Source organism: Felis catus, chromosome A2, assembly GCF_018350175.1.
Source record: "Felis catus isolate Fca126 chromosome A2, F.catus_Fca126_mat1.0, whole genome shotgun sequence".
NCBI classification, from domain to species: Eukaryota; Metazoa; Chordata; class Mammalia; order Carnivora; family Felidae; genus Felis; species Felis catus.
The window spans coordinates 10,912,755-10,984,843 of NC_058369.1; the positions used below are offsets into that span (position 1 = coordinate 10,912,755).

At 41.2% G+C, this 72,089-nt stretch overlaps 4 protein-coding genes and 2 pseudogenes across 4 annotated transcripts; 2 read left to right on the forward strand and 4 right to left on the reverse strand.

Annotated features, from left to right (window-relative positions):
* Window positions 1–9,196: 9,196 nt before the first annotated feature.
* LOC111557140 (olfactory receptor 7A17-like) lies at window positions 9,197–10,391 on the reverse strand. Its single transcript, XM_045047331.1, has one exon. The coding sequence runs from the start codon at window positions 10,190–10,192 to the stop codon at window positions 9,197–9,199; it is 996 nt and encodes a 331-aa protein (XP_044903266.1). The 5' UTR covers window positions 10,193–10,391.
* Window positions 10,392–25,327: 14,936 nt separating this feature from the next.
* On the forward strand, window positions 25,328–26,402 carry LOC101083660 (olfactory receptor-like protein OLF4). The gene is given in 2 exon segments (XM_045042163.1): window positions 25,328–25,839; window positions 25,842–26,402. Coding segments are annotated over 2 exon segments (981 nt in total). The 5' UTR covers window positions 25,328–25,419.
* Window positions 26,403–27,467: 1,065 nt separating this feature from the next.
* On the reverse strand, window positions 27,468–27,916 carry LOC101083914 (annotated as a pseudogene).
* A 10,468-nt stretch (window positions 27,917–38,384) lies between these two features.
* On the forward strand, window positions 38,385–39,576 carry LOC101084174 (olfactory receptor-like protein OLF4). Its single transcript, XM_003981988.2, is given in 2 exon segments — window positions 38,385–38,898; window positions 38,901–39,576. Coding segments are annotated over 2 exon segments (951 nt in total). The 5' UTR covers window positions 38,385–38,537; the 3' UTR covers window positions 39,491–39,576.
* Window positions 39,577–44,060: 4,484 nt separating this feature from the next.
* LOC123382457 lies at window positions 44,061–55,482 on the reverse strand (annotated as a pseudogene).
* Window positions 55,483–68,133: 12,651 nt separating this feature from the next.
* LOC123382459 (olfactory receptor-like protein OLF4) lies at window positions 68,134–71,424 on the reverse strand. Its single transcript, XM_045047334.1, has one exon. It carries the CDS (start codon window positions 70,698–70,700, stop codon window positions 69,684–69,686), a length of 1,017 nt encoding a protein of 338 aa, XP_044903269.1. The 5' UTR covers window positions 70,701–71,424; the 3' UTR covers window positions 68,134–69,683.
* Window positions 71,425–72,089: the final 665 nt, after the last annotated feature.

Consider the following 72,089-nt stretch of genomic DNA (forward strand, 5'->3'; position numbering starts at 1 on the left):
TAAGCCAGACTTCCATTGATAAACAAGTTCTGGCCCGCCTCGAAGCTCTTCAGGCGTCAGTGGAATTTATTGGAAAAAGACAGGAGGCCTTGTCCCTCCGCTCTAAACTGTCCTGCCACCCTAACTACCAGCATATTTGCATGGCTGGCCTTCCTTATAATCACTCCCAAGCTTGGGATGCTGTCCAGACACACTTTTGCAGTGTCTTCTCTCCCTACAACTCTAACAATATAGAAAATCTAGATGTGACATTGTGCCGACAGCTACAATATGCAGAAGATCCGCTTAAAAATGAACGGGCTGATTCCTGGGCAATGTGGCGCGACCTAAATCCTTTCTCACTTACAGCCAACACTCATCTCAAATTCTGGATAACTCTGGGAAGCGGAATGCTTCCACTGTGTCTCTTTTTGTGTCTTTGCGGAATCACCCTCCAAGCCTTCCGACACCAAACGAAGGACCAGGAGCTCATCGTGACGGTCCTGGAACACGAAACTCGAAGAACCAAGAAAAACAAAAGGGGGGAACTGTGGGGAATAAGCTTAGGAATTCCCTGAGCTTGCACAGATGCCTTAACAAGGCATAAAGAGACACAGGATGAAGGCATCCAAGATTAGGTAAAGAGGGCAAAGGCCCCCACCATAGGACAAAAGTATAGGAATGGGAAATCTCTGCACAGAAGCATCCAAAATGAGGGGAAAAGATTAGGCATTCAGGACTGAAATGCCCCCCAACTGAATACAATAGCAGAAAGCTATTTTCCAGGAAGGAAGGACTAAAATTAGGTAAATGGGTAAACAGGGCTGTAGACCTCAGCAAGGGGAAGTTGCCCCAAGGGGAGCTAATTAGCAAAAGAAAGGTGCCTTGATGACCCCTAGGTAGCCTGCTTTGTCTGGCTTGCCCCTAGGCCAGTTTAGGTAAACAGAGGTGGCCCCTCAAGTCTGCTTTAAACAACCTTCTGCCTGGCCCCAGGATTTGTTTTGCATTGACCCAAACCCCTAACACCACACGTCATCAAAGCCCCGCTTCCCCCACGCCCATGAGTTAATATGGACGGTTCCATTGTCCCTGTGCACACCCATCAAGCCTGTAAGCCTCCAGATCCTAATGAAAGCAGAACAAGGACCCTTACTTGGGGCTCTGGTCTCCTCCCTGACATTAGCCTCACTCGCATTATAATCTTCCCTTGCTAGACAAGACCCAGAGTCTAGGACAGCAGAGCAAGGATCCAGTAAGCTCAGGGGGTCCCCGAGGGACTGTGACGACCAGCAATCTCGTTGCTTCTGGCAGCTTTGCACCTGACCACCTCCCCTGATGCCCAGCAAAACTATGTGAGAACACATTTACCTCCTCCCAAAGACGAAAGTGCTGAAATCTTCCTAATGTCAAACACCTTACATATGGTGGGCCCAAGGGAAAAAATGGCAAGAGGATAAGCCAACACTTCACAAAAGGAAGCACACACGATTGGCTGCAAGGTGCACAGTTACAAGGTCAACCACGGAAGACTTTGCTTTCACTTGGGCAATTCTTCTTCATGGGGGCTGACAGCAGGTGACAGCAGCCCTGTTATCCCCTTTCTCTTTTTAATGTTTATTTCTTTGAGACAGAAGGAGCACAAGCAGGGGAAGGAGAGAGGGAGAAAGCACAAGCAGGGGAGGAGGGAGAGAGAGAGAGAGAGCAAGCACACAAGCAGGGGAAGGACAGAGAGAGTCCCAAGCAGGCTCCATGCTGTCAGCACAGAGCCCAACAAGGGGCTGGATCTCACGAACGGTGAGATCTGAGCTGAGCTGAAACCAAGAAGGTCTCTTAACCCACTGAGCCACCCAGGCGCTCATCTCCCATCCCTATGTGATGTCCTCTCATCGATACTCTTGGACTCTGGGTATTAGTCTCTTTTTCACAAACCCAAGGGGCACCTCGAATCCTCATTCTGTATGTCAGCCAGTGGACAGAGGCTTCCCCAGACCATGCTCTGTAAATGCTCCCGACATCACGACAGTCCAGTTTTGTACCAAAACTTGTTTCATGTGATTATGCTTGACCGCATGATGCCATCCATATATTTATATTATTGTTCTCTGTCCTTGGTGCTACACAGAAACATACGCTAGTGAAGGGATTTCACCTTCTTTGTTCACAAGGTTTAATTTCCGTTTAGTTGGAAAAGGTTGAATTGGTATATAACAGCTAGAATAAATGAATATCTAAACCAGTGCTGGCAGCAATGGATATCTATCTGGAAGAATATGCAACTGGTCGCCTCCTCAGACACTTCACGAAAATTCAGAGGGATTATGACCCCAGTGTAAGCGTAGCCATACAATATAGCAGAACATCAAGGAAACTACATATAACATTCACAGGTGAGCAAACCCACTAAATAAAGCCATAATCTCAGAAGTAAGAAGATAGATTTATTTAAATAAAATTAAAAAATTTTATGATCCAAATATGTTGCAAAAATCAATTGAGAAACAATGATCTCAGGAAATCATTTGAAATGCTGATAGTGTTGTAAAAATAAAAGAGAGAGAGAGAGAGAGAGAGAAACCTATGGGCATATAATAATAATAAAACCAATCAGAATGGTCATCAAACATATGACCTTGGCTGAAACTGAGGGATAGTTTAGGAAAATAACAAGATTTAGGAAAATAACAAGAACTGTCTCCTTCACCCAGCAGCCTGGAAAAGAACTTACAGGGCTGTTACGTTGTTTGTGGTTGAAACTTTCCAATAGGAGCCAAAGGGTTATTCTGAATTTCTTGGGGTAAGAGTAAGTGTGACAAGGTTGAAGGCAGAACCTGAAAGCGGCTGTATTACAGATACTGATATTCTTTCACCAGGAGTTTCCCAGTCTCTGCACCCATCCTGCCCAGAGCCTGCCCTGTGGTGGGGAGCGTCCTGGGCCCTGTAAGATGTTCAGAGCATCCCTGACCTCTGTGCACCCCTCTCCAGCGTGACAAAGTGTCTCCAGACATTGATCAATGTCCCCCGGGGGACAAAATTACACCTGATTAGAACCACACATTGAATTTAACAATCTCAACATATTTTTTCTAGCATGCCCATAATAGCAATTGAATGAAAAAGAATAAGAAAGCTCTTCAAGAGTGTGAATGGCACTCCCTCTGAAACTGACACAGCCACTGAATAAATACATGAATTACTTAATTAAGCAAACAAACACAGTGACCATTTGCCCTGGGCTAAGTTGGATTGGCTCTCAAGTGGTGACAGTTAATGATCTTGGCTTCCATTCTCTCTGACCCTCTCACCCACGGTCCACTGCGCTGTTGGACTCACCTGGCTGGGGTGTCTGACGGGAAGGTCTCCTTGTGGAAGCCTGAATGCCTCCCTGGATAGCAGATGATAGGGACTAAAGCTCTGCCCTCACCTGAGACTGCAGGAGGCAGTGAAACATCAGTCCTCAGCCAGACTAGGATTCAGAACAAACAGAAAAGCATGCCCCTTCCTGTGCAAGGTTGCACAGGCTGACAGACAGGAGACCAGGAGGTATTTAAAGGTCCCTGTGTGTGCTCATTAGATATATTCCTTCTTCTTACTCCAGCACAGTTCCCAAGCGGAACACTTTTGCACACAAAGGAAATTTCTCTAATGAATCATGTTCCCAAGAGACCAGTTTAGAAGAGACCAGTTTAGAAGTAGTGAATCCAGTTGGGTTTTCTTTACTCTTTTCCTTGAACTTGCCTCCCTCCTGGTGAGTAAATCTCCCAGCACCTTATCTCAGCTCCCAGTTACAGTTTGCTCCAGGTCTGAGACTGAGGGATCCTGCCTGGACTAGGTCTCTTTATCTTCAAAGCATTGACTTGTGGTGGGGACCCAGCTATCTCCAGACGTGTTTAGTCTTCTCTTAAATGAGGTGGAGAACTCGGTTCTTCTGATAATAAACCTTGGGCACTACGCACGTTGGGTTCAAGATACGTTTGCCATCGCAATTAGGAATTTTTTGCTTTATCTCAAGCTAAAAGCTGTCAGTCCCGCTTATAAAGGCCTTGTTAATTATAAGAGGTATACTTAGGTCTTTGCACATGCCATCACCTGTATCGAGCATTTACAGGGAATGTTTAATTCAATGTTCTGTAAACGTGTCGTCCCTGAGAAACTCCATTTCTAAACTCCATTCTCCAGGCGGGAATGGGCTTGGCGGCATCTAGTGATCTGCCCGAAGTCAGTGCTCGAGGATGTGGGCCTGGAGTGGGATTCTGTCGGGATGCTTCTAGTTCTCAAGCTTGGGGGCAGTGGTTCTCGACCAGAAATGAATTTCCCCCCGGGGATGTCTGGTGACGTCTGAAGGGATGCTGCTAAACACCTCGTCCACAAGAAAGCAGCCTCCAAAAATAGACTTAAGCTGTCCCAAAGGTCTGGTGTAACAAGTGAGAAAACCTATTCCAGACCAGCCCTTCTCCAACCTCACATGCTCTACAAATGTTTAGGAATCCACACGGATCCTGCTGCAAATGCAGCATCTGAGTGATAGTCCCCGGGTGGCCCAGAGCTTCTGCATTTTTGACAAGCTCTCACTTGTTATTTATGTGCAAGTTCCAGTCCGTGTACCACTTTTTGGTTAGCAAGGGTGTGATCCTGTGTTAGAGACAGATGTAGGTAGTTTTAGAGATCTCCTATACAAAAAATCATCGTTGCATGTAATTTGGAGGGAATAGTGTATCCCTCCTTCTGGAGGCTGTGTCAATTCTGTGTTTGTTTCTTTTATAGGCAGGCACTAGTGTGACACGAAATAATACACCCGGGTTTTGTTTTTTTCGTGTGTCTATTATTTTGTAATAGTTTTAGTACAGTTGACACACAAGGTTACAACAGTGGGAGGTGCGGGCTTCCAGTCATGGGACGAATAAGCCATGGGAATAAAAGGCCCAGCATAAGGAATGCGGTCAATTTATTGTAACGGTGCAGCCCGGAGACAGACAGTAGCTGCTCTCATGGTGACAGAGCATAATGTATAAACTAGTCAAATCACCTGAAAACAATACACTTTTGAAAAAGACTTTTTAGAAGACAGAGGAGGAGCCTCCCAAGCAGGTCCACATCCTAATCAGTGCTTAGGAACATGGTATTTTCTAGAGCTCAGGGAATCAAGGTAGGAGACTGAACAGGGCTGCCAATCAGCTGCCATTCAGATACAACGATTAGCTGTGATTGTCCAGGTGGCACTAAGGTAGTCACGGCAGTCCTCCAAATGTTGAGGAGGGAGTCAAAAGAGTTGGTGTCAGAGAGACTTTGAAACTGCTACCCTGTCGGCTCTGAAGGTGGAGGGAGAGCCATGACCAAAGAATGCAGGAGACCGGCGACAGAGACTGGAAATGGAAAGGAAACAGATTCTCCTCTGAGCCTCCAGAAGGAACTCAACTCTGCAGACTTCTTGCTATTAGCCCGATGAGACTCCTTCTGAGCTCTGACTCCAGAACTGTAAGGGTGTGTATGTTTTAAGCAGCTAGTGTGGAGATATTTTACAGCAGCGGTAGGAATCTCATACTGACATAGTCAATACAATTATTTGAGGAAACTGAGTTTAAGACTCTGAATTCAGTCATCATCTTCCCCGGGAAAAGGTTATTTGACATGTGAGGAACCCACAGTAAGTAGGAAAAAAATGAAATTGATTTGGATTTATTCTGCCCCATCAGCTGGTACAGTGATTTCCTCGGGGTAGAAATGTGAGTGTCGTCTGACTACAAGGCCTTTAAGGCTGCAAGTCCGGAAAAGGAATGAACCCATGATCAAAATTAAGGTCACCCTTTGTAATTTAAGATTTTGTGTCTGTATTTCTGCATCCTTTTATTTCATGTTAATTCAACCATTCATCTGTTCAGTGCTATCCTCTCCAAGGGTGTCTCACACCTCCTTTCAACATAAAAGATGAAATCACAAGTCATCTGTGTGTGTACATGTGTGGTGAGTGTGCTTATTTGAAAGAAAATTGGATATAAACACACACACACACACACACACACATACACACACACACACACGACAAACCTTTTACCCTCAAATGATTTCTCTGAGTTACAAAGGAAGTTCCACACATGTTATTCATCCTCACGACCTCCACACGGTTCAGTATGCCATTCTGCCTTCAGAAATAAGGAGACTGAGGCTCAGGATGCTTCAATTTTAGAAAGTACCTAACATCTTGGGATCAAGGTCCCACGTCAGGGCTGATAGCATGGAACCTGCTTGAGATTCTCTGTCTCTCCTCTCTGCCCCTCCCCTGCACTTTCTCTCTCCCTCTCCTTCTGTCTTTCTCTCTCTCTCAAAATAAATAAATTTTAAAAAAAAGAAATTACCCAGTAAAGCACTTCAAGGTTATGTGACAGTCTTAAATTATACACAACAAGAAACTTGAAATATCTACTGTTCGTTTGCATGCAGCTCCTTTAATTCACCAAAGTATACACTTTACATATGCAGGTTGTAGTGTGTAATTACACTCTGATGATTTAATTCGGTGGAAAAAAAATCTGATGGTGCATGGGTAAGGGTAGGATCCAGAGCACAGGTAGCGGATTCTCACTTAAGAGGATCAGGAGATACCACTTCTAACGGGGCGGAAATCATTAGTATGGATATACAAACAATGGAATTAAATTTAAGTAAACCACATGAGAAAGAAACTTGTTTCTGTAATAGAAGAAGATTAACCTCCATATGGGAACCGTATCTGACCATAAATTGGTTGAAGACAGAAGAGCACTACAGCCAAGCCCAACACCAGGCATGAGCCTTAGAAACACAATGTAGAGACTCACACCTGACCCCAGACCCACGAGGAGCCCAGCAGAGATCAGAAACACTCCCCCGCACATGATTCCATTTGATTGTAAAAGTATTATGATATGTTATTTGACAAGGACCGCCTGGTATACAGCAGTAGCTGACTGACACAATAACCCAAGCGAACGGACCTTAGACACTTAGAAGATGTGCTGATTTTTATTTGTGGCAAATGATCTGACGTTGAGGAGAGCACTCATGATCGTTCTGTGATTCGAGTTTATTTCCCACGACGTTACGAACAAGTGGGCTCCCTTCTGGGTAACTGGGAGAGTTTGAAGGACATGCACATTTGTGCAGAACAACTGGGGACCCTGAGCCACATGCCAGCAGGACATCCAGCTCTCATGTGAAGCATCCTCTGGTCGTGCAGGTGGGAGCGATTTCAGAGGGGGACGGAGGCATGAAATGGATGGGGCTGATACTGTTCATTTGCCATCATTTGTGACAAATACTGGGAAAAGGAACCTATTTCATGCGACGGTAGGAAGACTCATGATAGTAGGTAGCGTTGCAAAGCTTTCACAAGAAACGGGAAGCGAATTCGGAGATAAAACAGAAGACACTAAGCAACCCCTTACCTCAGTGAACAAACCACCTCAGCTGTGGACAAAAGCCTCCATGCTTCAATAAATAGAGGCAGCGCATGAAAAAGAAATATTTTGCATAGGAACACAATGGGTGTTTTGCTTCCTCGGGTTTATGGTCTCCTCTGACACCAAGAACATATTAGACCAATCTGTTTATTCCAATTTGTGTTTCCATGTTGACTCCAGGGGAGGTACATATTTGCTCATCAGTTTTTGCCAGTGGCTATGATAGGCCTCTGGACGCTGGGCTGAATAACAGAAAAACAACAACAACAACAACAACAACAACAACAACAACAACGAGTCCAGTTATGAGACACAGAAGCATGTTTGTACAGGAATTGCCTGACATTAGGCTTTTGATTTCTGAGGCATCCATTTCAAAGACCACCGTTCATATTAACACATTGCCAGGCGTATGACTCAGTTACTATACAAACATGCAGGCCCCCCTCCCACAAATCCCCCCATTAGAAAGCCCTGGTAATCTAGGTAACAACTGTGAGTGACCCCGCTTTTCCCGTTCGGTGGCCACATTCCGTTACTGGGCTTTTTGTCTGGTTTTTGCTGTTGTTATTTTTGAGTACTGGGGGATAATATTTTATTATTCTTTTTCTTTAACTGTTTACATGAGCATAGTTGACACACGATGTTACCTTAGTTTCAGGTCTGCAATACAGTGATTCAACTTCTCTGTACTTTATGCGGGGCTCACACAGGTGTACTGACACCTGTCCCATTACCGCTAGTACATCATCGATGACTATGTTCCATACACTGTGTCTTCCATTCTCATTATTGATCATTCCATAACTCCGTTCCACCTCTCTTTCCCCCATGTGCCCCGTCCTCAAACTCCACTCATGTTTTAAATTAACCATAAAAACTAAGCCCAGAAACCCATAGCCACTGCACCCATGGACCCCCCCATAAAAGTCAGATCCTTCAACAGTGTTCTCTCTCCGTCCCTGTCAAAGTCCCTCTCCCTCTCTGAAACCTCCCCAAATGGCCTTTGGGCATCCCGTGTGCCCTCCAACACACATGAGAAATAAACCTTGTGTTTTTAGAGTCCTCCGGGGGGTGTTGCTGAGGTGTGTCTTGTGACCAAAATAAGAACCCAAAGGCCAGGGCAGTCACAGCATAGGCTCTGGTCAGGGAAACACTTGGGGGAATGTCCACAAGCACAAGGCCATGTGCAAATGCCTGGGGTATCCTACCTAAGCATTGGTGTCAATAGCCTGAGGCTTAAATGGACCCCTGCTAGAGTCCACATCGTCAAAGAGTTCTTAAGGAAGGGACTTAAAAGGGATTGACAGACTCCAGGTGAAAGCAGAGGTTTTGTATTTCCATCTACAATAAAATTGTGTCGAGGGCCTAGGGGCCAAGTGCAGTGTTTTTCCACATGAAGAACCCACCTTGGGATTATTCTTTGGGGAAAATTAGGGAAAATTTATGTGGCATGGTAGAAATCATTTGAAATGGAATTATTTTCAAGGAGACCAACTTGCCCATCGTAAGATACAGAAATTTCCAAGCATTTGTGATCTAAGGTTGGGGAAAACATTGGGAACACATGAAAATGAACAAAGGTGAAATAGTGTATCAGACAGAGCAGAAGCTTGATAAAGGGAGTTTCTTAAATATATGGAGAAGTTGGATTCAAACAAATGGAAATTCCAGGAAATAAATAGAAGGAACAGATTCTACTTCCACAGTCTGATCAAGGAATAGCTCTGAGGCTCTGAGCCTCGCAATCATGGGTATGTCTCCAGCCCCAGGACTATTGGCCCTTACATTGCTGGAACCCCAACGATTCTCTTCAGAGCCCTCTTTATGTCTCTGTTCCTCAGGCTGTAGATGAAGGGGTTCAGCATGGGCGTGACCACTGTGTACATCACCGAGGCTGTGACACTTGAGAGTGAGCTCTGGGTAGCAGCAGAGCTGAGGTACACTCCTAGGCTTGTACAAAAAAATAAGGAGACAACGGAGAGGTGAGACGCACAGGTGGAAAATGCTTTATACTTGCCCTGAGCTGATGAGATCCTACGTATGGAGGAAACTATCTTAGAATAAGAGTACAGGACCCCAGCCAGGGAAGCACCACCCAGCAGCACAGCTGTAAGATATATCACCATGTCATTAAGAAAGGTGTCAGAACAGGCAAGCTGGAGCATCTCATTGAGTTCACAAAAAAAGTGGGGGACATGCAAGTGTGTACAGAAGGACAGCCACAACATCATTAAACTTTGTAACAAGGAATTCAGGACACACATGATCCAGGACACCAGAACAAGCAGCCCACAGAGCCGGGGGTTCATGATGACCGTGTAGTGTAGGGGGTGACAGATGGCCACGAAGCGGTCATAGGCCATCACAGTCAGAAGAAAGAATTCTAATCCTGCAAAGTGTATGAAAAAATACATCTGTGTGATGCAGCCTGCATAGGTTATGACTTTGCTCTGAGTCCGGATGTTCCAGAGCATCTTCGGGACAGTGGTGGAGATGAAGCAGATGTCCGAAAAGGACAGGTTGGCCAGGAAGAAGTACATGGGCGTGTGGAGGTGGGAGTCAGAGCTGACGGCCAGGAGGATGAGCAGGTTCCCAAACACAGTTATCAGGTACATGGAGAGGAAAAGCCCAAATATGAGGGGCTGTAATGCTGGTTCCTCTGAAAATCCCAGAAGAAAAAATTCTGAAATTTGTGTATCATTTCCTGGTTCCATGTGCTGGAGGTGACTACCAGGGAACAAAAAAATAGCATGACTAATTTTCTCAATAATGAACATTGCAAATATCGTTGAAATTCTACAATTTATATTGTATTCAAAGGATCAATTTCCATAGGTTTTTTATAGAATTTTTCCCCTCTCAGGGAAAAATCTCCTCCCCTCCCCATGCCAGCTCTAACTAAGACTTCACATCCCCCAGTTAGCTTTTTCCCCATCTACTCATCTATTATATATTTTTAATGAGAAATTCTGAAATCTGTCACGCGTTTGAGGAATAACCTTGAGCACTAGTCAGTGCACCTTCACGCAAAGTGTATAAGTGTCTAGAAACAAAAGCCTGGAGGGTTCAGTGATGGAGAAAGGGGATAAGCAAATAAAGACCAGATAAAATATCAGGGGTGACAGGTGCCGTGAAGAAAAACAAAGCCTGTGTAAAGGGAAGCGTGGATGGAGGGATGGCTCTTCCTGGTTGTTCGGGCACACCGGCACACATGTAAACAGAGCCCTCGAGGAGACAGGAGACACAAGGTCCTCTGGGGAAGAGCGTGCCCATCGGAGGGAACTATGAGTGCGACGGCTCTGAGGAAAGACGTGGGTTTTTCTAAATTAAGTTTTTAAAGCCTGAGGGTGGTCGACACACCAGGTCACATTAGTTTGGGGGGCGCCACACAGTGATTCAACAAGTGTCAACATCACGCCCTGCTCACCAGGCATGGAGCTGCCATCTGTCACCACACAGCCTGTGATAGCATCACTGACAATATTCCCTCCGCTGGGCCTTTACCTCCTTTGAGTCTCCCCTTCCTGAACATGGAAGGAATTCCTCAACCAGAAGCCAGTGTCTCCCACTCCCCTTCACCATCCTGCCTTTTGTTGTTTGCATATTGTGTTAAAGACCCAGGCTCAAAAGAAAGCCAGTGTGTCCAGGGGAAGGAGTGAGAGGAAGACTGATGAGAGGTGGTGGCAGGGAATGTGGAGGAATGAGGTGGCCTCCCGGACACCGATGAAACTTCCCGGCACAAGGAACCCTTCCTTCACATGGTGTTCCTGCACTTTATTAATTTCGTTTCCAAGGAATCTTTGAATAGAAACAGGCACCCTTCTTATATTCATTGTCAGTACTAACCTGGCACCTGTATTTTAAGGGTCGCGTACTGGAAGTATGGGTTCCAGGACCTCTGTCTTGAGACCTGCTCATCACACACACACACACATACACACACACACACACACACACACACACACACACACAGGCTCTATAGCCTCCTTGGACCATGTCACAACCAGACTATTCTCACCTCCAGTCGCAATAATTAGGCAAACAATGATACAAGGCAAGCTGTGCAATATCAGATTGTCTTTCCTATAAATTGCAAAAACATCCGAATTCTAGTAGTTAAGTCTCCCGTGAGCATGTCGATATGGGTCTCGAATTTAAGGTGATCATTTTGTGTCCAGTATTTACAGAAACATAAAAATCAAATTCAAAAACTAAGAACAAGACAAGTGGGGAGAGCGATCTAATGAGCTCAGGTGGCCCCTGGTGATGATGACGAGAAAGTGTCCCTGTTTCTGGCGACACCCCAACCCCAGGTACATCTCCTTGATGCCCAGAATAATAAAGCGGCAAAAAGCAATTTATCCAAAAGAAAAAGTAGGAATGTTTTCATGTTACCAAGACATCCCACCAGAATAACAAGGGAAGACACCCACAATTCACAAAAGGAAATACACAGGGTACAAGAAAAGTGGGGGATTTTAGAAAATTATTTGCTAAAGAACAACTTTTCTAAATGATATAAAATGCTAAACTTTTACAATCAGAAACCGGTTTTGAATCGGGGATCTCCACACGTTTGCTATTTGGACTTGGAGAACCAGCCAAACTATTCTTTTTCTTCCCCCTGTAAACTCTCGTCAGGTAACATACAGTGTAATATTGGTCTCAGGAGCAGAATTCAGTGATTCATCACTTACCACACCCAGTGCTCATGGCAGCAATTGCCCTCCTTAATCCCCACCACCCATCTAGCCCATCCCCACCCACCTGCCTCCATCAACCTTGAGTTTGCTCTCTACCCCTATGAATCTCCTGTGGTTTGTTTCCCTCTCTTCTCTTCCCCCACCTTCCCAGCCAAACTATTGTAAATGCTAATATCCTTCCCCCAAATGGTAGGGCTAGAGGTATCTATCCCGCTCAGGTGGTTGGCAGATTTAGTGAATACACTGTAAAGAACTTAGCATAGTTCCCTCAATTGACAATGAGTGCTTCTCACTGGTGAGGAGATTTGGCTGATTTTTTTTCTTCTCTCAAAGTCCCCATCGCTTCCCCACCTCTGGGGTCCCAAATCCACTGCCTTATTTCAGTTCCTTGTCCTTTCTCTACCTATCATGGGTTGGCACCTCTCTAGCCAATAGTCACAATTACCCAAGAGGTCTTTCTAATATTGCAATTACACGACTGTCCACCTTAACTCCTTCCCAGTGACCCCCCTGGAGAATGAACCCCCAATTCCATACCTTCCAACACTTGGCTTGCCTCCCCTGACCGACCCACCAGCTTTACACTCACACCGCCTCACCCCTTCGATCTCACACACACCGAGCCTGAGTTGTAGCCTCCCGGAAGGCCCGGCTCAGGTCTCGGAGCCTCTACACCCCTGCTTCCCTCTGCTTGGAGTCACCCCCTGGTCCGTTTGGAGTTTTTCACCTCTTCTCTATCCTGAAAATCCCATCTCCTCTTTCAGAAGCAAGGAGTCCTCTCCCTCATGAATCTTCGTGGGTGTAGTTCCTTTTAATAGTCTCACAGAATATTAAATAGCCTATTTAATAGTCTCACAGAAGAAAAAGACTTTCTCTTGTGATAATTTAGATGTCAGGGTTATCAATGTGTAACTTTTTTTTAATGCCATTGGTTTCCCTGCTGGACTGTGGGCGCCCTGGGGCTATTATGCATACCCCCACCCTTTACCCCCAGACATAGTTTAGTTGGGATCACCAGGAATAAATACATATTGCATGAAGGAATGAGAGGCTCTGCGCTCACAGAAGTTGCCAGTGATGAGAGAGAGAACAGAATCAGGGAGCTACTAGCACAGGAACAGAGGACGAAGAGAAGAATGTTGTCCATGTTCTTAGAATGGGAGCATTTGTGGGGTCAAGCTTGGTCTTTAAGAATAAACTAGAGTAGGAAAAATAAGGCACAGTAGAAAATATCAGAGCGCATCAGACGTGGTCAGGCTGCACACCCAGCCATTTCGTGGTTCTCCCCGTAGAGCCGTAGGCGTGGGCGCGTGCGTGTGCACAAACGTGTTTCTGTGTTTGCCCCTGCAACGTGCTGGGTCACATGTAAATGGCATGTTTTGCTCCGGGGTAAAGTCAAAGTTCTCTTATCCGTGGCAGTACATGCAAGAATAGTTTCAAAAGAAGGGTAGTTCCTGCTAAGGAGGGGAAAGCAATATGAATAAGGAGCCTATTCTAGAAGCCAGGTTGCAGAGACAGTGGGCAGCCAGGGCGGGTGCTGGCATCACTTCAGCGAACATCCGTTCGCTTCATACAGTTCATAAAGGTGTGCGTTCAGGCAGAAACACATCTTTAGAAAATGGAATGTATAAAATAAAAAGAATAGCAGGGAGAGGACAAGCAGAATACACACAGTGGATTCCAAACAACCTTGTTAATCAAATCCAATTTTAAAAAGACTGTCTTCTGCCATAAAAGATAGAAAATGACAATAAGTTCATGACATTAACACAGGTGTCTAAATCAAAATGGAATGGGGAAAAAAGCTAATAAAAAAGAATAGGAAAATATCATTTATAATTATCACTGATTTTTAAAATAGCGCGGAGAACAGTATCTAAAATTATAATTTCATCCTATATAATAAACATAGGTGGAATCACGCATCCTTGTGAGAAAGATATAAATTGAATGCAAGAGAAATTCACGTTTCCACAGGACGGCAGAAAGGACGATTGCTAGTTTAGAAAATAGATCCAATCACAAAAAAAAGGTAGCAGTGAGGAAGCACAGATGGGAGGTAGGTGGCAATACATACAAAAGGCAGTTTATTACTACAAGGCACATAAAAAACAATGGGTGAGGGACAAAATATGACTAGTTGACAGGTTTGGCCACTCACAATTTAGAAACTCTCAACAAATACATTTGTACATACATACAAGAACTAAACAGCAAATAGCAAACGTGGCTTAAAATTTTGCAATTGTGTTTTTTGTTTGTTTCACATTTTTGTTTAAATTCTAGTTGGTTAACTTAGTGTGATACTGGTTTCAGGAGTCAAATCACGTGTTTGAAAGAATGCAATCAAAAAGAAGAAAGAAAATGCTTCAGCAAGAATGACAAAAAACAAGAATAAGAATGCTCTGAACCTAGGAAACCAGGCAAGGAATTTTTGCAGATAATTTGCTGCAAAGAAAGTAAATGGCTAACACCCCAAAACTGTATTCCGTCTCTAGGTAATGCAAAAATTGCCAAGTAAAGCCCTGTAGCATATTCCTGTTGTGTTTTAAATAAACTGTTTAAGTGAATATCTAATGGAGAGAAGATTCTGTGAAATGTATGTCTCCAGAACTGTGGTTGCAAGATCGTGGCTCCCTCCATTGGTCTGGATCTTTCTAACAGATACAGAATATGCTCCAAAATACCCCATCTTAAAAATATTTTTTAAATTCCCTCACTGCACTGCACCCCCCTCCATACCTAATAGTATATTTTCCTATTCCCTTTTACTGCAAAACTCCTTGGAAGTGTTCAAAGTTTCCAGGAAGACAGTACCTCCCACTCCTTCGTTAATCTCACCCAACTGGACTCTGATTCCCACCACTTAGTTGTCAACAATAATCCTTGCATTAGCAATTTCAACAGACATTCCTTTTTTAAAAAAACATTTTAAATATATTGATTATGAATGAATGAGTTCACCACACCAACAAACACAACGATTTCTCAGATCTGGGACAGGATGGTTAGGCTCTCAGGTGACTTCATCCATTCTCCCTGAACCTTTCCTGAAATACTTGCTGAACTCTGAGACTCACCTGCTTGGGGTCTCTGAGAGGAAGGTCTCCAAGTGGAGGTCAGAATTCCTCCCTGTTGGTTGATGATAGAGAGCAAGCTCTATTTCCAGACAGCAGGAAGGAGTGCTAGGACCCCAAATGCAAAAACCATGTCTCCTCCAGCTTCAGGTAGAACATGTTCAGGGTCTGCGGCAGAGGAGATATTTATAGTCTCTTATGTTTGCTGTATCTGTTCTCTATAACTGCTCATTAGACACATTTCCCATTATTACTCCAACCTCTGAGCACATCTCCCCATGGGAACTTATCTGGACAGAATGGAATTTTTTCCTATAGGTTCTCTGTTCCCAGGAGATCAGGTTAGAATCCAGGTATATCCAGGGTGCCTGAGTGGCTCAGGGAGTTAAGTGTCCGGCTTTGGCTCAGGTCATGATCTCATGGTTGGTGGGTTCAAACCCCGCATTGGGCTCTGTGCCGACAGCTCAGAGCCTGGAGCCTGCTTCAAATTTTAAGTCTCCCTCTCTCTGTCCCTCCCGCGACTCATGCTCTGTCTCTGTCTCTCAAAAATAAGTAAAATGTGGGGCGCCTGGGTGGCGCAGTCAGTTAAGCGTCCGACTTCAGCCAGGTCACGATCTCGCGGTCCGTGAGTTCAAGCCCCGCGTCAGGCTCTGGGCTGATGGCTCAGAGCCTGGAGCCTGTTTTGATTCTGTGTCTCCCTCTCTCTCTGCCCCTCCCCCGTTCATGCTCTGTCTCTCTCTGTCCCAAAAATAAATAAACGTTGGAAAAAAAAAATAAGTAAAATGTTAAAAATTAAAAAAAACAATTCAGGTGTATCCAATTTTTATTACTCCTCCTTGAACTTTCCTGGCTTCCAGAGCTCTAACATTGAAACTTTTCACAGCCCGGAATGAAAGTTTTTTCCAAATATGAGACTCGGGAACCTGGGTCTCCAAAACATTGAGTTGTGGTGACAACACAACTCCTACTAGCTCCAGAAAATTTCTATTCCTTCTTCAACAAGCAAAGGTAGGTTCCTTTGCTATGAAATCATGGGTACAACAATCCTTGGATTCATAATTCTTTTGACAAGTCAAGTAGGAGTTATGTATTTTTAAGTTGACATTTATTAGACGTTTGGTTATTCAAGCTATATTACAAAGCTGTAGTCATCAAGACAGTATGGTACTGGCACAAAAACAGACACACAGATCAATGAAACACAATAGAGAACCCAGAAATGGACCCACAATGATATGGTCAAATCTTTGACAAAGGAGGCAAGAATATCCAATGGAAAAAACGCAGTCTGTTCAACAAATAGCATTGGAAATTGGTCAGCAACATACAGAATGAAAATGGACCACTCTCTTACACCATACACAAAAATAAATTCCAAATGGATGAAAGGCCTAAATGTGAGACAGGAAGTAACCAAAATACCGAGAGGAGAACACAGCGAAATATGTCTTTGACCTTGGCCATAGCAACTTCTTATTAGACATGTTGCCTGGAGGCAAGGGAAATAACAATGACAACCAAAAAAACATGAACTGTTGGGATTTTATCAATGTGAGAAACTTCTGCACAGTGAAATAAACAACTAGGAAAACTAAAAGGCTGCCTCAGGAATGGAGAAGATATTTTCAACTAACATATGGGATAAATATTCCATTGTGTGTATGCATATGTGTGTACGTGTGTGTGTGTGTGTGTGTGCGTGTACGTACCCCATTTTCCTTATCCATCTGTCTATTGATAGACACTTAGGTTGCTTCCGCATTTTGTCTATAATAAGTAATGCTGCAATAAACATAGGGGTGCATATATCTTTTCAACGTAGCGTTTTTGTTTTCTTTGGAAACAGTAGTGGAATTATTGGATCATAGAATAGTTCTATTTTTAAGTTTTGAGGAACCTCCATACTGTTATCCGCAGTGGCTGCATTCCCACCAACGGTGCATGAGGGTTCCTTTTTCTCTACACCCTCACCAACATTTGTTTTTTTCTTGTGTATTTGATTTTAGCTATTCCGCCAGGTGTGAGGTGGTATCCGATTGTGGTTTTGATTTGCATTTCCCTGATGATGAGTGATGCAGAGCATCTTTTATGTGTCTGTAGTCATCTAGATGTCTTCTTTAGAGAAATGTCTATTCAGATCCTGTGCCCATTTTTTAATTTGATTGTGCGGGGGTTTTTTTTGGTGTGAGTTGTATGAGTTCTTTATGTATTTTAGATATTAACCCTTTATCAGATATGTCACTTGCAAATATCTTCTTCCATTTACTAGGGGTTTTTTGTTTTATTGTTTCCTTTGCTGTGTAAAAGCCTTTAATTTTGATGCAGTCCCAATAGTTTATGTTTATTTCTGTTTCCCTAGCCTTGGGAGACCTATCTAGAAAGATGTTGCTATAGCTGATGTCGGAGAAATTACTGCCTGTGTTCTTTTCTAGGATTTTTATGGTTTCAGGTCTCACATTTAGGTCTTTAATCCATTTTTAGTTTGTTTTTGTGTGTGGCATAAGAAAGTGGTTCTGTTTCATTGTTTTACACGTAGCTGTCCAGTTTTCCCAGCACCATTTATTGAGAAGTCTGTCTTTGCCCAATATTGTCACCTCTTTTGTCATAGATTAATTGACCATATAATCATGGTCATGGAGTCTCTATTCTGTTTCACTGACCTATGTGTCTACTTTTGTACCAATACCATACTGTCTTAATTACAACAGCTTTGTAGTATATCTTGAAATATGGTAGGTCTGGTCTTCTTTCTCAGGATTGCTTTGGCTATGCAGGGTCTTCTATAGTTCCATACAAATTTTAGTATTATTTGTTCTAGTTTTGTGAAAACTACTGTTGGTATTTCAATAGCGATTGCATTGAATCTGTAGATGGCTTTGGGTAGTACGGACGTTTTCACAATATTGATTCTTCCAGCCCATGAGCATGGAATATCTTTGCAATTATTTATCTTCTATTTCCTTCATCAGTGTTTTATAGTTTTTGGAGTATAGGTCTTTCACTTCTTTGGTTGAGGTTATTCCTAAAGATTTTATTCTTCTTGGTGCAATCGTAAATGGTGTTTAAAAACATTTTTTGTTCTTTCAGCTACCTCACTGTTAGTGTATAGAAATGTTGCTTATTACTGGGTATTGATTTTGTATCTTGTACTTTACTGAATTAATTTATTACTTCTAGTAATTTTATTGATTGATTGATTGATTGATTGAAATTCAAGTTAGTTAACATACAGCGTAGTATTGGTTGCAGGAGTAGAACCCAGGGATTCATCACTTACATATAACACCCAGTGTTCATCCCAACAAGTGCCCTCCTCAATACCCATCACCCATTTAGCCCATCCCCCCACCCACCTTCCCTCCAGCAACCCTCAGCCTGTTCTCTGTATTCAAGAGTCTCTTATGGTTTTCTCCCTCTCTGTTTTTATTGAACTTTTCCTTCCCTTTCCCTATATTCATCTGTTTTGTTTCTTAAATTCCACATATGAGTGAAATCATCACATTTATCTTTCTCTGACTGACTTATTTCTCTTAGCATAATACACTATAGTTTCATCCACTTTGTTTCCGAAGGCAAGATTTCACTCTTTTTGATTGCTGTGTAATATTCTACTGTATGTTATATACCACATCTTCTTTATCCATACTTCTAGTAATTTGTTGGTAGAATTTTCTGGAATTTCTATGTATAGTGTCCTGTCATCTGAAAATAGTGGCTGCTTAACTTACTTCTTACCAATATGGATACCCTTTATTTCTCTTTCTTGTCTGATTGCTGAGGCTAGGACTTCCAATACTATGTTGAATAAAACTGTGAGAGTGCACATCTTTGTCTTCTTCCTGACATTAGGGGGAAAGATCTCAGTTTTTCCCCATTGAGTATGATGCTGGCTGTGAGTTTTTCACTTATGGCATTTATTATGTTCAGGTATGTTCCCTCTTTATTGAGAGATTTTGTCATGAATGAATGCAGAATTTTGTCAAATGCTTTTTTCTGCATCTATTGATATGATCATATGATTTTTATCCTTCATTTTGTTTATGTAGTATATGACATTGATTTTCAAATATTGAAACATCCTTGCATCCCTGAAATAAATGCCACCTGATCAAGGTGAATGATTATTATAATATATTGTTGTATGTGGTTTGCTAGTATTTTCATGACGTTTTTTGCATCAATCTTCATCAGGGATAGTGGCCTATAGTTTTCTTTTTTTGTGGGGTCTCTGGTTCTGGTAGCAGGGTAATGCTGGCCTTATAGAATGGATTTGGAAGCCTTCCCTCTTCTTCTATACTTTGGAAGAGTTGGAGGAGAATAGATATTAACTCTTTAAATGTCTGGTAGAATACACCTGTAAATCATCCATCTGGTCCTGAACTTTTAGTTTTGAGTAGTTTTCTGATTACCAATTCCATTAAAAAAATTTTTTTTAATGTTTTATTTATTTATGAGACAGAGAGAGACAGAGCATGAACGGGGGAGGGTCAGAGAGAGAGGGAGACACAGAATCTGAAACAGGCTCCAGGCTCTGAGCTGTCAGCACAGAGCCCGACGCGGGGCTTGAAAATCACGGACCGTGAGATCATGACCTGAGCCGAAGTCGGACGCTTAACCGACTGAGCCACCCAGGCGCCCCTTTTAAAAAATTTTTTTTTAATGTTTTATTTCCAATCCCATTTTTTATTGACAATTGGTCTGTTCAGATTTTCTATTTCTTCCCAGTTCCATTTTGGAAGATTGTATGTTTCTAGGACTTTATCCATTTCTTCTAGGTTGTCCACTTTGTTGGCATATAATTTTTCATAATATTCTCTTACCATTCTCTGCATTTCTGTAGTGTCAATTGTTACTTCTGTTCTTTTGTTTCTGATTTTACTAATTGGGTCCTTTCTCTTTTTTCATGATGAATGTGGCTCAAGGTTTGTCAATTTTGTTTATCGTTTCAAAGGAACAGCTCTTGGTTTCACTGGTATTTTTCCATTGCATTTTTTAGTCTCTGTGTCATTTATTTCTGCTCTGATCTTTATTATTTCCTTTCTTTTGCTCACATTTGACTTTGTTTAGTCTTCAGGAAAGAATATTTTGAATACAAAATAGTACCTGATAGTAATTTAGAGCAGGCATATCAAACATGAATGGCCTTAACTTCATTTCATTGGTCCTGTATCCATACAGACACTTTGTTTTCTTTCTAGTTCTTTCTAGTTAGAGGACAGACCTTCCATTCTGGTTCCACGTGAATCAGCTACTAATGTTCTAGATCCTCCCATCAGCCATGCTCCACTAGACTTTTTTCCTTTTAACCCTATCACTGAGGTGTAATTATATACAATAAACTGCACCCATTTAAAGTTTACAGTTGGACCCTTGTGGTGAGCACAACATAAAGAGTCGTCTGTCAAATCACTATGTTGTACACTTGAAACTATCAATGACACTTCAATAAAATTTTTTAAAATAAATTGTAGAGTTTGCTCCATTAAAGGAGTCATAAATATTTAGAAGCATATTGTGAATGATTCCATTTATATGTAATTCCAGAAAGTGCACAATAAGCTTTAACTACTTTGTTCTGTAACTTATTAAAATTTTTAATGTTTATTTATTTTTAAGACAGAGTGCGAGTGGGGGGAGGGGCAGAGAGAGAGGGAGACACAGAATCTGAAACAGGCTCCAGGCTCTGAGCTGTCAGCACAGAGTCCAATGCGGGGCTCAAACCCACGAAGTGTGAAATCGTGACCTGAGCTGAAGTCGGACGCTTAACAGACTGAGCCACCCAGGTGCCCCTGTTCTGTAACTTATTTAAATTTAATTTTCTTGAGTCTCAGTTTTCTTATTTCTGAAGGTAATGCAGGATAACAAAACTAATTTCAGAGGAATATTGTGGGGAATGAACAAATGTGTGGTAATATTTTGATTCCTAAGAAAATGTTCAAGGAGTATGGTGTGTGTGTGTGTGTTTATACACATTTTTCTTTCAAGTAAACATTGTGGGGAATAAACAAATGTGTGGTAGTATTATTTCAATTCCTAAGAAAATGTTCAAGGGGTATGGTGTGTGTGTGTGTGTGTGTGTGTGTGTGTGTGTGTGTGCGTGTGTGTTTATACACATATTTCTTTCAAGTAAACATATGTGCATACACAGACTCATTATTAGGCAATATTTCATGTCAAAAATAAACTGGAGAGAAAGTGGGAGAGGATAAAAATGATAAGAATGAAAACTTGGATTAACATGAAAGTAAAAGTATATAAAGATTTGGACATAAAAATTTAAGATAGAACAAGTGACCTTAATATTTCAGGTTTTGTCCCTCAGTGCCTGCACGTCAGTATGGCTCATAGCTTGGGAGATTTTTCTCTACCAGCTGTTGGGGTTGAGCAACTCCAAAGTGACTTTAGATTTCTTAATCTACATAAACCGATATTTCAACACCAAATGTCCTTATCTGAGAGAATATGAATGAATAATATCCAAGGCTGAATTTCATTTCCCTTGAAGAGAGTGTTGTTGGATAACTATCAGGAATAGATATTTATTGTGGTTGTGACAAATTCCATGCTGCAGGCTTAGAACAAATACATTTATGTTCTGATAGTTCTGGAAGTCAGAAGTCTGAAGTAGGTCTCCCTAGGCTAAAATCACTCTGCAGAGAAGAGTCCATTCTGGAGGTCTGGGGAATGAAAGCCACCTTTATTCCCCAGTTCATGGTCCCTCCCTTTATCTGCAAAGCCAGCAACATAGCATCTCAAAATTTCTCTGTGATTCCTACTCTTCTGCCTCTGTCTTCCATATCTGGAGGTACCTTGTGATCTATTGAGCCCACCTGGATAATCAGAACAAGTTTATCTTCAGGTCATCTGACTAACAATGTTAATACTTTTGTCACCCTAATTCTCCCTTGCCATGACACAAGATATATTCGAAGAGTCTGGAGATTAAGATGTGGACATATTTGGGGGACATTATTCTGCCTACTAAAAGTCTTTTTCAGGGGTATATTTGGGGTCAGCTCAGGGTCCCTCAGATTAAAGAATCAAACACAGACTTTATTTCAGACTCTAGGGTGAGTCCTTAGACTTTTCTTTCAAAACCATACATGAAGAGGATCACGTGGCTCATTTATTAAAATTACTTCAAAACTATAAATGGTAAAGTAAACCCTCAATTCAATGAATTCACTATCAACTCAAGGCAAAGGTGAAGTGCAAGCTGGTTAGACCTCTGGAAGGCAGGCAAGTTCATGAGCATGAGTAATACAAAACTGGATTCACCTGACTTCTAATCTAAACTCCCAGGAACAGAGTGTCAGCAGGAAACTTTTCCTTTCTGTGCACTCCAGTGGCCCATGGAGAAATGATGTGCTCCAAGGTGGGAGTAACAATGGCAACAGTGTCTAATGAGCAGACGTAAGGAGCTGGAAATGTCTCCTTCACTGCAAAACCATAGCATATGAAACCTTGGAATGGCCAGGACATGGTTGTTGCTTTGGGGCTCCCAGTCTGGGGGAGGAGGGACGAATGTTTCACTCCTTCCTGCTGTCCTGTCTGGGAAAAGAGTTTCGGTCTCCGTGATCAATCATGCAGGGAGGAAGTCAGACCTCCACATGGAGACTTTCATCTTCCAGACCCCATCCAGATGAGTCTGGGAGCTCGGCAGGTATTTCAAGCAAGGTTCTGAGAGATTGGAACCTGAGAGCTTTCACCTGAGGTTACCTGAGACTAGGTAGACGCATTTATAATTAATTTACATAGTATGTTCAAAAGAGAAGCGTCCATTGGACTCAGAATACAGGGATCAATGTTGACAATGAGCGGTGGGAACGGAAGTCCAGTTGGATGAGACTGAGGAAGGAATAGAGGGGCATAAAGTGGTTCCAGTGAAATTAGAACATGTCCAAGGAGTTTTGCAGCCAAGGAGGGGTAGGAAAACAGAGTGTTAGGCTTAGAGGCATGTGCCCTGAGCTTTTTAAGGAATGGTGGTTTTGAGCATGCTCTGTATTTATAGAAAGACCCAGAGCCATAGAGGTAGCTGTTTCCTTGCAACAGCACTTCTTGAGACACACACTTCTTGGCATCATCTTTCACGGTGAGTATTCACATAAAAATGTGTGTTTAATTTGCAAAAGAGTGTATGCTAACTAGCTTTACTGCATAATACTTCATTACCAAGTTGTATAGAAACTAGGAAGATATTTGTTCAACATAGAAGAAAAACTTCAGCCAATCTCTTTACCAGTGATAATCATCCACTTACTAATGAGAAGGAACCATTGCAAGCCTTTTACATACACTGACTAACGCTGTCTACCACCCTAGGAGGATGGACACTGCTCTCCCCACTCTTTGAGTAAGGATATTCACATTTGGAATGGATTCATTGTCTTTCCCAAGTTCAAATAGCTTAATAGGATAGATCTGACCTTCGAAGCCTGGTTTTCTGATTCCAAATGCTTTGCATTTAAAATCATTCAGAAGAACCTTTTATTATTGCATCTTGAAAAATCCCCTTCTGTGTATATTTTCTGTTGTAAATTGCAGGTTCATTCCCTTAGCACATTTTCTAGAGAGACATGCGATCAGTAAAAGATCCTGACATCATAAAAAATACCCCTCCTTTCTTGTTTAGGTACATTTTTCCCCAGCTATCTTAATTATTCTGGGCATCAAATGGATGTAACTGGGGCTGGAATGCTGCCAGAACCAGGAAGCTTTCCTTTCATCACAGTCTCTAAGGGACAATTGGAGCTTATTAGATCTTTTTTTTCTTTCCCTGCTCCATTTCTTTCCTGTCTGTGTTTTTGGAACTGCTTTTTTATGTTTCTTTGAATACAGGACACAAGGGGCACCTGAGTTGCTCAGTCTGTTAAGCACTCAGTGCTTGGTTTCAACTCAGGTCATGATTTCCCTGTTTGGGGGTTCAAGCCCCGTGTTGGGCTCTGTGCTGCCAGCACAGAGGATTCTCTCTCTCCCTCCCTCTCTCTCTCTCTCTCTGTCCCTTAAATAAGTATGCTTTAAAGAAAATACAGGACACAAGATGATCATATTAAAAGGGCTCCCATGTTTACATGTCCATTGGAGGCATACTCAACAAAATTTAAGTACTATTTACACATTCTCTAGGATAAAGGTAATCTGATGTTGACAGCTTGCCTTGTACCATTTCTTTCAAAAGTATGGTGGTTGAGGGTGGGAAAAGCCTGATAGCAATCAGTGCCAGGATGCCATAATGCACTCAGTGTGTGTGTGTGTGTGTGTGTGTGTGTGTGTGTGCATGTGTGTGCATGTGTGTGTTGTAGAGTATGAGTTGTCCTCAGGGCAATGAATTGTGACTGAGTTCATATACTCCAATATGTGACCCTTAAATGCCAGGATGTCAACCAACAGATGGAAATAAGAAAGGGAATATCTCTATTCACAGGATATCTAGGGAAAAAATTAATAAAATGCAAAGAACCATGGGAAGGAAGGACTCCCTGTGTCTTGGAGTTTCTGTCCCTTTATTAACTGGATTATTTTGGGGGGTGTTGAGTTTGATAAGTTCTTTACAGATTTTGGATACTAACTCTTTATCAGATAGGTCTTCTGCTAATATCTTCTCCCATTCCATAGGTTGCACTACTAGATATTTGCCCAAAGGATAAAAAAATACTAATTCAGAAGGGTACATGCACAAGGATGTTATAGCAGTATTATCTCAAATAGCCAACCTAGGGAAATAGCCCAAGTGTCAATCGATTGGTGAACGGATGAAGAAGAGTTTACACACACACACACACACACACACACACACACACGGCCATCAAAAGGAATGAAATCTTGCCATTTGCAATGATGTGGATGGAGCTAGAGAGTAGTATGCTCAGCAAAATAAGTCAGAGAAAGACAAAAACCATAAAATTTCACTCATATGTGGAATTTAAGAAACAACACAAACAAGAAAAGAGAGAAAAATAAGACAAATCAAGAAGCACACTCTTAACTATAGAGAACACACTGATGGTTATGGGGGGATGGGTAAAATAGGTGATGGGGATTAAGGAGTGCACCTGTTGTGATGAGCACCGGCTGTTTTATGGAAATGTTGAATCACTATGCTGTGCACCTGAAACCGATATTACACTGCATGTTAACTAACTGGAATTTAAATCAAAACTTTAAAAAATGAAAAATAAATAAATGGTAATACACGAGTAAAGCTCATTTGCTTGAAAAATACTCATGTTATTATTTTCTCTCCTAGTATTCAACTCCACCACATGGGACTCAGCAATGATACACACATTTCATTTTTTTCTTTGGGGATTTTCAGAGGAACCAGAACTGCAGCCCCTCATATTTGGGCTTTTCCTCTCCATGTACCTGATCACTGTGTTTGGCAACCTGCTCATCCTCCTGGCCGTCAGCTCTGACTCCCACCTCCACACCCCCATGTACTTCTTCCTGGCCAACCTGTCCTTTGTAGACATCTGCTTCACCTCCACCACCATCCCGAAGATGCTCTGGAACATCCAGACCCAGAGTAACGTCATAACCTATGAGGACTTCATCACCCAGATGTATTTTTTCCTACTCTTCACGGGACTGGACAACTACATCCTGACCGTGATGGCCTATGACCGATTTTTGGCCATCTGTCACCCCCTCTGCACTACACGGGCATCATGAACCCCCGGCTCTGTGGGCTGCTGGCTCTGGTGTCCTGGATCATGAGTGTCCTGCATTCCTTATCACCAAGTTTAATGGTGCTGCAGCTGTACTTCTGCACACACTCACTTTTTCTGTCATTTAATCAGATGATCCAACCTGCCTGCTCTGACACCTTTCTTAATGACACAGTGATGTATTTTTTAACCGTGTTGGTGGCTGGTGGTTCCCTTGCTGGGATCCTTTACTCTTATTCTAAGATTATTTCCTCCATACATAGAATCCCATCAGCTCAGGGTAAGTATAAAGCATTTTCCACCTGTGCGTCTCACCTCTTGGTTGTCTCCTTACTTTATTGTGCGGTCCTCGGAGTATACTTTAGCTCTGCTGCTACCCAGAGTTCACGCTCAAGTGCAACAGCCTCAGTGATCATGCCTATGCTGAACCCTGTCATCTACAGCATGAGGAACAAAGACATAAAGGAGGCTCTGATGAGATCCTTCGGGACGGCAGGTGTAAAAGGGACCATTGTCCTGCTAGTGAAGAAGTGCCCTTGATTGCAGGGCTCAAAGCCACGATTCTTTGAACATCGTGAAATAGAATTTGCTGTTATGTATTTCCTGAAATTTCCATTTCTTAGACATCAGCTTCTCTATACAATTTCAGAAAACTCAGTTTACTAAGCTTTCTGCTCTGTCCGATATATACACAAGTTTTTCCCTTTGTCCATTTTCATGTGTTCCCACAATTCTTTCTGGCCTTGGGTCAGACATATTTGAAAATTTCCACATCTTTTTGTGGCACCTGGGTGGCTCAGTCAGTTGAGTGTCCAATTTCAGCTCAAGTCATGGTCTTATGGTTCACGAGTTTGAGCCCTTCAGCAGGCTCACTGCTGTCAGCACAGAGACCACTTCAGATCCTCTGTTCCACTCTCTCTCTGTATCTCCCCCTCACCTGCTCTCTCTCTCAAAAAAATATAACTAAACCTTAAAAAAAGAAAATTTCCATATCTTTTATAGGACAGCTTTAATGATGTCTTAGAAATGTTTCTTCTCAAATGATATATATCCATGTATATATGACATATATCATACATATATAACAATTTCTTTTTTAATTTAATTTTAATTTGTTTTAATTCCAGTATCATTAACCTACAGTGTTACATTAGTAACACTTTATTTATTCATTCATCCACTTGAACATGTAGGTTGTTTCCATGTCTTGGCTATTGTAAATCATGTTGCAATGAAATGGGGGTGTGTATATCTTTTCGAATCTGTGTTTCTGTTTTCTTCAGATAAATTCTCAGAAGTTTCATTGCTCAATCATATGGTAGTTCAATTTTTAATTTTTCAAGGAACCTTCACACAGGTTCCCACAGTGATTGAACCAGTTTACATTCCCACCAATAGTACATATACCTTAATGTATATGCTGTATATGCGAGGGTTCCCTTTTCACCACATCCTCACCAACACATGTTGTTTTTGTCTTTTTGAAAGTAACCATTTTAATAGGCATGAAGAGATATCTCATTGCAGTGTTAATTTGCATTTCTCTGGGGGTTAGTGATGGCAAACATTTTTTCATGTATCTGTTAGCCATCTGTATGTCTTTGGTGGAAAAATGCTTATTCAGATCCTCTGCCCATGTATTAATCATACTGCTTGCTTTTCTTTTTATTTTTTTTCATTTCATTATTTTTCATTCATGAAAGCTGATTTGACATACATTCGCATAGAACCTTTTCTCTCATGTCTACAGCTCAACACACTGCTGAATCCAAAGGAGCTGGTGCCATTACTGTATGGAGTATATTGTATTAGTGTTTCAATCGTTTATTCCGACCCATTTCTTCTTTTATACTCTAAAACATCTTCATTACGCTATTTGATCAGATAGATCCACAAGAAGCTGGAGGTGCCCAAGGTCAGTCCAACTTTCATCCAGTCAGGTCTGTCACGTGGCAGCTCCTGAATGTAGGACCTTGATGGCACTGAAGACCAGTTGGGAGTCTGGCCAGATCCAGAAGCTTCGAGAAGGGGTGCAACAATGAAGTCAGAGCCATCTCCCTGGGCTGGGGTCCTTTTCTGTCTTTGCTATTGAGTTTTTTATATACTTTGGGATATTTACCTCTTATGATATGTATGATTTGCAAATATTCTCTGCCACTCGAGAGGTTGCCTTTTCATTTTGTTGATGGTTTCCTTGCCATGAAGAAGATTTACTTTGATGTAGACCCTGCTTATTCTTGCTTTTGTCCCCTTGTTTTTGATGTCAGATCCCAAAATCATTGCCAAAATCAAATTTTTTTTTCCCCAGGAGTTTTATGGCTTCAGGTCTTATGTTCAAGTCTTTAATCCACTTTGAGTTATTTTTGCCTGTGGTGTAAGACAGTGGTCCAGTTTTATTCTTTGGCGTGTGGCTCTCCAGTTTACCCAACACCATTTGCTGAAGAGACTGTTCTTACCTTACAGTATGTGTTTGCCTCCTTTGTCATAAACTAATTAACCATATATACAGTGGATTTGTTCCTGGGCTGTCGATTCTGTTGCATTGATCTGTGTGGGTTTTTTTTAATTTTTTTTTTCAACGTTTATTTATTTTTGGGACAGAGAGAGACAGAGCATGAACGGGGGAGGGGCAGAGAGAGAGGGAGACACAGAATCGGAAACAGGCTCCACGCTCCGAGCCATCAGCCCAGAGCCTGACGCGGGGCTCGAACTCACGGACCGCGGGATCGTGACCTGGCTGACGTCGGACGCTTAACCGACTGCGCCACCCAGGCACCCCGATCTGTGTGTTTTTTATGCCAATAACATGCTGTGTTGGTTACCATAGCTTTGTAACATAGTTTGATGCCTCCAGCTTTTCTCCTCTTTCTCAAGATTGCTTGGCTATTCGGTTCTTTTGTGGTTCCAGACATATCGTAGAAGTGCTTGTTCTATTGCCATTAAAAAAAAAAGTGCCATTGGAATTTTGACAGGGAGTGCTCTGAATCCACTGATTGCTTTGGGTATATGGACGTTTCAACAGTATTCATTCTTCCAGTCAATGAGCATGGCCTATTTTTTCATTTGTTTGTGACTTCTTCATTTCTTTCAGCAATTGTCTTATAGTTTTCAGGATACAAGTGTTTCACTGCCTTGATTAACTTTGTTCTCAGATATTTTATTCTTGTTTATGCAGTTGTAAATGAGATTGTTTTCTTCATTTTTCTTTCTGATAGTCTGTGATTAGTGTGCAGAAATGCAGCCAATTTTTGTATATTGACTTTATAGCCTGCTGAATTCCTTTTTCAGTTATAAGGGATTTTTTTCTTTTAAATAATCCATTGAAGTACATGGCACACAATAAGCTAAACATATTTAAAATGCCACATAGTTACGTGACTGACTCTTGATTTCGGCTCACATCATGATCTCACAGTTGTGGGGTCAAGCCCCACACTGAGCTCTACACTGACAGCATGGAACATGCTTCAGATCCTCTCTATTTCTCTCTCTTTGCCCTTCCCCTGCTCTTGCACTTAATTAATTAATTAATTAATTTAAAAAAATAGTAAAATGCAAAATATGCTGAATTAAAGGAATCATACAAAAACCGAGTTCATACTGCCTAAATCCATTTAAACGTAATTCAAGAAAGTGCACAAAAGCTTTAAAGCTTTGTTACATCATCGTAAACATTGTGATCCACCCGAAACCTCTGTTTCCTTAGTTCTGATGGTGATGTGGGTTAATACGTCTAATTCAGGCAGATGTGTTTAGGAATAAGTACAGTGTTTGGAAATACTGGGTGAGTCCAAGAAGTCTTTCGTAAGTAGGGAGTGTATGTACGTGCACATATCCACGCATTTGTATATTATTTCATACAAATACGCTCTTATCGATGTATGTATGACACAGACACGAGAATCACATCTTTGATGTTGAAAGGATATTTGGAGAGGATAGAAATCAAACCAATGAATGTTGGAATTAATATGGAGTTTTAAAAGTGTAGGAATTTAGACTCAAATACTTAAAGTATAATGGGTGAACTTAATTTTCATAACAAATGACGTTTTTGCTCTTCCAATGTTTGTTTATTTACTTTGAGACACAGAGAGAGGGAGAGAAAGAGAAGGTGGATGGGGAATGGGGAGAGAGAGAGGGAGAGAGAATCCCAAGCAGGCTTCACACTGTCAGACCAGAGCCCGATGTAGGGCTGATCCCACAACCATGAGATCGTGATATTAGCCAAAATCAAGAAGCAGTTGCTTAACCGACTGAGGTACTGAAGCACCCCAGATTACTCTTTTTATATCAATGCATAAAGGCCTCAAAACCAGAACTTATGTTTAAATCTAAAGTCACAGAGTGCCTAGTTGGCTCAGTTGGTACAGCATGCAAATTTTGGGGGGGAAAGATATTATTTTTAAGTAATCTCTGCACCCAACATTGGGCTTAAACCCACAAACCTGAGATCAAGATTCCCACCCTCCATGGACCTAGCAAACCAAGAGCTGCACGCATGTGACACTTGATCTCAGGGTCATGAGTTCAATCCCTATGTTAGGCATATTATATAAAATAGATAGATAGATAATAGATAGATAGATAGATAGATAGATAGATAGATAGAGTCACATTTATATTTTATCAATGGGGAGTTCACTTTTTCCATTCTTTTTAAGAAATGGAGCAGAAGCTCCAAAATGACTTTATTTTTTTTCTTCCAGTTGAGGTTGGATTTCAACACGGAATGCCCTTACCAAGAGAAGAGAAATGAATTAACTGAGAGACTAAAATGCCTTTTCCTCCAAAACCATTTTATTGGATGAATTTCTATATTACATTGCTATTTCTGATTAACAGATTACCACACTAGAAGCTCAAAAGAAACACATTTATGCTATTACTATTCAGAGGTCAGAAGCCTGAAGAGTCTCCATAGGCTAAAATCAAGATGTCTGCAGGGCCTGGTTCTTTCATGGATGCTCCAGGAGAGACCGTCTTCTTTCCTATTGTGGTTTCTAGGGACAACAAGCATCCTTTGGCTCATTGCCCTTTCTGCATCTTGAAAGCCAGCAATGTGGTGTCCTCACATCTCTCTCTGATCCAACTACTCTGCCTTCCTCTCCTACATTTGGAGGACCATGGTGATTACATTAATGCCACCTGCACAATCTTGGCCAACCTTAGTTTAAGGTCAGCTCATTACCAGCCTTGTTCCACTTGCTACTTTAATCTCCCCCCCTTAATATAAAAATAAACACATTGAAAGTTTCTAGGGTTTAGAACGTGGATGACATCAGAAGGCTCTTATTCTGCCTACTGGAAAGCCCTTTACCAACAGTATTTTATTTCATGTCACTCAAAGGCCCTTATGTAAAAGAAACAAACACAGAATTTATCACAGCCCCTAGAGTGACTGGATACGCTTGGCATTCCAAAATTTATGCAAACACAATTTATTTTGTGAAGAAGACCTACGACCACCTGCACCTTGCTCTATCCCAGGACCACAACCTTGCTACTCAAAAAGTGGTCCACGGACCAGGACCTACAGTATCAACATCATTCAGGGGCTCGTTAGACACACCAAACTCCTGGCCCACCAGCACGTGCAATGTCATAATTTGCATTTAAACTAGAATTCTAGGTGATTCGTATGCACCTTGAAGTTGAAGATGTGCTGGGGTAGAGTAGGTTTTCTCACATTTTCAATTTGGCCTTTGAGGCAGGATGATTATTTGTGTTGGGAGCTGTCCTGCTCACCACAGGTGTTTAGCAGCATCCCTCAGACATTGTCAAATACCCCCAGGGGGAAAGACTCATCTCTGGGAGGGAACCACGGGCACAGAGTTCGAAAACTGGGAACATCTTGACAGGATCCAATGAACACCCATCTATTTCCACAATGATAACTTTGAGAAGATCACTAACTTCTTCAAGCCCCATTTCTCCATGGGGAACGGAGCTCACACTGGTACTTTCTTACAGAATATACTTTTATAAAAATCAGGCTATTCCTAGAGCAGCTGAACTCAGGTTATAGTGCATAAAAAGATGTAAATATATCTCTGACAATTAACATTTTATAATGGCATTTTAAGTAATGCCTCTAAACTTGTGATGTAAATATGAAATCCCTAATTGTTTTGGCAAAACTATCATGAAGCCCACGAGTGTAGCGCCCCAGGTTTTATATCAAAGGAGCAAACCTCACATCTTTGTTGAAAAAGAGAAAAGTTACTTTCCAAAGATATGAGGGGCTATGTCTTTAACCCAAGTCAATGCTTTGAAGAGTCCAAGGGACCTAGTCAAAACTGATTTCTCAGTCTTAAACAGGAGAAAACGTTCATTCAGGATTGGGATAACGTGCTGGGAGTTTAGATTTCTGAAAGACAGAAGTAATAGAAAAAGAGTAAGAAAAACGGACTTCAGCTGCCTTATCACCTGGTCTCCTAGCAACAGAAATTCAACAGGGAAAATTTCCTTTCTGTCCACCCTGGTGTCCCATAGGGCAATCACGTGCCTAAAGGTGGAAGAGACAAGAGGGAAATGTGCCTAATGAGCAGAATTAAGAGGCTGCAAATACCTCCTCTGTTGCAGCCCCACAGTGTGTACAACCTCGGGCTGGACAAGACATGGTCGTTTCTTTTGCAGTCCTAAGTCTGGATGGGACACTAGTTTGACCCATCCCGGCTGTCGTGTCTGGGACAGAGCTTCATCCTCCACCATCTACCAACGAGATGGGTATTTTGATTTGCATGTAGAGACCTTCCTCCCAGAGACCCCATCTAGATGAGTTTTACATCGCAGTAAGTACTACCAGAGAAGGTCAAGAGAATGAAAGTCAAGAACATTTACCTGAGGTCACCTGAGAGTCAATCTAGCCTAGCCAGAGCTGAGAGTTTGCTGTAGTTGTTTGCTGGCTTGATTAGTAAGTTGATTGATTGATTGATTGATTGATTAATGTATTTATGATGCTATAAATAGAAGTAAATATTGAAGTCAGAAATGCAAGGTTCAACGTTAACAACTAAGTGATAATAATGGAAACTCGTTTAGAGAGGGGATGGGAAGCACAAAAGTAGAACCTGAGACCGAGGATCTTTGCAATTAACCAGAGTAGAAAAGTCTAGTACTGGCTGTTGAGGGATGTGCATTGAAGTGAGGACATGTCTTTTCATTTTTAAGATGGGACATACTACACTACAATTCCATACTGATGAGAAAAACCCGGATGAAGGAATGCTTGCAAGTGCATCCTTGCAAGAGCAGTACTTGAAACATACATTTCACAGCACATTCACTCCTTGAGTATTCAAATGAAATTTTTTAGGGGCACCCGGCTGAATCAGCCAGTTGAGGGTCCGAATCTTGATTTCAGCTCCATTCATATCAGGGGTCATGAGATTGAGCCCAACTTTGGGCTCTGCTCTGACAGCACGGGGCCTGCTGCGGATTCTCTCATTCTCTGTCTGCCCCGCTCCCGCTCATGCTCTCTCTCTGTCAAAATAAATAAATAAACATTAAAAAAATAAAAATTTTAAGTGTACTATGTGAAACGGGGTATGCTAATGAGCTCCCTTCACAATCAGCTCACAACCTGTGAGTCTGAATGTATTCTGGGTTAGTTAGCCACCCACTTTCTCTATTGAAAGTTGTCTGTAGGAGTCCTTGGTGTTTGCATAGTGGGGTTGGAATGGTCTTATTTATGGTTTTTTTTACTCCTTTTTTTTCCAGAAAAAGAATTGGCATTTATTTCGTGAACTACTTGCCATTTTGTTTATTTTTTAATGCACGTATAGATGTATTTGTGCAGAATGTATGAGAGTGTGTAAATTTTGTGTGGTAGTCTATGACGTAGTCATACTCCCTCCACAGCTTTTTCTATTTTTATTTATTTATATTTTCCTGAAAGAATTGATCTGTCACCTTAATATTCTTCCTTCGTGAAGACCCTACTGTCCACAAAATTAAATTCAATGTCCTTCTGCTACTTAGGGCTCATAAATCACCCTTTTCTACATATTTCCAACTAATTTTCACTTCTCTGTATTCCTCGTTTTCCCTTTTGGCCTTTTATTATTGGATCTATTTCTACAATCAGAATTCCAACACTTGTAAGGCATTCTTTTTTATGTTTCGCTAAGAATCACCTTTATCTTTGGGGTGCCTGGGGGGCTCAGTCGGTTACGCTTCCAACTTTGGCCCAGGTTATGATCTCGCGGTTTGTGAGTTCGAGCCCCATGTTGGGCTCTGTGCTGATGGCTCAGAGCCTGGAGCCTGCTTCAGATTGTGTGTCTCCTTTCCTCTCTGCCCATCCCTGGCTTGTGCTCTGTCTCTCTGTCTCTCAAAAATAAATAAATAAATGTTAAAAAAAATTTAAAAAAAAAAAAGAATCAACCGTGATCTTCCATAAGCATAGCTGGTCCATCTATCTTTATGTGACGTGAAATTAAAACCTTAGATATCACTTTCTCTCCACATGAAAAGACTTTTTCATATTCTTTTATTCCTGAATCCCTAGCAATCTGAATTAGATTTGGACCCACGAAACTATCATTAAATTATTATTCTTTTAAATCTTTTTATTCACAAGTTGCTTTGGTTCTTCAATTTTGTTTCATGCGGTGGTTTTTGAACCACTCTGCCTAACCCAAGTGCATTTTCGCTGTTTCTCTTTCTTAAAAGTCTTCATTGCTTTTAAATGAAATGCACACATACATATTCACACACTTTCAATTCAAATGTATAGAAAGACAGCAATGCATATTGGAAGCACTCTTTATGTTCTGACACCATCGTTCTTTCTAGCTTTTCTCTGCCCGTCCTTCTAACTCAGTAGTACCTTACCTATGTCCCTCTAGTCAAGTAGTATAATGCTGATTCATTAGTTCTTTTTCTTTTAAAGATTTTATTTTTAAGCAATATCTACACCCAATATGGAGCTTGAACTCACAACTTCAAGATCAAGAGTCTCACTCTCTACCTACTGAGCCAGCCAGGTGCCCCTGATTTATTATTTCAAGGCCGGTATGACTCATCATGGTGTGGCTGTGCCATTTACACCTTTCATAGTCTTTCATATTTTTCTCATTAAATTACTATTATATCAATGCTTCAAAATATTTTTAAATACTTAATACTATGTTTCTCACCCAAAAGTGATTTTGTCCCCCAGAGGATATTGAGCAATGTTCAAAGACATTTTTGGCTGTCACACTGGAGAGGGGTGCATGGAGGCCAGGGATGTTCTAATCCTACAATATATAGGACACACCCCACAGGGAAGGATCTGGCTGGGAATGTCCATACAGTAGAGACTGAGAAATCCTGAGTTAAAAAATATCTGTATTTTTGTTTAAACATTTTTTTTTCAAAAATCTCTACACCCAACATGGGACTTGAACTTCAAACCCCAAGCTCAAGAGTTGTGTGCTCTACCAACTGAGCCAGCCGTGTGCCCCAAGAGGATCTGTATTTTTAATATTTGTAATTGTCTTCACAGCCTCCGAAGATGTTATAATGCTTCACAATTATGACAGCAAAATTAGAAAGTGCCCCTTTGTTAATTGGTTAAAATTTCTGACCCCACTCAATGTGACAGCCCTTTGAGTGATTTCTCAGGGAAATGGGTATGAAAGAGATTTCTTGTTGATTTTTTAAACTATTAGTGAGCTCCAGTAAAGATTCATATATTTGATCACTATGTTCATTTGTCTGTCATTATTATATGTCCACATATTATATGCTTATTTATCTATAATTATCAGCATTTCAAATACCTGTTGTAAATCACACTTCTCTATTGATTTTTAGTTAGGTATTTTGGGCCATAAAATAGTTTTAAATTTTATTTATTGAAATGTATTTATCTTCTTGTTTCTGAGTTTTTTTGCCTTAATTATGATGGTTTGTCCACCTGTAGATTTTTTTTACATGTAGTTTCCTAGATGTGCATCTAAAATGCAGTGGTTACTCTTACACTGAGGGTTTACTCTTTTGGATTTTTTTGTGAGATGTGTGAAATAAGGAAGCACCACACTTCCTTCCACGTAGAAAGCCATTTGTGCCAGCTTTCACTCAACAGTCCGGTCTTTTAACCACATTTAAATTCAGCTTTGTCACGTTAAAAGTGCATATATAATAAGACCTAATTCCTGATTCATTCAACCAATACGAAAAGTGCATCTGCTAGTACCAGAAATTTCTCAGAACTTTATATGTTATGCTCTTTTATTTCCAGGTCTTGGGGAATTTTATGATTCATCTGGGTTGATTTTGTTGACTTACTGGTCCTGTAGATCATGTTTCAGGTAGTTCTCAAAACTCCATTCAATTTTGTTTAATACAGTTGTACTGAAACCGCTCTCTTTAACCTGGTTTTATTTCCTCTATCACTCTTTGTATTTCATAATGCCTCATGTTCTTGACTTTGTTTCCATGTAAGTGCATATACATGCACATACTTTTGTAAAGAAGAAGATGAAGAGAAGTTCCTGCTCCTTTGGTAATTACATCACAATGACAGACAAGAGTGCAGTGCAAGAAATGTGAGTGTGAAATAATGTCCTCGGATAAGTCACATGCAGATTATTCAGAGTAAGAGAACAGATTGTCATGGGGTGGGTAGGATTTTATAGAGTCTGGGGATGTCTTCGCATGTTGGACAAGGAACAAAACCATCCCTAGTTGTGGTCATCAGACTTGTGAAGAAAGTGATTAAACCCAAAGCATAAGAATAACAAATACACGAAAAAAGATGTCACATAAGAAAAATGCTAAACAGGCTTGCCTCATCCTGTATTGGGCCATATAAAAACTGATCAGTCAAATGAAGATAGAATAGACACAGGAAAATCAAGTCTTCTTCTCTCTGCATTCTGGGCATAAAAATGCCCAAACTGTGAGAAGTGTTCTATTCTCTTGTGATGTTCAATATGTAAGATGTTTCACACCATAAAGATAGCATTACTTCTGTCCTTTGGACAAACTTATTTTTGTCCTTTCATCATTTTTGCTGGAGACAAATGGGATACGACCAGGACTGGGTGCCACCAGCATCATTTTCTCTCTCTCTACTCATCGCACATAATTTTTTATGTTTCATTACATACAGGTCAGAAAGTGACCATTCCAAAATGGAGCCCCGGGATTATTTGTCCTTGGGAAGCTATGAATAGGACTTTCGGGGTACGATTTCTACCTTCTTTCTGGGAAAGGTACTGTGATGTGTTTGCGTTCATATCCTAAACAGTGTGTTGAGGCAGGCAGGGGGACGTGAGAAGGGCAGAGAAGTAACACACACCAGGAGGATATGATGCATTGTGTTGCGTGTATGTGAAAGTGTGTGTGTGTGTGTGTGTGTGTGTGTGTGTGTGTATAGTGAAAGCAGGTCTCCAAGCAGGGGTACATGGGCTCCTCTATTCCAAGGTGACCCTATAATACACAGACCAGACTCAATCAATAGATAATACTGAGAAGAGATGTTCCACGGACAGGACACTACAGTAACCAGATGAATAAAGTGCAAGAGGTACATAGTATGGACGAGGAGCTCCTTGTGTCTTGAACTTAGGCAGCTGTGAGGCAACATGGTTCTACAAAATTCACAGCCATTGCCTTTAGTCCTTAACACACTGGCTGCCTTCTGAGCCTTGATTTTCTGGGGGAAAAAAAGCGCTTCCTCAAGGCCTTTGCCTTAGCCGACGCTCTGGCAGTTTCCAGGCAGTTTTCTCTAGTCTTTCAGGTCTCTGTTCAAATGTCACCTTCTTAGCCAATCTTGACTAAACACCCAACATCACACCCCAACCACTCTCTTCCTGTACCTGCTTCATTTTCCTCATGACCTCTATTACCATCCCAAGATTATTTAATTTTTATGTATGCATATATCCTATGCACATCGCTGAATATTAGGTAATTTTTCTGTTCAGCACCCTCTACTTTATGACTTGGAAATGCTGAAAACACGATTGACGCTCTATATACTCCTCAAATGCATTAAATAATTTCTTATTAAAAATGTACAAGGGGGGCGCTTGGGTGGCGCAGTCGGTTAAGCGTCCGACTTCAGCCAGGTCACGATCTCGCGGTCCGTGAGTTCGAGCCCCGCGTCGGGCTCTGGGCTGATGGCTCAGAGCCTGGAGCCTGTTTCGGATTCTGTGTCCCCCTCTCTCTCTGCCCCTCCCCCGTTCATGCTCTGTCTCTCTCTGTCCCAAAAATAAATAAACGTTGAAAAAAAAAATGTACAAGGGCGCCTGGGTGGCTCAGTCAGTTAGGCCTCTGACTCTTGATCTCGGCTCAGATCATGAGCTCGCGGTTTGTGGGTTGGGGCCTCACGTCTGGCTCTGCGCTGACAGCGTGGAGGCTGCTTGGAGTTCGGTCTCTCCTTCTCTCTGCCCCTTCTTGACATGTGCACATTGTCTCTCTCTCTTAAAAATAAATAAAGTGAAAAAAATCCTTAAATGTACAAAACCTAGCCTATTGGAAAACATCTGACGTTGGGATGAAAATTCCTAGTAAGAGAGGAAATAGGGATCCCCTCAAAGGACTCAGATCCATTCACAAAATATCAAAATTACTTTCTTGACTGGGGAATATAAATTGTAGCATTTGAACCATGTGAGCCAAGCGATTTATGTGAAAATTAGTCATGTTATTTTCCCCTTTGCTGGTAGTCACCTCCACCACATGGACCCAGGAAATGATACCGGAATTTCAGAATTTCTTCTTATGGGATTTTCAGAGGGACCAGAACTTCAGCCCCTCATATTTGGGCTTTTCCTCTCCATGTACCTGATCACTGTGTTTGGGAACCTGCTCATCCTCCTGGCCGTCAGCTCTGACTCCCACCTCCACACCCCCATGTACTTCTTCCTGGCCAACCTGTCCTTTGTAGACATCTGCTTCACCTCCACCACCGTCCGGAAGATGCTCTGGAACATCCAGACCCAGAGCAAAGTCATAACCTATGCAGGCTGCATCACACAGATATACTTTTTCATAACCTTTGCAGGGATGGATGACTTTCTCCTGAGTGTGATGGCCTATGACAGTTTGTGGCCATCTGTCACCCCCTGAACTACATGGTCATCATGAACCCCCGGCTCTGTGGACTCCTGGTTCTGGTGTCCTGGATCATGAGTGTTCTGTATTCCTTGTTACAAACCTTAATGGCATTTCGGCTGTCCTTCTGTACAGAGGTGGAAATCCCCCACTTTTTCTGTGAACTCAATCAGATGATCCAACTTGCCTGTCGGGACACCTTTCCCAATAACATGGTGTTGTATTTTGGAGCTATGTTGCTGGCTGGTGGTCCCTTCATTGGAATACTTTACTCTTACTCTAAAATAGTTTCCTCCATCTGTGGAATCTCATCAGCTCGAGGCAAATACAAAGCATTTTCCACCTGCGCGTCTCACCTCTCGGTTGTCTCCTTATTTTATTGCACAAGCCTAGGAGTGTACCTCAGCTCTGCTGTCACCCAGAGCTCCCACTCAAGTGCAATATCCTCAGTGATGTATGTGGCGGTCACACCCATGCTGAACCCCTTCATCTACAGCTTGAGGAACAGAGACATAAAGGAGGCTCTGATGAGATTCTCTGGGATGGTAGCTACAAAAGGGACAATTGTCCTGGGCTGAAGAAGTTCCCGTGATTGCAGGGCCCAGAGTCTGAGCCAAAGGTTGAGATTGTTTCATCAGATTGTGGAGGTGAAAGATGCCTCTTCTATTTTTTCCTGGAATTTCTATTTTTTTCTTTCACCCTCTCTGCACAATTTATTTAACTCACTTTATTAAGCTTTCTGATATCTCTTACATCCAAGAGATTTTCCCGTTGTCATTTTCTTCCTCTCCCAAGGTTATTCCTTACTTTGGATTAAAATATTTGGAAATTCTTACATATTTTTCAAAGGACAACATGGATATATTAAGAATAATTTCTTCTCATGTGAAATGTATCATAGGGAGTATTTTTTCTTTTATTTGACCAAAAACAACAACAATAACAACAACAAAACAACCATTCATGACTTATACTAGTCCTATGGAAAGTCTAGTTTTGGCTACCACAGCTATTGATATAAGTTTAAAACAGAGAAAGATCTGAGACCACCAGACTTCACTCCTTTGAACATCATTCTTTTCTATATCACTACATTGACTGCTCTTCCTGATAAGGTAGACTTTTATGTACTGGTTGTTATCACTGATCATGGGGTGTTTTTCCTACACATTAGGTACCTGCTCTGTCACACAGCTTGTGTCCATCATGCTTACCAGAGTCACTGGCAAAAAAAAATGATAATAAAATGCATGTCTCCAAGTGGAATCTACAAAGAAAGAGAAACATGGAAAAAATAGATTGATATAATATGGCCTTTTAAGTCAAACTTGACTTTAAGTATGATGGCACAAAATATTAAGTCATGCATTTATCACTATGCAAAATATTTCCTTCTCAGGCACTTTAACTGCTCATTGAATTACAGAATATCAGGGTTCGTGTGTAAAGTGTATTCGTTAAGATGAAAGGCCGGTGGCATGTTTTGGGTTTTATTAAATTATTTTCTGGTTTCTGAAAATGCCCAGTGCTACTTATAAAGGTGAGCCCTTCCATTTCTCTAAATGAAATATCTCCCACTATTTGAAATTTTGCCAAAACCACTGAGGAGGCAGCAAATGAGTAATATCCGTATTGTCTGTTTTACATCTTCCTCCTTCTTAATCGCTGGATGACTCCCCAGCAAGTGTGGATTCCTGTCCAGGTATGTGAATCGGAGTCACAAGCTTTGTGCAAACATACATGACCTTCCAAAATTTCCGTGTTACCTGAAAGGGGCTCAGTGGAGTCATTTTTTAATACATTTGTCTGAAATAAACTTGAAGAATAGAGTAATCCTGATGCTTCAATTATGCTACCTACAAACTCCTAGAATAAAAAGAATCAGATTATGACAAATGGCCTCATTTCTGCCCAATTTGATTATTATATCAGGTAGCTATTGCTGTGCCCAAAGCATCCTCAAATAAAATAGCTTACTACATATATTTATTATTGAATGGGATTGTAGGGTAGGAAGTTGTTCAGATCTCTGCTGGGCTCCTCATGAGTCCATAGTCAGGTGTGAATCTCTACATTGTGTTTTGAAGGCTCGTCCATGAGGTGTGTGGTTCTAGTGTCCTTCCGTCTTGAACTGACTTATGTCAGTTTACTCCTTTTCTATATGTGGGCTAATCTTCTAGTCTACAAAACGTGAGTTTATTGAATGTGATTTGTCTTAATTTAGTTCCACTATTTTAAAAAAAATTTTTTTCAACGTTTATTTATTTTTGGGACAGAGAGAGACAGAGCATGAACGGGGGAGGGGTAGAGAGAGAGGGAGACACAGAATCGGAAACAGGCTCCAGGCTCTGAGCCATCAGCCCAGAGCCCAACGCGGGGCTCGAACTCACGGACCGCGAGATCGTGACCTGGCTGAAGTTGGACGCCTAACCGACTGTGCCACCCAGGCGCCCCTAGTTCCACTATTTTAATATTTACATGTGAACCTTTGCTTTTTCACAGCTCGTAGAGAGATCTCCCACCCCATTAGGTGTGACTCAGCTCACTGTGCTCCAGATCTGACCCTGAGTCATGCACCAGTAGAATTTTTAATTTCTAATTAACTTAATGGAGCATTATTACATGCGACAAACTGCACATATTTAAAGTATACAACTTTAAATTGAAAGAGTCATTGAAAAATCATGGGTACATACTGCATGATTCCATTTATCTAGAACTCAAGAAGGCTCACAGTAAGTTTTAACTGCTTTGTTATGCAATTTTTAGTCTATGATCCCTCTAACCATCGCTTTCTTCTGAAGGCAACGTGGAAGATAAACATAACTTCAAGAGATGTGGTGAGGAAAGATGATGTGTAGAAATACTGTTCAGTCCAAAGACTGTTCAAGAATAAGGGTTGTGTATGCAAATATACATACAAATGTATGTGTATTTATGTACATTTTTCTTTTTTAAAATCTGAACTTTATTGTCAAATTGTTTTCCATACAACACCCAGTGCTCATCCCAACAGGTGCCCTCCTCAATGCCCATCACCCACTTTCCCCTCCCTCCCACCCCCCATTAACCCTCAGTTTTATTTTTTTTTTTAATTTTTTTTTCAACGTTTATTTTTGGGACAGAGAGAGACAGAGCATGAACGGGCGAGGGGCAGAGAGAGAGGGAGACACAGAATCAGAAACAGGCTCCAGGCTCTGAGCCATCAGCCCAGAGCCCGATGCGGGGCTCGAACTCGCGGACTGCGAGATCGTGACCTGGCTGAAGTCGGACGCTTAACCGACTGCGCCACCCAGGTGCCCCAACTCTCAGTTTTAAGAGGGTTTATTCTCAGTTTTTAAGAGTCTCTTATGGTTTGCCTCCCTCCATCTCTAACTTGTATATTTTTCTTTCAAACAAACTCACTCACATACATAGATGTACATGCATGAAATTCATGACCCTTATTGTAACTCATTATAACTTACATATTGTGTTGAAAGAAAGCTTGAGAGAAACTTGAGGGTAAAGAAAGGAAGAGAATGAAGGTTTGCCTTAACTTGGAATTCTAGGAATGTAGAAATTTAGACAAAAAAAATTAGAGTAGAACAGGTGGCCTTATTTTTAACAATGAATCATGTTCCTTATCTTAATGCCCAGAGGTCTCAGAAACAGTATCATATTTGCATTTATGCAAGGAGAAATCCTGTGTACTGGCTCATAAGGCTGAGTATCTCCAAATTTACTTCAGGTTTTGTTTCTTCTACTCAAGTAGGGTTTCAACAAAAAATGCCCTTAGTCAAGGAAGCTACGTAAATGAGTTGAGAGTCTTGGGTTCTATTTCTTCAAAGAAAATTTTTTGGGTGAATGTCTTTGTCATTTCCCAACTGCTGCCTTATACAATTATCACATTAAAGGTTTAAAAGAAACAAATTTCCACTCTTTCAGGTCTGGAGGTCAATGCCGAAAATGAGTCTCATTGGGCTAAAATCAAGATGTCTTTGCAGGGCACAAGAGAGCTTGAATTCCTGCTCAGTTATGTGATTCCAGGACACCATATTTTTTCCACACAAATGCAAATCCTTCCAACCTCTACTGATAACTGAAAAGGAATCATTTTTTTAATAATTATCCAAAATAAACTTGAATAACAGAATGATCATGAATGTTGCTGCATAGCAAACCATCCTGAAAGCAAACGTCTTGGTAGAATGTCTTTAGAATTCAGTGGAATTATATGGTGCTGAGTTGTTCTAATCTCTGTTGATCTCCTCAAGGGTCTTGAGTCAGCTGTGTGTCAGCTGGGGAGGCTCTGCTGATCTTTCCAGGGCATTCTAATATAATTGGGGCTAGACTAGCTATCTGTGGCTGATCCAGGGTGGCCTTGACTTGGACAACTGGGCTGTGCTCCATATGTCCCCACTTCCTCTGCAGGCCATCTCATTTTATTCACTTTGCAGAGCCATAGTTCCAAGAGAGAGAAGCAGAAATGCACAAGGCCTTTAAGTTCCACTGTCACTTCTATCATATTATGCTGGCTGCAGTAAATGAAAAATCCTAATCCATCCAGAATCAAAGGTGGAAGAATAGTCTCCACCTCCTGATGTAAGGTACTGTGCACATTGCCAAAGATATGGCTACCGAGAAAGACCGGCATTTGGGGCCATCTCTGCAAACATTCTACCATGGCTGTTAATTTCAATTCAGTAGGTTTCATTTCCACTTCCACCTTCAGCAGTGCAATGATCTGACAAGAGAGTGAGAATTAGGTGTCTAATGATCAGTTATGGAAGTTCTACTCCAGATGGTCAAGCTTTCCTCCAAATGTAAGTTTCCTCCTCACCACTTGCCTATAGATCAACATTCTTAGTAAAAGAAAAGGACAAAGAAACCAAGGTTTTCTTTCCAGTTGCCTCAGAGAGACTGGGGACCCTGTATCTAACTCGTTGATTAATGAAGTTAGCAACTATTGTATCACTGATGCTATTTTTAGGGCATCCTTCTGTAGATACTGTTTTTCTATTGATTGACCTTCCCATTGACATACTCATAAAGGTTTTCATCCTGGTACTGTTTGTTTGTTTGTTTGTTTGTTTGTTTGTTTATTGGGAGGGTTCCATTGGGAGGAGGTTACATTGGAAATGCAAATAAAAGACAGAGACATTGGAACATATTTTCTTCGTTTATTCAGCTCTATTGAAATTTCATTGACAAATAAAATTATGGAAGTTTAAGCATACAACTTGGTGATTTCACATATTTATATGTTGTGAAATAATCATCACAATAGATTAGTGAATACATCCATCACTTCACATAGTTACCATTTCTTTTTGTTGGAAGAACATTTACTATGTACTCTGTCAGCAACATTCAAATATACAACACAATATAGTTAAGTATAATGACCACGTTGTACATTAAGTTCCCAGAACTTATTCTTCTTATAACAGACAGTTTTTAGGCTTCCACTAGCACCTTCTCATTTCCCCAAACACTAGCCACTGGCAAACATCAACCTACTCTCTGTTTCTATGGTTCAGATTTTTATATCTCACATATAAATGAGATCATAAAGTATTTGTCTTTCTCTGTCTGATACTTTTACTTAGCATAATGCCCCCAGGGTGCATCCATCTTTGAGCAAAGGAAAGCATGTCTTCCTTTTGAATTGGTGAAGTCCACTGTATAGATGTCATCATTATTAATTCATCTGTCAATGGATGCTGGGCTGTTTCCATGTCTTGGCTATTGTGAATCATGCTGCAGTGGATGTGAGAGTACAGATATCTGACATGCTGACAAATACGTGGGAATTAAACCATGCACTCGTGAATGACTGATGTGTGAAAGAAAAAAAATCAAAAAGCAAATTTAAAATCTTAAATCAAATGAAAATGTTAACATAGCATATCACAACTTATGGGATGTTACAAAAGCAGTTCTCAGAGGGAAGTTTATAGTAATAAGTGCCTACGTTAAGAAAAAAACGACCTTAAGAAAATAACCTAACTTTATCTTTGAAAGACCCAGGAAAAGAAGCACCAACTAAGTCCAAAGCAGCAGAGGAAAAGAAATAACAGATATCAGAGCAGACATAGATGATATATAGACCAGAAAACCAGTAGAAAAGATTAATAAAATGAGGAGCCAATTTTTTGAAAAGCTAGGCAAAATTGACAAGCCTTTACTTTGACCAAAAAGGGGGGGGGGAGGGCAGGGAGAAGACCCAAATAAATAAAATCAATAGCAAATGGTGATGCTTTACAACCAAAACCACAGAAATAGAAAGAATCATGGGAGACCACTATCAACTATCTCACAGCAACAAATTGGGCAACCTACAAGAAATAGATAAATCCCTAGAAATGTACAATGTAACAACAGAATCAGGAATAAATAGTAAATGTGAAGAGACCAATAAGTAGGGATATTAAATTGGTAATCAAAAATCTTCCAGCAAAAAAAAAAGCCCAGAATCAGAGAGCATCACAGGTGAGTTCTACTAATCATATAAAGAAAAATTAATGATAAGTCTTCTCAAACTCTTCCAGAAACTTAGAAAGGAAGACACATTTTCAAACTCATTTCCCAAGGCTGGCATTACCCTATACCAAAGGTAGAAAAGGTCAGTACAAAAAAAGAAAAATATAGACCAGTATCCCTGCTGAACACACACACAAAATTTTTCAAAAATATCAGGAAACTGAATCAAACAACACATTAAAGGAAGTACACACCATGATCAAGTGGGAATTATCCCTGGCATATGAGGATGGTTCAGCACAAGCAAATCAATAAAGGTGATACGCCACATTAATAGAATGAAATATAACGATCATATCATCTCAATACACGCAAAAAGCTTTTGACAAAATACAACATCCTTTCACGATTATAAAAAAAAAAATCTTCAACAAACTGGGTATAGGGGGAACATACCTCAACATGAAAGAAAAAGGCTGTATATGACAAACCCACAATAACACTGTACTCAATCATGGAAAGGTTAGAAAACTTCTCTTCCGAGATCATCAGCAACACAACGGTGTCCACCTAGCTAAAGCATTCAGGCAAGATTAAAAAAAAATGCATCCTGATGTTTTCCTTAGAAAAGTGTCTATTCATGTCTTCTGCTCATTTCTTCATTGGATTCTAAATCAGAAAGAAAGAAGTAAAATTCTCTTGATTTATAGATGATATGAACTGAATATAGAAAACCCTTTAGATTCAACCCTTAAGAACACACTCACCATGATGAGCACCAAGTAACATGTAGAATTGTTGAATCACTATGTTGTACTGAACTACATTGTTCTGTGTGTTGATTTTCTGCCCTGCACCAATACAACTTTATTGAATTGAAAATTACACATGTGGTACACCTTTTGCAGACATGGCCCCAAATACCACTTATCCCTGTATCCATGTACTTTGCAATGTGACTGGGAAGCTCCTCCCATTTCTCCACCTTTGAATCTGGGTTAAATTTAGTATTTTATTTGCCTTGGCTAATACTATCTGGTAAAAATGACAACGTGCCTCAAGGGTCTTTGGCGTGTTTCTGCTGCTCTCTTGGAACCCTGCCTCTGCCATTGAAACAAGTCCAAGCAAGCCTACTGTAGGAGGAGAAATCATGTGGAGCAGAGCCCAGTTGCTCTAAAGATGGTCAACCTAGCCTAGCCTATCTAGGAACCAGCAAGTTCCCAGATGTGAGAATGCATCCAGGATTAACAGAGCACTTCCAGCAGACCCACAGCTGACCACAACCTCATGAGGAGACCAACAGAGAGGGGAAGACTTCCCAAACATAGATTCCCATGTGATCGTTGGAGATAGAATGTGTTATGCTAACCGAAATGAGTCGATCAGAGAGAGAAATATCATATGAGTTCACTGATAACGTGGAATGTAACAATCCAAATAGATGAACATATGGGGGGAGAAAAGAGTGGGGAAAAAAAGCCACAAGATGCTTTTAATGATAGAGAAGAAAGTGTAGGTTGATGGAGGGAGGTAGGTGGGTGATGGGCTAGATGGGTGATGGGCACTAAGGAGTACACTTGTTGTGATGAGCACTGGGTGTTGTGTGTAAGTGATGAATCACTAAATTCTTCTTCTAAAACCAATAGCACACTACATATTAACTAATTAAAATATAAATTTTAAAAATTTAGAAAGCATTATCTTAAATCATTTACCTTTGGCAAGGCTTGTTACGCACCAATAGCTTACTGATACAATAACCAATATGAAAAAATCTGAGACAATTAAGAATAATCTACTGCTTTTTATTTTTGGCATTTGTTCTGATATTTGAAGACGGCATTATAATGACCTGGTTATTCACATTTATTTCAGATCAATGTACTAAAAAGTGACTACCATTCAGGTTCTCTTCTAGGTAACTGGTAGAGATTGGAAAGACCTATATGTTTTTTGTGTGGATAATTTGTGGGACTCTTGGTCACAAGACTCCATACCCAGAGCATCACTGGGCAGGAATTCAAGCTCCTGTCCACGTCATCCTCTGATCATGAGGATTGAAGAGAGTTTAGAGCATAAAAAAGGTAAAGAAATTAATCCCAGAGAGAATACACATATGGTTCACTCACTCACACTGTAATTTTTATGACAGCATTTTTAAAGATGAGATATTAAGTTTAGGACAATGGAGGAAACAATACTTGTAGGCAACACTGGAAATTTTCAAGTAGAAACAACAAAATCATTCAATTAAATAATATAAAATCTGCCACTCTTCACTCCAATTAATAAAACCCTTTAAACATGGACACCAAATATCTCACACCTCAATAAGTAGATATACATCATCAAAAACATATTTTCTGCAATAAAATACGGCATGATTGAAAATTTTATGTCATCATTTTTTCAGGTCTTCTCGGATAGTAAGCCCATATTAGTCACTTGGTTTATGCAAATTTGTCTTTCTGTACTTTACACTTGGAGCAGAGCACGTTTTTCATAAGGAATTTTTGCCTTACTATTCTGTGCCAGGGATACTGTGGATGCTGAGCTGATAAGAGAGAGAACAGGATCCTAATGAGGATCCTAAAACCCCATGACTAACTACAAAACAAACTAATATGTTAAAGTCTACATTATCAGGAAAAGCATGCAAGGTAGTCATGTAGACAGGAATATGCAGTCACAGAATTTCCTCTACAGTAAAATTATATAAATGGCCTCAGTTGCCAAATATAGTTTATTCCACAAAACTGGTACAGTTCATCACTATGTGAGGCAAACGGGAATCTCCAAACTGTTTCTGATTCAAGGTTGGACTAACTTTGGAAAGCAAGAAAACAAAAAAAAGGAAAAACTGTTGGGTACCAGAAGGAGCATAAAGTTAAACAAAGGGACTTATTTAAACTTAATAAAGCAGTCGAACTTTGGAAAAATTGAAATTCCAGGATATGAATAGAGGGATTAAGTTCTTCCATGATCCGATTAAAGGATCACAATCTCTGGCTGTTAAACTTTGAGCCAGCAATCACAGGTACTTCTGGGAAAATGGCCCTTTTATGGCTTCCCTCTGAAAAATACATTTAGAGCCTCCTTTCTGTCTCTGTTCCTCAGGCTGTAGATGAAGGGGTTCAGCATGGGCGTGACCACTGTGTACATCACTTAGGATATTGCACTTGACTGGGAGCTCTGGGTAGCAGCAGAGCTGAGGTACACTCCCAGGCCCATACAATAAAATAAGGAGACAACCGAGAGGTGAGATGTACAGGTGGAAAATGCCTTATACCTGCCCAGAGCTGATGAGATCCCACGTATGGAGGAAACTATCTTAGAATAAGAGTACAGGACCCCAGCCAGGGGAGCACCACCCAACAGCACAGCTGCAAGATATATCACCGTGTCATTAAGAAAGGTGTCAGAGCAGGCAAGTTGGATCATCTGATTGAGCTCACAGAAAAAGTGGGGGATTTGCATGCCTGTCCAGAAGGACAGCTGCAACACCATTAAGGTTTCTAACAAGGAATGCAGGATGTTCATGATCCAGGACACCAGACCCAGCAGTCCACAGAGCCAGGGGTTCATGGTGACTGGGTAGTGTAGCGGGTGACAGATGACCACAAAGCTGTCATAAGTCGTCAGTCAGGAGGAAGTTGTCTAAACCTACAAAGAGTATGAAAAAGTACATCTGCATGACACAGCTTTCATAAGTTATGACTTTTACGACTTTTCTGTGTTTGTACATTCCCATCTGGGGGACCGTGGTGAAGGCGACATAGATGTTTATGAAGGACAGGTGGTCAAGGAAGAAGTACATGGGCGTGTGGAGGTGGGAGTCAGACTTTACAGCCAGGATGATGAGCAAATTCCCAAGTATGGTGACCAGGTACATGGACAGGAACAGCCCAAAGAGGAAGGGTTGCAATTCTGGTTCCTCCAAAGATCCCAGAAGAAGAAATTTTGAACTTCGTGTATCATTGCCTAGTTCCATGTAGTCGATGTGACTATCAAAATAAGAGGGAAAAAGCATGACACGATCATGCATTGCTAATCTGGCAGATACATCATTGTTTATATTTTGCAGTCAGGAAATTAATTTTTACATTTGTAAATGGGGCATGTTAAAAACACTAAAATCTAGGAATAGAAGGAAACTATCTCAACATAAAGCCCTGTATGAAAACCCCACAGCAAACACGTGCTCAAGGGTGATACAGTGAGCATTTTCCTGTATGATCAGAAGCAAGGAAAGGATGCCCACTTTCACAACTTCTACTCAACACTGGAAGTTCTAGCCAGAGCAATTAAAGAAAGAAAAGGTATCCAAAATGGTTAGAAAGAAATAAAGGTATGCGTGTAGATGATGTGATCTTGTATGTAGAAAATCCTGAAGATAACACCAAAAAACTAGTACCTCCAATAAATTAATTCAGCCAAGAAACTGGGTACACAGCCAACCCTCAAAAAATCAATTGCATATTTACATACAAAGAAGGAATGATCTGAAAAGGAAATAAAACGATTCCCTTTATGTGACACCCCAAAGAAGAAGACTATCGCCTCACTCCAGTCAGAATGGCTAGTATAACGAGACAAGACACAAATGTTGGTGAGGATGTGGAGAAGAGGGAACACTCATCCACGTTGGTGGGAATGCTAACTGGTGCGGCCACTGTGGAAAACAGTATGGAGGCTCCTCAAAGCAATTACATGATCAGGTAATTCTGTTGCTGGATATTTCCCCAAAGACAACAAAAACACTAATTCAAAAATGTATACGCACCCCATGTTTATTACACCATTGTTTACAGTAGCCACTCTTTGGAAGCGTCCAGTGACAGATGAATGTGTAAAGTAGCTTGGCAAATATATTTATATATTTACATACAAAAAATTGAATATTACTCCTCCGTAAAAAGGAATGAGACCTTGCCATTTGCAACAACATGGATGGAGAGTATAGGGTGCTATACTGAGTGAAATAACGTAGCAGGATTCTCGTGCAGAGAGTCATAACTCCGAGGCGTTTCTTTCCAGGAGGCAACTCGATTCCGGCCGGCACTGCTCAGTTGGGTTTGTACCCAAAGAACTGAGCCCCCAACGTCCCGTGGCATAGTTTTTTTTTAATATATTTTTATTTCTTTGTCTTCTGTATATGGTAACATACAAAAACATGTAGTCTGATCAAGTAGTCTCAGTTCACAAGGTCATGAGGGATATTGTCACATAGGCACATGGCCAGGCTATCTTGTTTTTTTCCTTTTCTCTCTTTTTCTTCTCTCCTTAGGGAGGGGACCCTACCACATCCCCACCTTTGATGCTCAGACCCCCCCCCCCTATTTTGGGACAAAGAGCATCATCTTGGTTTAGAGGTTAATATTTTTATAACAGTATTACACGAGTGGCCGTCCTTTCTAAATCATGGCCTCAATGAGACTGGAGGCAGACCGTACAACCAGGGGAGCTAAGCATCCAGGGATAAGCATCTGTACAACCAGGGGTAAGATTAAGCATTCTCCCAAAATTAGGAGGATAATTCCCATGAGGGTTTTGAATACACTGAGTTGAAAAACATCCTCCAAATAACTCCCCGGGGTCCCAACTTTTCCGGGGTCTGGACAGGGACATTAGCAACGTTTTTATTTGATCTGTGATCTCCTCTACGACTTTTCCCTCATCTATCTGTAGGCAGCAGTTGCTAAGGTTAAATCTTCCACAGACATCTCTCTCAGAAGCAAGCAGGTAATCTGAGGCCACGCGATTCTGATCATGGCATTGCACATTTTGGTTTGCTGCTTGCCTAGTAAGTTAAGAGCTCTGGCAGCTTCACTGGTTATAATTTTTATAACTGCTTGTAGTCTGATTATGCACTTTAGCATGTAGATGGGAGCACGATGGCCCCAGGACCCGTCCTCTGTCCAGGTGGCCGGGCCATAATATTGGATTATACGCTCAGGAGGCCATTCATCATCTTTTTAGTTGCCAATTTGTAAAGCATACCGCTTTCTTTGAATCTCCCTGTCCCCATACACTCGGACTCCCAAATGTTTCCTTCTGGCAAGTAGGAGCAGGAAGAAAGATGGACGAAGAGTTCCCACCATGTATGACCCTGACCAGACTGAGGGAAGTACTATATAGGCTGTCCTTCCACATATCCAGGCTAGTCCACCTGGGACCCGCCATTTGACGGCTATATTGACCTTGTCTCCAGGCCTCTTGGAGATGAGAGAAGTTAGACAAGGGGTGGGGATCTGGCTCAAGGTGATCTGGGGTCCCCTACCATTGGGTTTTCCGGGCAGTTGAGTTATAAACCCTTTGGCTTACACATGTTAAATTTTTAACAGAGACGAAAATGAACTTTTTCCCCAACAGGCAAGAAAATTTTTCCCAATAATTGAGCTTCTGAGAAGCCAAACCCTGGTAGTAGGACTGGGGTATTTTGTTGTACTATAAGGTTTGTGGGGATCTAATTTTCTAGTCTCTCATGGCCATTGTTTCCCCGTGTTGGTACCAACGAAGTATCCAATCCACAAAGGGAGGGTGAGTGTTCACAGAAACCTCTCACCACGTTTCTGGCTGGCCGGGGTGGCCTCGGCCAATCCCATGGCAAAGAGTAGAGCAAGAATCATGATAATAGTGAGAAACAAGGCATGACAGTGCATCACAGCAAGAAAACATACAGAAAATAACGACGGTCTTTTGTTTCTCCAGACTGCCGATTCCTCAAGCTTCTGCCATGTGTAGGTCAGTCAGCTTCTGGAGTGACTAAAGCAGGGCTGCAGTCTTCTGGAGACTCTGGAGTCCAGAATCTTCTGTATGGTCAGTTTGCACAGCGTTGATGGGTCACGAATGCACTCCCAGTTTTGAGATGCCGGCTTCACTCTGCTGTAGTGAATCCAGGGACCCACGTTGGCCACCTTTACTGCGGGAGGGGTGGACAAAATGACAGTGAACGGGCCCCTCCCGAAGGGTTTTAGCGGTTGGACATTTCACTCCTTTATCCATATTGCATCTCCTGGTTTAAAGGGATGAGCGTCTGTGGTCAGATTCAGATAATCGCTCCCTGACCCAGGGGTGTAAGGTGGTTAGGGTAGAGCCAAGGGCTCGCATCTGTTGTCTCAGGGCTAGTTGGTCTATCTCATTTAGATCCCTCCCCCTATGCCCTTGATAATGGGGGCAGGGCGCCCATAAAGGATTTCATAAGGGGAGAACCCCATGCGCTTCTTCAGCCTCCCACCTGCAGCTGCCGTCTGCCTCCCTGAAGGTCCCTTCTCTCTCCCTGCCTAATGTTAACCCTTTCCCTATTTATTTCTCCGCTGGAACAGGGCCTGGAACCGCTGTTAGGGAACAGGGACAACGACTGTTCTGGCTTCTTCAGGCTGATAAGGGACGGTGTGGGGGTACAGCAGTTGGAGTCTACCCAAGGGGTCGGTCGAGTGGCCCATAGTATGGTTCTTCAGGAAGGCTGGCAGGCATTAGCAGACACGAGAAAAACACAAAGTAAAAATTATACCGACCAACAAGATGGCAACTTAAGATCACGTCTACGGTGTCCAAACCTGTCAAACAACCTTTGTAAACAACACATGTCAGGGAATCTCTCATGACCCAGGTGATGGAGAAGCAGGAGCGGTAAGTAATCAACGGTGGCTCTATTTCCAAGAGTTGGGCCTTAACTTAATTTAAAAACAATTTTTAAAGCATCTAATGCTTGTGAGGTGTTATTTAGAGTTTTTCTGAGTGTAAACAGACAGTCTGCTTTATTTTGAGATGTAAAACTTTTCCAAGAGCCAAGAGTGCTACCAGAGAAAGAGTCAAGGCAGCCATTGACCATTATTAATTTGTAAATATTTAGGTAAGCCAAACCTGGGCATTATTTGATAAAGCAGAAGTTTTATTACTTTTTGTGCCTTTTCTGTCTCATAGGGAAAGCCTTTGCCCAATTAGTAAAAGTATTAACTCATACCAACAGATGTTGGAATTTTTTTTTGACCTTGGCATATGAGTGAAACCTAATCGTCAGTCTTTCCTGGACAGTCTCCAGTTTCTTGATTGCCTGGGATAACAAGTTTGTGGTTGACAGGAGTGTTTCTAAGACATACTTCACAGGCTGATCTTGCTTGCAGAACCGTCCTTGACAAATTTTGGGGAGGAGACATCATTTGGGTAAACATCCTTTGGGCCATTTGAGATGTTTTGTCCCTCCCTAAATGAAAGGCCCGATGCTGTGTTTTAATGCTCTCTTAGCTCTGAGAGCTTCGTAAGAGTCATTGTCCTGCTCTGTTTGTAACCATTCCAACAGCTGGAGACAGTGTCTAGGAGTTAGACCCCAGTTTATTATTTTTGGGGGGACAGTAGGTCGGCCTGAGTCTCCTTTAATAATTGATATAGCAGGCAAACTATTTTCCTGAACCCTGGTATCTACAGCCTACAATATCCAGTCATTTTCAAAAACTCACATAATTGTTTACCTGTCCTGGAGTTGGTAGCACCATAGTCTCTAATTTACTTTTAATGTCCCCTTCTAGCAAGGGAGTAAGGCTCTCTGGCATTATCAGGAAAGAATGAGAAAAAATTACATATTTTCATATATATCCCAAGGGTTAAGAGAAAATTTTAGTTAGAAGTTTCTCGAAGATACCTCTAATCGTCCTGCTGCATTTGGATAGTTGGCCTGGAGTGGAAAGGAGGACAGAAAAGGTCGCTCTGGTGTCGAGAAGGAAATCAACCAGTTTTCCTTCCCTTCTATATTTAGAGTTACTCAAGGTTCTGGGTTTCTGATAGACAGTTGGGTTAGGGGGGCCACCGTGAAGAGCCCCAGGCCCCAGTTAATCCCTTCCAGGGACATTGTTGTCTGAGCCTTCACAGACAGAGGTCCCCCAGGGCATTCAGATCTCCAGTGATTGGCTCCACATAAGGGGCATGGCTTTTGGGGTTTTCATTTTGGTTGTCCCCTCTGAGGACATTCTCATTTTAGTGCTCTCAGCGGCCATATAAATGGCACTTGGTGCCAGGACCTCGGGAAGCCCGATCTCACATAGTACCTAAGGCCACAACTAAGGCCTCAGAGTTTTTTAAGCCTCCTTTTCTGTTTTTTTTTTTTTTTAATTTTTTTTTTTTATTCTCTTGATCTTGGTTATGATATACCCAATTGGCAGCTCGTAACAGCTCCTCCAGGGTCCCTTCAAAGCCAACAGCCAATTTTTGTATTTTCTCTGAATACGTAGGGCTGAGTGAGTGACAAATTTGTCCTTTAAATCATCTCAGCCTTAGGGTGTCAGGGGAGATAGCCATATATTTAATGAGAGCCTCCCTCAACCTTTCCAGGAAGGCCCTCCAGCTCTCATTTTTTGTTTGTAAAATAGTGGCTAATTTAGCATAATTTAAGGGCCAAATCTTAGATTTCCTTAGTTGTTGTTTTTTTTTTTTTTTATAAAGCATCTGTCTCACTAAGAGTCTGGTTTAACAAAAGCATTATGTCTTTCCAGGTCAAGTCAAAAACATACGTAATATTCTGAAAAGGCTTTATATACTTATTCAATCAGAAAATGTACCTAGATCTCCTTTTATCTGTCTTAAACCTTGTAATGTAAAGGTTTTTTCTTCTGGCATTCTAGCTTCTTGTAAGGGAAACATGCCCTTTACGGGGAGGGCCTGGATAAGGTGGGTAGCAGGGAACAGGATTGCATTTTTTTTATATGTAGATTGAGGACCCAAGGAGGAGGAGGAGGAGGAGGAGGAGGAGGAAGAGGGAGAGTTCCCTTTTTCCTTCTCTAGGTCTGTTTTTGGTACAGGTGAGGGGCCCTTAATTGTGTCCCCTCCTGATTGCTGGGCTCTAGAAAGGGTTGCCATTAAATGACGATTCACCTTACGTTGCTTACATATATCTTGATTTTTTCCTTAAGGCCCAGGAACAATGAACATAGGGGAATTCTCCCCATTTCCCTTCACATTTGCAAAACATGTCCTCTTGTAGGATAATATTGTCAAATGTTGTTTTGGCATCTATTGAGAGGATCGCGTGGTTCTTATCCTTTCTTTTATTAAGGTGATGCATTACACTGATTGATTTGTGGATATTGAACCAGCCCTGCCTCCCGGGATAAATCCCACTTGATACTGATGAATAATTCTTTTAATGTGTTGTTGGATTTGGTTTGTTAGTATTTTATCGGGAATTTTTGTATCCATGTTCATCAGGGAGATTGGTATGTAAATCTCCTTTTTAGTGGGTTCTTTGTCTGGTTTTGGAACGAAGGTAATGGCTGGCCTCATAGAATGAGTTTGGAAGTTTTCCTTCCGTTTCTATTTTTTGGAACAGCTTCAAAAGAATAGGTGTTAACCCTTTTTTAATGTTTGGTAGAATTCCCCTGGATAGCCATCTGGGGGGAGGAAAACTCTAAGAGACTCTTAAATACTGAGAACAAACTGAAGGTCAATGGGGGGGTGGGGTGAGGGGAAAGTGGGTGATGGGCATTGAGGAGGGCACCTGTTGGGATGAGCACTGGGTGTTGTATGGAAACCAATTTGACAATAAATTATAAAAAAAAAAAATATGATCATAGGGGAAGGGAAGGAAAAATAACATAAAAATAGGGAAGAAGGCAAACCATAAGAGACTCTTAAAGACAGAACAAACTGAAAGTTGCTGGAGGGGAGATGGATGGGGGGTGGGTTAGATGGGTGATATGTATCAAGGAGGGCACTTTTGGGGATGAGCACTGGGTGTTATATGTAAGTGATGAATCACTGGGTTCTACTCCTGAAACCAAGACTACACTGCATGTTAACTAGCTTGAATTAAATACATTTAAAAACAAAAATTGAGGTCGCCCCTTGCAATGAAAACTTTTGCCTTTATTTCTGCATCCTTTTATCTTATGTTTATTCAAGCATCCATTCTTTTCTCTATCCTCTCTTTCTCTCAAGTCTTCTTTCAACTTAAAAGATAAAATCATAAATCATATGTGGGTGTACACATCTGATTGAGCTTACTTGAAAAAAAAGTATATGCACACAAACACATAAGACACAAACACTACACTTCAATGTTTTCTTTGGAGTAAAAAATTAACTTCCATGCATATCATTCTCGCCTTACAAGATTCATAGGAAGTTATGTTTAGCTGTATACTTTAATACAGATTATTGAGCGTCATTATATGCTAATAATTTAATTAATAGGGAAAATCTCTATGGTGCAGGGCTATGGGTACGATTGAGAGCACAGAAGCTGACTCTCCATTACAGGTTTGGGAGATAGCTTCTAACAAGGAAGGAAAACAAGTGTTAAGGCAGTGGAATTAAATTCAAAGAATACACATGATTGGGAACGCAAGCTGGTGCAGCCACTCTGGAAAACAGTCTGGAGGCTCCTCAAAAAACCAAATAGAACTACCCTACAACCCAGCAATTGCACTACTAGGCATTTATCCAAGGGATACAGGTGTGCTGTTTCAAAGGGGCACATGAACCCCCAGGTTTATAGCAACACTATCAACAACAGCCAAAGTATGGGAAGAGCCCAGATGTCCATTGATGGATAAATGGATAAAGAAGATGCAGTATATATATACAATGGAGTATTACTTGGCAATCAAAAAGAACAAAATCTTGCCATTTGCAACTACGTGGACGGAACTGGAGGGTATTATGCTAAGTGAAATTAGTCAGAGAAAGACAAAAATCATATGACTTCACTCATATGAGGACTTTAAGAGACAAAACAGATGAACATAAGGGAAGGGAAACAAAAATAATATAAAAACAGGGAGGGGGACTAAACAGAAGAGACTCATAAATGTGGAGAACAATCTGAGGGTTAATGGAGGAGTCACGGGAGGGGGGATGGACTAAATGGGTAAGGGGCACTAAGGAATCTACTCCTGAAATCATTGTTGCACTATATGCTAACTAATTTGGATGTAAATTTAAAAAAATAAAAAATTAAATTTAAAAAAAGAATACACATGATAATTTCACTTAATTTATAAATAGAAGAATAACTTACATATAAAAATGTAGTAAATTTATACACACAACGGAATACTACATGGCAATGAGAAAGAATGAAATATGGTCTTTTGTAGCAACATGGATGGAACTGAAGAGTGTTATGCTAAGTGAAATAAGTCCTACAGAGAAAGACAGATACCATATGTTTTCACTCTTATGTGGATCCTGAGAAACTTAACAGAAGACTATGGAGGAGGGGAAGGGGGAAAAAGTTAGAGCAGGAGGGAGGCAAACCATAAGAGACTCTTAAAAACTGAGAATAAACTGAGGGTTGATGGGGGGTAGGAGGGAGGGTGGGTGGGGGTGGGCATTGAGGAGGGCACCTTTTGGGATGAGCACTGGGTGTTGTATGGAAACCAATGTGACAATAAATTTCACATTTAAAAAAATAAAAATAAGGGGTGCCTGGGTGGCTCGGTCGGTTAAGCATCCGACTTTAGCTCAGGTCATGATCTCACAGACCGTGAGTTCGAGCCCCAGGTCAGACTCTGGGCTGATGGCTCAGAGTCTGGAGCCTGCTTCCGGTTCTGTGTCTCCCTCTCTGTCTGCCTCTCCCCCGTTCATGCTCTGTCTCTCTGTCTCAAACATAAAAACGTAAAAAAAAAAAAAAAAAAATTTAAAAATAAAAAAATAAAATTAAATAAAATTAAAATAAAAATTTAGTAATAAGATTATAAATTGGTTGAAGACAGAGGAGCACTACAACCACACACAGCATCATGGATGAGCCTTAGAAACACAACAGAGAGATTTACACCCGACTCTAGACTTATAAGGAGCCCAGCAGAGTTCAGAAATGCTTCCAAGAATATAATGCCATTTGACTGTAAAGCTATTATTGATGAGAAGAACAAAAGCAAGAGAAATGTAGCTAAAAGTCAATGTCAACTTGCAGCCCACTGATAAATCCATAAAACATGTAAAGTGTGACACTTCTACAGGAACTCATGGCTGCCTTCATGTTTATGTTTTATTAGAGATTGACAGCAACCTTATCTTGAAAAGAGCCAGACCACCAAGGTCCTGTCAACCTCACTTTCAGCTTACAGAAATTCCTTAGAAACTTCCTTATCTCTACTCCCCCTCTCCACAAACTTAAAAGTATATCATCAGTCACTCTTCACATTCCAAGTGTAGCTCTTTCCGCCCACAGATTCTGTCCACAAGCTATAATAAAAGCATATTTTTGCACCAAAAAATGTCTCAAGAATTCTTTCTTCACCATTGTGCTTGGTGACCTCGCATCATCATGATATCACGTTTGACGAGGAGGACAGCCTGTTATACAGCAATAGCTGACTGACACAATAATCCAAGTGAACACACTGAGGCGATCAGAACATGTGCTGCTTTTTATTTGTGACATATGATTTGACAATCAAGAAGAGCAGTCATGATCATCCTGAGATGCAAGTTTACTTCCCATGACTTTATGAACAAGTGACTACATGTGGGCTCCCCTCAGGGTTACTGGGAGAGTTTGAAGGACATGCACGTTTGTGCAGAAGAACTGGGGACCTTGAGCCACACGCCAGCAGGACATCCAGCTCTCATGTGAAGCATCCTCTGGTCATGCAGGTGGGAGAGATTTCAGGGCAAGATGGAGGTACGAAATGGATGGTGTTGATGGTGTTCATTTGGATCCCTTAGCATTTATGACATATACTAAGAAAAGAAGTTATTTCATGTAACACCATAAAGAGTCACATTAGCAGGTAACATTGGAAGTTCTCAAGTAGGAACAGGAAGAGAATTCAGTGATAAAACATAGAAGACATTAAGCAATCCTGTACCTCAATGAATAAGCCCCCTCAGTTGTGGACATGAATCTTCAATACATAGATGCACAGCATGAACTCTGATGGGAAAGGAAAGGAAAGGAAAGGAAAGGAAAGGAAAGGAAAGGAAAGGAAAGGAAAGGAAAAGAAGGGAAGGGAAGGGAAGGGAAGGGAAGGGAAGGGAAGGGAAGAAAAAAAAGAAAAGAAAAGAGAGAAGGAAAAAAATAAAAGAAAAGAAAATTTTGTTTAGTAACAAAATGCGTGTTCTGAAATTTGGCCTCATATTTATGTCACTAAGAAAATTTGGCCTCATATTTATAAATATGGCCTCATATTTATGTCACTAAGAAAATTTGGCCTCATATTTATAAATATGGCCTCATATTTATGTCACTTAGTGTCCTGACACTAAGAAAATAATAGGTTGATCTGTTTATTCAAGTGTGTCTTTCCCCGAAGACTCGACTGGGAATTACCTTATGCTAATCAGGTTTGCCAGTGGCTATGGTAGGCTCTCTGGACACGGAGCTGAATAACAGAATAAACCAGAAGACCGGTTATGAAATACAGTAGCATGGTAAGAGTAAGTGCCTGAAATTGAGCTTTTGATTTCTGAGGCATCCATTTCAAAGACCACCATCTTGAATAAATATATTGTCAGGTGTGTGATACAATTACTTAGACTGCCCCTGCCATGAAGTACCTGTTTAGAAAGCCCTGGCGAGCTCAAATAACTTCCCATGAATCAACCTGCTTTTCCCCTTCAGTAGTCAAAATCTACTCATATATAATTGTCCACTAAGGTGTGAGACACAAAACCCTAGTCACTCTGGCCATGGACCTCAATAAACCAGATGCCTCAGCAGTGCGCTCTCTCTCTCTCTCTCTCTCTCTCTCTCTCTCTCTCTTTCTCTCTCTCCCTCCCTCTCAATGTCTCCCTCTCCCACTGACACCTCCCCAAATGGCCTTAGGGTGTCCCACGGGCTCTCCAGGATCCCTGAGTAATAAACGTTGCATTTTTAGAGTTCTCTGATGGGTGTTCCTGAGGTGTTTCTTGCACTTACAATAAGAACCCAAGGGCCAGTGCAGTCACAGCATAGGCTGCCAGGGAATGTGCATGGGAATGTCCACAGGCACATGGGCACAGGTGAGTTCCTGGGCTTTCAATAGCCAGAGCACCGTGTCGATAGCCAGAGGCTGAAACTGAACACTGTTAGAGTCCACATCATCAGGAGGAATGATGCAGGTTGTGATATAAAATGATCGACAGTCTCAAGGTGAAACTGTGGTTTGTGTGCTCATCTACAATAAAATTATGGAGAGGGCTTACTGGCCAGGCATAGCTTTATTCCATATGAAGAATATAACTCATGACAATGCTCATGGAAAATCTAGGGGAGTTTACTTGGCATGGTATAAGTCATTTGAAAGAAATTGTTTTTAGGAAATCCAACTTGCCCAATGTAAGATACAGAAATTTCTAGGTATTTGTGGTCCCAGGTTGCGGAAAACACAGGGGACCAATGAAAATGGACAAAGGAGAAACTGTCTACGTATCAGCAGAAAGCTTAATAAAGTGAGTTACGTAAATGTACAGACAAGTTGAATACAAACAAATGGAAATTCCAGGAAATAAATAGAAGGAGCAGAAATTTACTTCCACCGTCTGATCCAGGAACAGCAGTTCTTGGCTCTGAAGCTTTGAGCCCTGCAATCACGGGCACTTCTTCAGCCCCACAATGATTAGACCTTACATCGCTGGAACCCCAATGATTCTCTTCCGAGCCCTCTTTATGTCTTTGTTCCTCAGGCTGTAGATGAAGGGGTTCAGCATGGGCGTGACCACCGTGTACATCACCAAGGCTGTGGCACTCGAGTGGGAGCTCTGGGTAGCAGCAGAGCTAAGGTACACTCCGAGGCCCGTACAATAAAATAAGGAGACAACCGAAAGGTGAGACACTCAGGTAGAAAACACTTTATACTTGCCCTGACCCACCGCGGTACTGAACTCACCTGGCTGGGGCGTGTGATGAAAAGGTCTCCTTGTGGAAATCTGATTTCCTCCCTGGATGGCAGACAATACGGACGAAAGCTCTGTCTTCAGCCAAGACAGCAGGAAGGAGGGAAGCATCAGTCCCCAGCCAGAATTAGGACTCAGAGCAAACAGACAAAGACCATGCCCCTTCCCGTCCAAGGTACACAGGCTGACAGACACGAGACCAGCCTTATATATAACTCCCTGTATCTGCTCATTAGACACATTTTCCCTCTTCTAACTCCAGCATGGCTCCAAGTGGAAAATTCTTTTGTGCCCAAAGAAAATTTCTCTAAGGAATCTGTTCCCAAGAGACTCCTTTAGAAGTAGTGAATCCAGGTGGATTTTTTTTTTACTCCTTTTCTTTGAACTTGCCTCCTTCCTCATAATCTCCTAGCACCTTATCTCAGCTCCCAGTTATAGTTTCCTCCAGGTCTAAGACTGAGGAAGCCGCTAGGGCTAGGTCTCTTTATCTTCAAGGCATTGACTTGTGGTGGGGACCCAGCGATCTCCAGACATGTTTATTCTTCTTTTAAATGAGGTGGAGAACTTGGTTCTTCTGATAATAAACCTTGGGCACTATGCACATTGGGTTCAAGATACATTTGCCATTACGATTAGGAATTTCTTACTTTATCTCAAGCTAAAAGCTATCCCTCGGTCCCACTTATAAAGTGTTTGTTAATTATAAGATATATTCTTAGGTCTTTGTATGTGCTATCATCTGTAATGAGCACCTTATGGGGATTATTTGATTCAGTTTTCTGTAAACATGTTATCACTGAGGAACAACATTTCTGAACTCCCTTCTCCATGTAGGAGTAGCACTTGGTGGCATCTAGTGACCTGCCCGAAGTCGTTGCTCAAGTATACGATGGGCCATGAGTGTGATTCTGTCAGGATGCTTCTAGTTCTCAAGCTTGGGGACAGTGGTTCTCAACCAGAAATGAATTTTCCCCTGGGCATGGCTGGTAATGCCTGATGCTCTCAACACCGACGTCCATAAGAAAATACCTTCCACAAATAGAATTATGCTGTCCCAGATGTCAAAGTTAATAAGTGAGAACACCTATTCTAGACCAACACTTCTCCAGCTTCACCTTGTCTGCAAGGTGTCCATGATTCTACACGATCCCACTACAAATGCAGGAGCTGCATCACAAGTCCCAGTGGCCCAGAGATTCTGCTTTTAGAACAAGCTTCTAGATGATATTGATGCATGAATCCTGGTCTATAGACCACTCTTTGATGAGCAAGCCTGGGATCCTGTGTCAGAGATAGGCTTAGGAAGTTTTAGGTCTTCCGCACCAAACATCATCATTGCATCTCATTTTGAGGGGATAATGTACCCACTCATTTTAGAGGCTGTGTAAATTCTGCTTGCTTCTTTCATATACAGATGCTTGGGTGACACAAATTCATACACTTCTGAAAACACTTTCTTAGAAAGCAAAATTAGGGCCTCTCAAATATGTGCACACCCTAATCCCCAGGAACCTATCAACATGTTATTTTTTACAGCAAGGGAGAATTAAGGTGGCAGATTGAACAGGATTGCTAATCAACTTACAGTAAGATAGAAAGATTAGTGATGGTGGGAGAAATTGAAACCCTTGTGTACTGTTGGTGAAAATGTATATTGGTGAGGCCCCATGGAATGAAATATTGATTAAAAATAGAACTAACATATGATCCTGTAACTGCACTACTGGATATTCACCCAAAGAAAACATAAATATTAATAGGAAAAGATATATGCACCCCTGTGTTTTTTTGCAGCATTATTTATAATAGCTGAGATATGCAAACAACCCCAGTGTCCATCAATAGATGAATGGATAAAGAGGATATGGTATATAGTATACAATGGAGTATTACTCATTTACAAAAAAAGATTGAGATCATGTCATTGTCACAGATGGACCTAGAAGATTTAAGGCTAATTGACATAAGCCAGTCAGAAAGACAAATACCACATGATCTCACTGATAAGTAGAATTTGAAAAACAAAACAAAACAGAAAAAAAAGAGACAAAAGAGACAGACTCTTGAAATATAGAGAATAAATGATGGCTTCCTCAGAAGAGTTGTGCAGGGGGATGGGTGAGAAAGATAAAGGAGATTAAGGGGACACTTATCTTTTTTTTTAATGAAGTTGTAATAGTTTATTGCCGCTTTTGTCTCCCTTGCCTCAGGAGACACATCTAGAAAGAATTTGCTAAGGCTGATGTCAAAGGAGGTTACTCCCTGGGTTCTCCTCTGTGATTTTGATGGTTTCCTGTCTCGCTTATCGGTCTCTCATCAATTTTGAATTTACTTTTGCATGTGGTGTAAGAAAGTGGCCCAGTTTCATTCTTTAGCATGTTGCTGTCCAGTTTTCACAGCAACATTTGTTGAAGAGACTCTCTCATTCCCATTGCATTTTCTTTCCTGCTGTGTCAAAGACTGACCACAGGTTGTGGGTCTGTTTCTGGGTTTTCTATTCTGTCCCATTGTCTACGTGTCTGCTTTTGTGCCAGTACCATACTGTATTGATCACTACAGCTTTATAATATAACTTGAAGTCTGTAATTTTGGTGCCTCTAGCTGTGCTTTTCTTTTTCAAGGTCACTTTGGCCATTCAGGGTCTTTTGTAGTTCATCAACACAAGAAACAACAGGCATTGGTGAGGATGTGGGGAGAGGGGAACTCACTTGCACTGTTGGTGGGAATGCTAACTGTTGCAGTCACTGTGGAAAACAGTATGGAGAGCCCTCAAAAGAGTTATAAATAGAACTACCCTATGATCCAGCAATTACACTAGTAGGTATTTACTCAAAGAATATACAAAAATACTAACTCAAAGGGATACATGCGCCCCAGTGTTTTTAGCGGCATTAGCTACAATAGCCAAATTATGGAAGCAACGCAAGTGTCCATCAACTGATGAATGGATAAAGAAGAGGTGTGTGTGTGTGTGTGTGTGTGTGTGTGTGTGTGTGTGTAATGTAATATTACTCAGGCATAGAAAAGAATGAAATTTTTCCATTTGCAATGGCGTGGATGGAGCTAGAGAGGATGACACTAAGTGAAATAAGTCAGTCAGAGAAAGACAAATACCATATGATTTCACTCATATGTGGAATTTTTTTATTTGAGAGAGAGAGAGAGAGAGAGAGAGAGAGCATGAGAGGTGGAGAGGGGCAAGGAAACAGAGCGGATCTTAAGCAGGCTCCACACTCAGCACAGCACCCAATGCAGGCTCAATCCCACAACCCTGGGATCATGACCTAAGCCTATAACAAGAGTTGGAAGGTCAAATGACTGAGTCACCCAGGTGCCCCTCATATGTGGAATTTAAGGAACAAAACAACGAGCAAAGGAAGAGAGAGAGAGAAAAAGAGAGAGAGGGGCAAACCAAGAAACAGACTCTTAATAATAGAGTACAATCTGATGGTTACCAGAGGGGAGGTAGGGGGAGATAGGAGGTGGAGATTGAAGATTGCACTTGTTGGATGAGCATCTGGTATTTTATGGAAGTGTTGGATCACCAAATTGTACGCGTGGAACTAATATTACACTGTATGTTAATGAAAGGGAATTTAAATTAAAACTTTAAAAAGAAAGTACACTTATCCTAATGAGTACTAAGAAATGTATAGAATGGTTGAATCATTATATTGTACCACTGAAACTAATAAAACACTGTATGTTAATTACACTTTGGTTAAAAAATTTTTGAGGGAAAATAGATTTTTTAAAAAGACAAAAATAGATTTTTTAAAAAGATTGTCCAGGTGGGACTAAGGTAACCATAACTGTCCTCCAAATGTTACAGAGGGAGACAAAAAGTTGGTGTCACAGAGACTTTGAAAATGCTACCCTGCTGGCTCTGAAGGTGGAGGAAGAGGTGGCCAGCAACAGAGACTGCAATAGATTCTCCTCTGAGCCTCCAGAAGGATCTCAACACTACAGACATCTTGCTCTTACCCCGATAAGACTCCCTCCAAGCCCTGACTGCAAAACTGTAAGAGTGTGTATGTATTTGTTTTAAGCAGCTAGCGTGGGGATAGTTTACAGCAGCAGTAGAAACCTCATAGGGACATAGTCAATAAAATTCTTTGCAGGAACTGAGTTTAAGACTCAATTCTCTCATCAGCTTCCCTTGGATAAGGGTAATTGATATCAAAAACACAGTAGGTAGAAAGGAAAAATTAAATCGAGTTGGAGATATTCTGTCCCATTAGCTGGTAGAGTTAATTAATTCCTCAGGGCATAAATGTGAGTATGGTCTATGAGGCCTTTGAGCCAGTAAGACAGGAAGGAAGTCTGGTCAAACTTAAAGTCATTCTTTGTCATTTCAATGTTTGTCTGTATTTCTGCATCCTTTCATTTCATGTTGATGCAACCATTTCATGTGGATTCTTTTCAGTGCCATCTTCCCCAGTTCTCTGTCAGGTTTCCTTCCAACATAAAAGATGAAATCATAAATACATCTATCTGTGTGTGCATATGCAACGACTGAACTTATTTGCAAGAAAAATGTATGCAAACACACACATACCCAAGACACAACCATTACCCTAAAATGTTTTCTTTGAGGTCAAAAAAGAAGTTCCACATATTTTATCATTCCCAGCAATGTCCATATGCAGGTATGTTTCGAATCCCACATTACCATCAAAAATAGGGAATATGATGCCCGGGATGCTTAAATTTTTAGTAATTACCTAACAAAGCAGTTAAAGCCTATGTAACAGTCTTAAGTTATACACAAATAGAAACTTGGACTGAGTACTCTTCATTTTTGTGTAGTTCCTTTAATTCACCAAAGTGTACACTTTACATATGCAGGTTAGTGTGTACAATTATACTCCAAAGATTTAATTCAGTGGGAAAAAATCTAATGTTGCATAGCTAAGGGTAGGATCTGGAGACCAGGTAGCTGATTCTCACTTAAGAGGGGTGGGAGATAGCACTTCTAATGAGGAAGAAAGCCAAGTGTTAATATGGGTCTATGAACTATGGAATTACATTAAGTAATTCCCACAATAAACAAGTTTTTTCTGTAAGTAGAAGATTAACCTCCATGTACAAATGTAGTAACAAGAGCCTGTAAATTGACTGAAGACAGAAGAGCACTACAGCCAAACACAACATCACACATGAGCCTTAGAAACACAATGTAGAGATTCACACCTGACCCCAGACCCATGAGGAGCCCAGCAGAGATCAGAAACGCTCCCCAGCATATGATTCCATTTGATTGTAAAGGTATAATGATATCTCATTTGACAAGGACAGCATGTTATACAGCAATAGCTGACTGACACAATAATCCAAGCGAACAGACCTGAGTTCTGACCTGAGAAAATGTGATTTTTTTTAAGTTTATTTATTTATTTTGAGAGAGGGAGGGTGGGGGAGAGTGATGGAGTCACAGAGAGAGAGGGAAAGAGAATCCCAAGCAAGCTCCATGCTGTCAGCAGTGGAGCCCAATGTGGGACTGGATCTCATCAACTGTGAGATCATGACCTGAGCTGAAACCAAGTGTCGGGTGCTAAACCAACTGAGCCACCCAGTGGCCTCAGAAGATGCTGCTTTTTATTTGTGGCACCTGATCTGACAATTGAGGAGCGCAGTCATGATCATTCTGTTATTCTAGTTTATTTCCAATGACTTTATGAACAAGTGACTAAACCTGGGCTCCCTTCTGGGTAACTGGGAGCATTTGAAGGACATGCATATTTGTGCAGAAGAACTGGTGACCATGAATCAGATGACCGTCAGAACATCCAGCTCTCATGTGAAGCATCCTCTGGTCATGCAGGTGGAAGAGATTTCCGTGCAGGAAGGAGGTACGAAATGGATGAGGCTGATACTGTTCGTTTGCCATCCCTTCACATTGGTGACAAATACTAGGAAAAGGAATCCTTTTGTGTAACAACAGAGTCATATTAGCAGGTAGCATTGGAAGTTTTCAAGCAGAAACAGGAACATAATTTGGTGATAAAACATAGAAGACACTAAACATTCCTGCACCCCAATGAATAAACCCCCTTAGTTGTGGACACCAATCTTCCACACTTCAATAATTAGATGCACAGCATGAACAAGAAATACTTCGGATAGTAACAAAATAGGTAGTTTGAAATTTTGTACCCTCGTATTTCTTAAATTGTTTTTTTTTAATTCTAGTGTAATTAACATACGGTTTTATAACAGTTTCAGGTGTACAATACATTGATTCCGCAGTTCTATACATTACTCAGTGCTCATCATGATAAGTGTATTCTTAATTCCCATCACCTATTTCACCCATCCCCCATGCACCTCCCTCTGGAAACCACAACTTTGTTCTCCATATTTAAGAGTCTGGTTTTTTGTTTGTATCTTGTTTTTCTTTATTTCTCTGTTTTGTTTCCTAAATTCCACATATGAGTGAAATCATATGGTATTTGTCTTTCTCTGACTGACTTATTCCACTTAATTTATACCTTCTAGATCCATCCATGTTGTTGTAAATGTCTACATCAAATTAAAATCTTTTGTGCAGGAAAGGAAACAATCAACAAAACAAAAAGACAACGTATTGAATGGGAGAAGATACTTGCAAATGATGTATCCAACAAGGGATAAATATCCAAAATATATAAAGAACTTATACAAGTCAACACCAAAAATTAATAATATTTCAATTAAAAAATGGCCACATGACATGAACAGACTTTTCTCCAAAGAAGAAATACAGACAGCCAACAGAGACATAAAAATATGCTCAACATCACTCATCATCAGAAAAACGCAAATCAAAACCACAATGAGATATCACCTCACACTTTTCAGAATGGTTAAAATCAAAAACACAGGAGACAATAAGTGTTGGCAAGGATGTGGAGAAAAGGAAACCTCACATACTGTTGGTAGGAATGCAAACTGGTGCAGCTTGTGGAAAACAGTATGGACATTCCTCAAAAAATTAAAGATAGACCTACCATACGATCCAGTAATCTCACTACTGGGTATTAACCCAAAGAAAATGCATCTTCATATTTATGGTCATCTCTGACACTACGAATATATTAGGTCAATCTATTTATTCAAATTTGTCTTTCTAAGTACACTCCACTGGGAGATCTATATTTGATCACCAATTTTTGCCAGTGGTGGTGGTGGCATTCTAGACACCTAGGTGAATGCTTCTACTCACCAGAGAACTACTCAGAACACACCCAGCCTGAAGCACCTCTTCAGAAAGCCGTGGGTAACCTACATACTGACACATGAGTGACCCTGATTTTCCCTTTCTGTGCCAGAATTTCTGTTTTAAATTTGTCAACAAAGAGGGAACCTGCAAACCCCTAGACACTCTGACCAGAGATCCCAATAAAGGCAGGGCCTGCCATTGTGGCCTTTCTCTCTCTCCTTCTGAATTTCTGTACGGTCCCTCCAGACCTTTCTGCCTATTCCTTGCAGAGACTATAAGTAATAAACCTTGTTTTTTTAGAGTTCTCTGATAGGTGTTGCGGAGGTGTGCCTTGCAATCACAGTAAGTACCCCAAGGGCCAGTGCAGTCACAGCATAGGCTCTGGTCAGGGAAATGTCTGTGGGCATGTTCATAAGCACATGGGCATAGGAGAGTGCCTGGGCTTTCCTAGCTTAGGCATTGACGTCAATAGCCTGAGGCTTAGAATGAACAGTGTTAGAGTCCACATTCTCAGGAAGAGTAGTTAAGGTAATGATATAAAAAGATTGACAGACTCAAGGTGAACACTGTGGTGTTGTATTCTCCCAGACAATAGAATTATGTAAACGGCTTAGTGGCCAAGGGTAGTTTTCTTCCATATGAGGAATGATTATTCTTTTGGGAAATCTACCTGGCATGATAGAAGTCATTTGAAATGAAAATATTTTTAAGAAATCCAACTTCTGAAAAATAAAAAAGACAGAAACGAGAAGGAGGCAAACCATAAGAGACTCTTAATGATAGAGAAGAAAGTGAAGGTTGCTAGAGGGAGGTGAGTGGGGGGATGGGTTAAATGTGTGATGACCATGAAGGAGAGCACTTGTAATGAGTGGTAGGTGTTGCATGTAAATGATGAATCACTAAGTTCTACTCCTGAAACCAATACTACACTATATGTTAACTAACATGAATTTAAATAAAATCTTGGAAAGAAAAAGAAAAAGAAATCCAACTTTCCCATTGTAAGATACAGAAATTTCTAGGCATTTGTGACCCAAGGATGGGGTAAACTTTGGGAACTTATGAAAATGGACAAAGGATAAAATGTATATCAGACAGATCAGAAGCTTAATAAAGTGAGTTACATAAATACATAGAGAGGTTGAAATCAAACAAATGGAAATTCCAGGAAATAAATAGAAGGAACAGATTCTACTTCCCCAGTCTGATCAAGGAACAGCAGTTCCATCCAGTCTCTGAGGCTCTGAGTCTTGCAATCATGGGCACATCTTTAGCCCCAGGACAATGGGCCCTTACATCACTGGAACCCCAATGATTCTTTTCAAAGCCTTCTTTATGTCTTTGTTCCTCAGGCTGTAGATAAAGGGGTTCAGCATGGGTGTGACCACCGTGTACATCCCTGAGGCTGTTGCACTTGACCACGAGCTCTGGGTAGCAGCAGAGCTGAGGTACACTCCTAGGACCGTACAGTAAAATAAGGAGACAACTGAGAGGTGAGATGCACAGGTATAAAATGCCTTATACTTGCCCTGAGCTGATGAGATCCCACGTATGGAGGAAACTATCTTATAATAAGAATAAAGGATCCCAGCTAGGGAAGCACCGCCCAGCAATCCAGCTGCAAAATGCATCACCATGTCGTTAAGAAAGGTGTCAGAACAGGCAAGTTGGATCATCTGATTGAGTTCACAAAAAAAGTGGGGGATTTCCACCTCTATACAGAAGGACAGCCGCAACAGCATTGAGGTTTGTAATAATGAGTTCAGGGTGCTCACCATCCAAGACACCAGAACAAGCAGTCCACAGAAGATGGGTTTCATGATGATCGCATAGTGCAAAGGGTGACAGATGGCCATGAATCTGTCATAAGCCATCACAGCCAGTAGAAAGTTGTCCAATCCAGCAAAGAGTAGGAAAAAATACATCTGTGTGATGCAGCCTGCATAAGTTATGACTTTTCTCTGAGTCTGGATGTTCACCAGCATCTTTGGGACAGTAGTGGAGGTGAAGCAGATGTCTACAAAGGATAGGTTGGCCAGGAAGAAGTACATGGGGGTGTGGAGATGGGAGTCAGAGCTGACGGCCAGGATGATGAGCAGGTTCCCAAACACAGTGATCAGGTACATGGAGAGGAAAAGCCCAAATAGGAGGGGCTGCAGTTCTGGACCCTCTGAAAATCCCAGAAGAAAAAATTCTGAAATTTGTGTGTCATTTCCTGGTTTCATGTACTGGAGGTGACTACCAGGGAACAACAACAACAAAAAAATAACATGACTAATTTTCTCAATAATGAACATTGCAAATATCATTGAAATGCTACAATTCTTATTTTGCACTCAAAAGTGAATATCCATCGTTTTTGTATGGAACTTGTCCCCTCTCAGCATCTCCATGCCAGCTCTGAATAGGTATTCACTTCCCATACTTAACATTTTCCCCAAGTGCTCGTGTTTTCTTTACTTTTAATGAGAAATTCTGTCATGCATTTGAGGAATAGCGTTGAGCACTGACTAACCTTCACGCAAAGTGTATAAGTGTCAAGACACAAAAGCCTGGAGGGTTCAGTGATGGAGAAAGGGGATAAGCAAATAAAGACCAGATAAAATATCAGGGGTGACAGGTGCCGTGAAGAAAAACAAAGCCTGTGTAAAGGGAAGCGTGGATGGAGGGATGGCTCTTCCTGGTTGTTCGGACACACCGGCACACATGTAAACAGAGCCCTCGAGGAGACAGGAGACACAAGGTCCTCTGGGGAAGAGCGTGCCCGTCGGAGGGAACTATGAGTGCGACGGCTCTGAGGAAAGACGTGGGTTTTTCTAAATTAAGTTTTTAAAGCATGAGGGTGGTCGACACACCAGGTCACGTTAGTTTGGGGGGCGCCACACAGTGATTCAACAAGTGTCAACATCACGCCCTGCTCACCAGGCATGGAGCTGCCATCTGTCACCACACAGCCTGTGACAGCATCACTGCCAGTATTCCCTCCGCTGGGCCTTTACCTCCTCTGAGTCTCCCCTTCCTGAACATGGAAGGAATTCCTCAACCGGAAGCCAGTGTCTCCCACTCCCCTTCACCATCCTGCCTTTTCTTGTTTGCATATTGTGTTAAAGACCCAGGCTCAAAAGAAAGCCAGTGTGTCCAGGGGAAGGAGCGATAGGAAGACTGATGAGAGGTGGTGGCAGGGAATGTGGAGGAATGAGGTGGCCTCCCGGACACTGATGAAACTTCCTGGCACAAGGAACCCCTCCTTCACATGGTGTTCCTGCACTTTATTAATTTCGTTTCCAAGGAATCTTTGAATAGAAATAGGCACCCTTCCTATATTCATTGTCGGTAGTAATCTGGCACCTGTATTTTAAGGGTCACGTATTAGAGCTATGGGTTTCAGGACTTCTCCTTGAGAACCACTATGTCACACGTGGACACACACACACACACACACACACACACACTCACACACATACACACACACGCTATAGCCTCCTATAGCTATTCTCACCTATGGCCACAATATTATACAAACAATGATACAAGGCAGGCTGTCAACATCAGATTGTCTTTCCTCTAAAGATGTAAAAATGTGTCCAAATTCCATGAGCATGTAAACATGGGTCTCCATTTTAATAAGATCATTTCATGTCCAGTGTTTAAAGAAAACTAAAAAATCAAATTCAAAAACTGAGAGCAAGAAAAGTGGG

Bases quoted from the DNA above. Each gene is read 5' to 3' on its own strand.
- LOC111557140 (XM_045047331.1), bottom strand. From the start codon at position 10,192: ATGTTCATTATTGAGAAAATTAGTCATGCTATTTTTTTGTTCCCTGGT.
- LOC123382459 (XM_045047334.1), bottom strand. From the start codon at position 70,700: ATGATATTTGCAATGTTCATTATTGAGAAAATTAGTCATGTTATTTTT.